Source organism: Pseudochaenichthys georgianus, chromosome 24 (assembly GCF_902827115.2).
Source record: "Pseudochaenichthys georgianus chromosome 24, fPseGeo1.2, whole genome shotgun sequence".
NCBI lineage: Eukaryota > Metazoa > Chordata > Actinopteri > Perciformes > Channichthyidae > Pseudochaenichthys > Pseudochaenichthys georgianus.
The window spans coordinates 22,489,249-22,551,337 of record NC_047526.1 but is presented as its reverse complement, the minus strand read 5'-3'; the positions used below and the strand labels follow the sequence as shown (position 1 = coordinate 22,551,337).

The following is a 62,089-nucleotide window of genomic DNA, read 5'->3' as shown; positions in this document are numbered from 1 at the left end:
ATGTACAATACGTCACTGCTGGAACACAAGTTGATTAGTCAAAACAAGTGATATCCTATAAAAATCAACTGCAAACCTGTCAACAATCACTTCAACAGCTTGATATGTTTTGGGCAACTTCATGTAGCAATATTGTATTTGGCTCACTCTTTTAGTTTTAGTGTGTCTCTCTACACCTGTAAATCAGTAAGAGGTTTAATGCAGATGTACACTCTTGTAACTCGTTGATCTGCCCTTCAGTCAGTCGCCTCTGGTGTAGCAAGTCATGCTCACGGCTAAGACGCAGGGTCCTGACGCAGTTAACGATCTAAGCTGCTTTGGAAACAAGCCCAAATCTTTCCTGAGCTTTACAGGGAAAATGTGTGCAAGTATACCGGGAGCTCCCAATACCTACAGTGATTAACATTGGTGTTATCGCTACCTGGAAGCCTCTTGTGCATGGAAACATACCTGTTTGTCTGGATTATTTAGAGGAGTCAGGAGTCAAGGACAGACAGACACAACTCTTCAAGTTAAAACACACACACACACACACACACACACACACACACACACACACACACACACACACACACACACACACACACACACACACACACACACACACACACACACACACACACACACACACACACACACACACACACACACAGAGGTCTATTATGTGTCTGTTTCAGTGGCTTCTCCTCAGGAGGCTCTTGTTACCGTCTCTTACGGCCAACAGCAAAGGGCTAAATGTCTGCTCCCAAATAAATTGTGTGTGTGTGTGTGTGCGCGTGCGTGCGTGTGTAGTGTCCAAAGTGGAGTTCTCAGTGTTTAGAATGTAATCTTACAGTATCATGAAAAAGAATAAATATCAAAAGTAGTCCAATGTATGAAGTCCAGCAACACACTTGTGAGACTGTGTAACAGTTGCTTCTGATGAATCAGAAAACATTGTAGAACCCCTCACTTTCTTACAGCTAGTGCGTGTGTGTACAAAGAATGACTATTTGCTCATTAGCTGCACATATGGTCAGTGGCAGAGCAGCTGCAGGCCACACTGTTAACCTACAAATACAAGCAGTGTGCCAAAGTGTTAGTCAGCACTTTATTTGGGTTCTTTGGAGTCTAAAGTTCAAACCCAGAGCATGGCAAGTGCCGAGTAAACACCCCATGAAGGGTCTTTCAGCGAGACACTGAATCTGTATCAGCGGGTGGCTCTCTGTTGAAGATTGTGACCTTTGACTTCCTTGTGGATGTGAATTCTTTCAGCGTTTATACAATATGTCATCATATCAAATTACTTTTGGGAGCTTAAAGTTAACAACAAAAGTGTAGATCACCATCGAGCCATAACATACTGTAACTTGCAACAATCATCAACAATATAAGCATGTAGTTGTATTCTTTGTTTCTTATTTTCACACCTGTATATTACTTTTCTTTCTCCCTTTACCTACACACAAACATAAACACACTTGTGCACACATTTTCCAGCATGATGAAGCACAATTATTTGTTTGGCCTGGTGTATTTGTGTGTTGACGCAGCACTTTCCGCCACCCTTTAAAATGTGGCTCTTCTTAGACAGCGGAAAAGCTTAGCCTTGTTTTAAATGTGGTCTCTACCTTGAGCTCATTAAAACACCTCCCGTGTTCAGGAGATATTTTTTTCTTTCTGTCCTAATCCATGCTGCCATGCTGTGACACACACACAAACACAAAACAACCCCACATATAACAATATAATATATGAACATGACCTACACATATTAAATACATTCACAGAGGAAGTTGCATTCGTGTGGATGTCTGATGTTAACTGGCAGCTTGTTACCAAACACAAGGTGGGTGCGTGCCAAGGCACATCCAATCTATTTTAGGTCTGCTGTGCAGAATTGATGAGCTGTGACTGAATATGACCTTCTTGTGAATGGACTTAGGAGCCAGTTACAAGCCTTTAGTAAAGCTAAAATGTCCTCTTGCAAATATAAAACTGTTGAGCTCCTTATTAAGAAAATGTTGGCCGCAGATGTATAAAAAGACAATCAATACTAACTCTTATGCACGATTGCCTGAAGGACAATTTAGATACATCTAAATGTACTTCAAAGCTCTACACTTACTGCCCCTTATTTCTTTGAACACCAAATGAGCCAGCACTAAATTCACAGGTGTCTAAAACTATACAGCTTCAAGACCCCCAGGTTCCAACACCTTACCCCCTCTTGTGACCTTTGACATTTTCTAGCAAAGACTTTCATTCTCACATTTTGTTTCCTTCTATATTTCTTCTGAAAGAAAGCTGAAGTTTAATGAGCCGGTTATCAAAGATTCCCTCTCAAAAGACAGGCAGGGCCATTGTTAAAAAGAAAGCAGGCAGAGAAAGAGGAGCATCTTTCCAAACCATCAAAACCATTTGAACTACGTAAACTATATTAAAGATTAGTTTTTAAAACAATAAGGAGACTGGAAGTACAGATAAAAGGGAAAATGTACAAAGATAGTTATTATTTGGCTTGTAATTTTAAAGTTACACACTTCAAAGATTTATTCTGATTTAATCACATACAATTGTTGTGTACACATGTTAAAAGGTTTAAGTGCAATGTACAATTGCAGTCTTGTTGAAACAACCTTTCCCACTAACAATGAGTAACTCTGAGCTTTTTTGCCTGATCTTAACATCTCAACATCTTTGTTGATTGAAAACTTAAAACAAGCCTATTACGTAATAAATATTCTACAATGCTCATAAATGCAACTTGAGCATGCACACCTTAAATGTAGATGGTAATTTAAATTATAAGGAGTTTAAATCACTCTTAATATACAAACTGTTCATTACAGCTACACTGAATACAGTCTCTAAGGAACATCCCACAGAGTTGGCCAGTGAACATAATTAAAGCTTTCATCTCTGTTCCTGGCTAACACGTTTTGATGTAGTCCCGTGGGAGAAACCCTGTGACCTTTGAATCAAGTCAGCTAGTTGTTGAGTCATGCTTTATCTCTGCCAGCTCCTTCTTTTTGCTGAGTAAAATGACTGAAGCCTTTGTGAAAAAATACATTTTAGGTCTATTTAACCAGTTCTTATCATTTATAACTCAAATAAAAAATGATGATGAGAATCAAGACAGGGTAAAAAATAAAGTTGTATACAAGATATTTACTGTCTTGTTCTGACTTAATGAAGAAAAAACAACTTAGCATTAAAGAAGTTAAGCACATTACCCCAGACATTCTTAAAGACTAGTTTAAGCTGCACAGTACAGTACATCTGTGTCCATGTGAGACATTCACAGCAGGTTGGATAATCCCAGCTGTGTCCCATCAGAACCGTGACCCTGTCAGACCTTACCTGCTGTCTCAATGATTAGAGCGGATAACATAGGAGGCTCCTTAAAAATATGCATATCGTACATGCCAACATCTAGTACATCTAGTGGGTGTTCTTGTTGGTATTCTGAAAAATATGGTATAGTTTATTAGCAGATAATCCATACTTCTAACACAGTATGAAGGACGTCAGTTTGTCCTCTCAGATCCACGAGTTCCTAGAGGGGTTTCTAATTTGTAAAAACAATCTTTGTAGGGCAAAGACTATCAAGAGGATTGATTAGTGACATCCATGTCGCAACCAGGGCCACCTAGACTGTAAATAACCAATGTAGAGATACTCTGGGAATACACATCCAAGAAAGGGTCTTACATTTGCAGTTGACTAACTGATGAGCTCAGAGGTCACTGACCTCCCTGTTGATGGGTGACGGACATGTCCTAACAGCCAGTCATTGCTTGTGTCAGCTGCTAATGAAGAGCTGACACTTACATATATAAAAGTAATCAATAAAGAACATTACTACAACAACATTGCATAACACCTTGTATGACTTAAACTCTGCTGTCTCAAAATCTTTTCCGGGCAGAGAAATTATGTAGAATTCTCAAAAACAGCGTCTGTGTTTTTTGCGTTTTTCCTATAAGTTCTTACACATGTAACAATCCACATTCCCCACTGACTTTACTGTATAATGTGGACATTGAAATGGGAATTTAAGAACCTTTGAATCAGGTGAGTGGTCTTAACCGGAGCTAAACTGTTGCTATTTTAAGCGGCTAGCGTCAGCCCAGCAGCATAATGTGTCATTTGTTTCCTCTGGCGTCAGAGGTCTCAGAGAGAGAGAGATTTCATTCTTACCAAAATACATTACCAACGTCTATAAAAGGTCCTCCTGTCCTCTGTTCGTATAACACATTACGTTTCCTAACCCCAAACAGGTAATAACCATATATACATTTGATTTATTTTATTCAACAAACAATCTTTGTCTATAGTTAATACAGGATCGGCCTTTAAAAAAGTTGAGATAGAAACAAACCCTCAGTTGTTTTCATCCTAAAGTCATTCAATGATTGATTTAGTTCCTGAAAATATTTGGAGGATCACAGTGAACCTTTAACCAAAACTATCTCAATGCATCAACCAACTAAAAATAATTCATGTTGAATAGAAAAAACCTAGATTATGATTGTTCCTTTTTTGAATGAACGATGTATTGTTGAAGAGATGAAGCTGCCTACACGAACATTAATTATATGATGACCAGCAGCAACATAACTGACTGGTTTATGAATTAATAAGTATAATCCAATAATATGGTACTTTCATTTTGTTTTTCAAGACAGTATAAGAAGTATTCACATTGTGTTGCTGCTATTTTACTGAAGTAAATAATCAGAGTACTTCTAGTTCTTTCACCTCTGCTTATGTCAGAGTATATAATTTGAACATAAAACAGACAATATACAAAAAAATACTCAGGCAACAGCTTCCTCCGTTTCCGTGTTTATTGCAGTCTGCTCTGCACACATCAAAGATATGAAAAAGGGACAATATATTTGCATGATGCGTAGTTCTTGCATCGGCCGGAGATGAGACGTATGACCCCTTCCTCCTTCTTCTACCATGGCAACATCAAGGATCCGGAGCAGGGAGGACGACTGGGAGGAGCGAAGGTTTCAGGTCCAGGTGGTCGAGTGGCGAGCCTGCGTAAAAACGCACTAAACACACTCCAAACCCTCGATCGTTGCAGTACCTGGCACTTGTATGACTTAATAAGCTTTTCGGAGAAAGCTGTCTGGATTTGTTTCTGGAGAAATAACCAAAAGAGCGGAACGTGCAACGGAGGTGCGTTGCTACGACCTCCACATTAAACGGACAAAACGGGACCAACTGTTCAAGTTGAACCTTAGAATTGAGGCCAAACAAGGCAACCGGCCAAGACGGTTTGTTTCAGCGACAAGTGGAGATATGTTTAAGAAAAGCAAGAGTAAAGTGCTGGTGGATTATGCGTCAGAGGAAGACGATATGTCCTGGCACCAGCATCACTCCTACAAGGTAATGACACGGATTGAAACAATGTATCTCTAACAATAACAACTATTACTGTATGATAGTGTGTGTCTTTCCTCAAACAATAGTGTTAGAAAATGGCTAAATGATTCCTTGGAGCTCGGCTAAAATGTATCAATCCACTTGTTCAGTTGTCTTCTAAATGTCAGGATATGAATATGAGGCTCGTGGGATTTAGTGAGTCAAAAAAACATTGTATGACAACAATATATTTCCCCATACATTTTTAAAACAGCTTAAATTATTTGTTAAGATGGATACTTTTACACAAATTATTTTAAAGAAAAATTAATATTAAATCCATGAACTGTAGACATAATTTATTACCCATCTCAAAATGATTTAAACTACATTACCCAACTTTGAAGCTGATACATTTCCTAAAAAGGTGAACAAATACATCTGATTCTGTTACTGAGATTGTGGAGCAGAGGGAAGAGGACAAGTGCTCAAACTTCTGTCATGCTAACTGAGGAGGAAGTGACAGAAAAGAGGTAGCTCAATGTGTCCCAGAGAGAGCCAATCCAATCATAACATAGGATACATGAAGACTGCACAACTGTAACAATATATAACAAATCAGTTTAAATAGAAAGCATTCCACATTGTGTTGCTTTGAATATAGGATACATATCAACATGAATTACATATAACATTGTGATTGTCAGACAGGACTAATATGTAAAAATGAATATAAACACACATGCGCTTTTAATACAAATCCACATTAGTCAGTTGAGCAATGGTGTGTGAGGTCTAAGAGCCGCTGTATCAGCAGGCAGCTGGGATCTGTCAAGGTATTGGGGGGCATAGGGAAGAATCCATGATCACACACACACACACACACACACACACACACACACACACACACACACACACACACACACACACACACACACACACACACACACACACACACACACACACACACACACACACACACACACACACACACACACACACACACAACACACACACACACACACACACACACACACACACACACACACACTCAAAAGTCATAGCAGTCCCATCTCATTCTAAATAGTAAGCTGCATGTTTATTTGTTCAGCTTCTTGCTGTAAAATCCTATCTAATTTGTACTTTTGAACCTTTGGAACATATATTTGTTTTATATAGAATTTAAATGAGACAAGTATCAGGTTTTGACTTGTAGTAAAGTCCTAAATGCTACTTAACATTAGTTATGTTGATATACAGTAAATTATAAAATGTCGGAGTAGACATAGCTTAAAATTCACAGACACATTTATCCATAAAGGTTAGGGGCACATGGGCAATTTAGCGTCATTGTATAACACATGGTTGCAGGAGTCAACACAATGTGCTATCATCATGCGTCATCTTTTTTCTTAGCTTAGCTTCTGTAAGTGTGATACAAATGTATTTAAACTATTATACAGTGAATAAAGGTTTAATTGAGAGACTAAATAAAAGTATTCAGTTGCAGGCTTATTAACACGTCAATATTATGTGATATAGTGCTTGGATTGCTGAAGTAAAACCAAATATCGACGGATAAGATGATCATGAAACAGGAGGAGCAACATCACATAGAAAAAAACTACTTTTATAGTTTGGATCTTGTGATGAACCGTGTCAGATGTTACCCATGACCTGCATTTAAGCCACACAGCAATCCCTGGATGTATAAAGGCAATTGGGAAGATGGACCAACACCACTTCCCAGCATTTTTTAATCTGTTGTGTTAATGTGACCCTTGGCTGGGTTTTATTAGACTTCTTTACTTCCACCCTGGGAACCAACGCAAGTGTCCCTTACCTTCACAGAGCTGCTCAGAGTTCAGTTTGTGTCTCTCTCTCAAGTCCTCACCAGATCTTAGAACGATGAGTGCTGGTCTGGGATCAGGGCAGTGACTTCTCCTCAGAATTCCTGGGAAAGTCATCAGGGAGGTCCCCTTGAGTCGCCATGGTGATAAAGTACATGGATGGGTCAGGGGTCAGGTCATAAATGTTGTAAACAAAGTGAAGAGGCAGATCGAGCCCAGCAATGATACAGGATGAACCGAAGAGTTATGATAACAACTTCTGGACTTCATGGCCTTTCCTTTCCCTTATTTACAATCCGATGGTCACCCAGAGAGGGTCAAAGATATTTGCGTCATGATCACTTTCATGAATGTTTTAGTTTTTAAAAAAAAAAGTTATTTAAGATTCAATAAAGATAATCAGACTGTCAGACTGAGTTAAACAAATTAGAAATCAACATTAAAGCTACAAAAAAGTGAAATTTTTAAAAGGAAATGGGTTCAAAATATGCTTATGGTTTAAATAACAATCTTGTTTAGTAACTTAAAACGTTTTTCTTGACTATTCACGTTATATATCACACAATAAGGAAACACTCATTACAATTTCGGACAATACAAGTTGACACAATCATATTGTTTGTTTGTCTGTTCAACAGTTCGTAACTTAAATAAGATAAGATAAGATAAGATACATACAGTTTCGTGGAACACAAGGAAACCAGCAACAATTAAAATGCTAAGTTGATTAGAAAATGGAACCGATACAGATGCAAATAAAATGTATTTATTTGTGTTTAATGACTTTTACAACTTCCTTATGAATCTGTTTTATTGCTTTCACTGGTTTAAAGGCTCCACAAGTCCTGCTCTTTTTTTTTTTAACTTTCTCCATATTAATCCTGGTGCTACAGGGATAACACCACTTCTCTGACTCTTGTACAAAGCTGTATTTTATTTCTTGATCAAAATGTTATGTTTGCTAATAATCATTAAATGACACAGTAGGCCTCTTAGTTACATAGTGTTTCTTTTCTGTTATCTCCATTATGTTTTATGGCAGCAGTGGAGATTATTTTCCTATTGTGCCAGTCAAATTAGTTGAAACTATCAGCATCGCCCATACAGACAAACTGCAGACAGACAGAGAAGTATAAAGGGATAATAATATAATAATAAAAGAGGCAGAGCATAAAGGGAGAAATTAATATCCACAGTGCTCCAGGCCGACTACAGACCAGGCCCTGTGCCGCAGCTTGCCTTCACTCCACTGAGGTTCAACAGGCGGCTAGAGGCTCCTGTGAGCTTGCAGGAGGTGCGTGTGCCTGTTTGTCTTTGGCTTAAAGCCCTAACACACCTGAATACTTCAATAACATCACCCTAAACCATCACCGTCACAGCACTCTTTGTGAAGTGGGATCATGAGAGTACAGATCAGGCCTGAGCATTAACTTCAGAAGACCTCGCATATGAATCATTAGTGGTGAGGAGAAGAAAGGTAAAGCCTCTGTGGATCAACTGTTGAAGGGGTTAGGGTTTAAATCAAATCAAATCAAACGAGTTTTAACTGAGAAGTTAAACCAAATCCTCAGGATATAAATGAAAAGGGTTTGTCTGAAGCTTTCATAACTTTGAAGCAATAATTTGATGTTCTAAATATGATTATTCTTTGTGGAGAATTACGTTTATCATGAAGCCGTAGCAGCTTAGCGCACAGACTGAATACAGGGGGAAACAGCTAGCTCGCCTCTGTCAAAGGACTCGAGGAAGTCACTGTTTCTAATGTAAAACCACAAGCTGTAATTTTGACAATGATGAATAAGATATGATGGGCTGATTAGTGAGATTTAGAGATGCTATAGGCCAGTTGTCTTCTGACAGATGCATCATTCTAAACCATTATTACGAGCAGCTGAGTCGGGAACTTGCCTCCGACTTGAGATGCTGGCAATTTCTCACAGTAATGATATTTCATGCTCAATAAAATTCATCATTGACACTCTCATTGATTCTGCTGATTTAAAAGGAGCCATACACAGATGTGGGTATCTGGTCTTGTTTGTATCATAACAACAACAAAAAAGGCACATTTTGGTTATTCCTGTTTTAAAAGCTGGAATATTAGGAAGTTCTCCTGTGTCTTCCCACTTTGCTTGATTGTCGCATTCAAGCTGTTGACCCCATTTTCCAGTCTTTATGCTCAGCTAAACTCAAATTGTCCTGGCTTTGTCGCCCTATGTTGACTGCACAGGTATGAGAGTGGTAGCAACATTCTTAACTAACTAACAAAAATACTTTAGGTAGATGTGGCCTAGTGTTTGTCAGACAAAAACATGTTGTGAGTGTCTGGGCTTGGACAGTGTGGTTTGTTATCGACTATTGTTGGGTTGCAATGCCTTTCAAAACCTCAGTTTATACTACTGTGTTAAAATTCACCGTGCGTCTGTATTGCCTAGTAATCTGGAATTTAAAAGACAACACTGGTGAAATGTACACACTTGTACACAGACCCAGTCTAACCCAGACACCCCCGAGGTGTCAGAGCAGAACCCTTGATTTCTGTTGGCAGGAGCGTTTCTTCCACCCGAAACACTACTCTCTCCCCCCTGAGTCTCCCCCTTCTCTCACTCTTTCCTCTGTTCCAAATGGTTAATGCTTTTACGCTCTGACCGTAGTCAGCAATCAGTATTGTGTCTTTGATCAGCTCAGGTGGCGGAGACCCAGTAGACTTTGCTCAGACATGTCCAACCAGCGTTTCTCCTCCTCTCTCTCATGGACTTGTTAGATGTAAGAAGCTCTTATAGCTTTGATCATTTTACAGGAATTCTGGCTCCACTTCAGTAATCTCAGGCTCAGCTGTATGTCTGATGACTTCTTGCCGCCCCCTTATGATTATATATATATATATATATATATATAAATGAATACATATACGATGATGATACAATTATAGGTTAAGATATAGAGCAGCAGCATATAAAGTAATTACAATTAGCTCCACCTTCACTAGCTGAGATTAACACATGTGATTAATGCATCCATAATCAAGTACATTAAATGATTCTGAAATAGGACATCATGCACAATAAGTACTTTTTCTTGAAAAATTGTTTTTTTTACCATGTAGTATTTCTACTTTTACATAAGTAAAATATCTACTTCCTCCACCACTGGCAATGTCTTACCAAAACAAAGTTACAATATGCTTCACATAAAATAATAAACAAAGAAACTATCACACAAATAATATACAAAGGATAGGAGACTGTAGCACAATGGAGCCAAAATAGCTCTACTTATTACTTATATACTCAAAATAGTGTAATGTAATGTTGAGGCAATAGGTCATAACCTTATTTCTCTCTCTTTTGTTTAAATATGCCCTCTGAGTTCAGTAGCTTCCCCTCATTCTCCGTCCATCCCTGCATTTTGCCCTCCAAACAGAGCTTGTTTATTTTACACCTCTTAAAAAAAGTGTGTGTGTGTGTGTGTGTGTGTGTGTGTGTGTGTGTGTGTGTGTGTGTGTGTGTGTGTGTGTGTGTGTGTGTGTGTGTGTGTGTGTGTGTGTGTGTGTGTGTGTGTGTGTGTGTGTGTGTGTGTGTGTGTGTGTGTGTGTGTGTGTGTGTGTGTGTGTGTGTGTGTGTGTGTGTGTGTGTGTGTGTGTGTGTGTGTGTGTGTTGTGGCTATTTGTGTTAACCCACTGCTGCTGTGTGTGTGTCACAGGACAAAGACATAGAAGGAGAGGAAGAGGAGGAGGAAGCGGTCACTGCAGTCTCCAAGGTAAACAATTCCCCAGCTATTTGGACATCACACGCAAACACTTTTGATTCCAAATTAGACTCACCAATCAAACATATACACTTGCCCAACATGCTCTTCTCACACAATGCCTGAACAACAGGTACATGAAATCACCATATTGCAATTTTGATATCTCACTTATGATTGTGTAACCCTTAAATAATGTGTCTTGTGTAACCAGAATATCCATATCTTTGAATTTCTCAAAGCAGCTAATGCACAGGCAGTGTCTCAGGGTAGAGCTCAGGTAAAGCAGCAGGGTGCTGCTGTGTTTATCTGTAAACACGCCAGCCTTTAGTTGTCATCTGGTTTTATCTCTAACCTTTATTGTTTATTGTTTATTGTTATGGCTATTGAATGTTTACTTGTACTGTTATCCTTAAACTGTGACGTCAGGTCACTGTAGTTTTGACTTGTTTTTGTATCTTATAGTTTAACCATAATTTTTTTCAGGAATATTAACATTTTAATAACCTGGTGATGCAACCATATTGAAAAGGGAGTCAGACAGAGCAAGAGACTCAAGCAGTCAGAAGATCATACAAGTTGTAAGCAAACCCTAAGGCAAGCAGAGGTTAGTCAAACATATGAGGAAGAAAAGAAAACAAAGGCAAAAAGCTAATTTCCTAGTTTGACTTTGGTTTAAGGAACTTCTTGTGATTGGGATTATCATGTGTATCCAAATGGAAACTACAGGGGCACCTGGAGAGTGCATTCCTGCGCCAAGGCCTTTTTTGTAAGTTAAATAATAAAAGGGAATTTTGAGATTCACTGAGCAATTGAGATCAGCTCCAAAACACAATGAGTTCATCTTTGGCCCATTGGACATCCTTTCTCCAACTATCAGACGTGTTTCTTCTGTATTCCTGTTGACAAACACAAATATTCTTACAAAAATATTTATTTTAGGATGCTAATAAGTTAAACTTTTAGTAAAGTGTACCAAGATATAGTTGATTGGCGCTTATTTAATTTATATATATATATATATATATATATATATATATATATATATTATTGACACTTACAGTTTTTAATAATTCAAAGCAATTTAAACTAGAGAGTTTTAATTTTACATTTCTCTTAAACAACACATCCGAGTGAATGACCTCATGAGATTGGTTAGACAAATATATTCATAAATATTCCTCTTTGTGCATATTTGTAATAAATTCAAAAGATGTACAGTTAAGTTGAATACATAATGTGGCCCCTAAAACTGTGTGTGTGTATTGTTTGATCTACAGATTGTTAAGCATACAACACACTGAAAGTCCCCTGGGGAAAATATGTGGTTTATAATATTGGGTTATATAAATAATATTGACTTGGCTAGAATTAACAGAGCTAAATATAATTCCTAGCAACCAAGTTACATGTTGCTCGCGTCTTTACTACCTAAGGTATAACATAGGTTTTAAAGGTGTAACCTAATGGAGTTCACCACAAATATGACACCATTTATTGTTAAAAATGTAAGGAGGACTTCGTACACACAGTGATGGATTTACAGATAGGTGTTGCAACCCAATCCAGAATTGCTTAACCATCAAAAGCTGACTGATGATTGTTGAAAACTAAACACACCATTAATTGCTCTGTGTGTTTAATGAGATAAATCTTACATCTCATGATTTATAGTGATGGAAAAAAAGTCTTTACTCATATATGTGGCCGTGTCTGAACCCTTCTGATCGTGTAAAGCTTTGGTGTAAACCTCAAACACTAACAATGTATTGTCTTCGAACTCTGGCTGCCCTCTCGCATGTATAGCTCCTGTGATTAAGTTCACAGGACATATTTCACAACTTGTCCTGTTTGTGAGGACAGGGGTGGCTGGACTGGAGAAGGGAAGGAAACGCAGCATTCTTTCTAGGAGCTGGGCCTTTTGGACGGGAACAATCACCGTGGAAGAAAAACAAGTCTGAAAATAGCCTCAGACTGCTCTGACACCGTGAAAGTACAATTATTTCACCAAAGGCAGTTTTATGCTCATATTAGGACACAAAAAGCCGACTCATGAAAGTGGAGTTTACCTTTCACTGTTAAAGGCTGATTATGTTTTCATTGTAAATTCTTCAAGCGGTACTTGCAAAACATTCTTGATTTGTGCGATAAACATATATTTCTTAATTTTGTAAAGCGCTAAAGGACCCATTTAGGAACATATAGCCTATCTGGCACTTAACCCCCTGTGAAACCACAACCTGTCATTTTAAGACTGGTTGGTTAGACAGATTAAAGAAACAAGATAAAACTTGTTTCTAGGTGAGGTGAATTGGTTGACAGAATTTGTTACCCTTACTTAATCTAACTTTTAGCAAAATTGTAAATTAGTGTACCTGTTTTCTCATCACATTTATCAACCTAAATATAAAAAAAAAATGTCTGCTTCTATAACAGCTTCTCAAAAGGGAGAATTTGCTGGATGCTGGTGACCTAGCTGTGATCTAGGGTTACCGTGTAGACTAAAAGATTATTTCATGTAAGAAAGACAAAAAGGAGGGAGGGTTAATATTCATGTAAGTAAATTCACTCCTAAAAAAGCTTTAAATATGAGAAAAGATACACTTGAATATTTTACTATTTCATCCAAATTTCAGATCCTATTATTTTTTATTTGTGTTTGTTTACTTGAAAATACCCTAATCCACCTGCCTCCACATTTTTTAGTTTTACCTAAAATGGCCCTTATAAATTGGCAGACCAATATGGTAAAAAATATATTAAGCAACAAGAGCTTCAGATGGATCAGAAGCCATTAAAAGTACATGCTGCTTATACCTCAAGCAGAGGCATTTAAGTCATCTCAAAAAGGCCTGATTGTTGTCTCTAAAAAAAACGGTATTGTGTCTGAAAACCACAATTAACAGTATTTCCAAATTCAAATGCCTCTTTAATCTCCCAGCTTCCATCTCTGGAGTATGAATGGAGGAATTTGGTCCAATAAGAGCTCTATTGTTCTGCCAGGAGTGGAGCTGTAGGTAAAGCTCCCCCACACAGCGAGCCTCAGTGAGCTGCTTGGTTTACCTGCTTTGTGGCCGGACAGATTACTGGGCACTGAACTGCTTTGGATCTTAAGGCCCGGAGGTTAACACTGAAGAGAACGGTGAATAGGAAGGCCTGTGTCTGTGCACACATGCATATACACAACTGCATTTTAGAGACTGTTCATGCACAGACGCATCTACACACTGATACACTCAATCGGTTTTGGCTTCTCTGGATTTTGTTACTGCAAAGCTCGAAATACAGCAAATCTGATACCGTTTACACCTGACGGCACATAGGAAACAAGAAGGGTGTTGAAATATCTAAGCATATCTTTCTTGATAATTAACTCCTAGAAACTGCATTCTTGCCCTCTGGCATGTTCATGTTGAGGAGAGGTGAGATGAGGATTACATTTTCCGTTTATCAGCAACAGTGTCTCCTAATGAAATACCATGGTGTACAAAGTGCTTACAAATCCATCAAATGTCACATAGCTTTGGATATGAAAAGAGAACTTGAGTGAGATTAGGAGTACCTTCAGCAGTGTGTGTTAGATTAAATGTAGAGCTTGGGAAGCATGTAGCAACTAACAGATTGTACGTGTTCCTGTTTGGTTTGAGAGATGACGGCTTTCATGTCCAGCTAGTTGTTTGTTTGCTTGTTGTAGTTGCTGTCACATCCTGTGTGTTGTTTGAATTGACCACTTTCTCAATAGGTAATAATATAGAGACAATAGAAGCAATTGAGAGGTCCCAAGGTTAGGTGCTTCCATCAAATATTGTTCTGAGTTGTGAGAATGTTTTGACTACGGTAAAGCGAAGGCAGGCACGGATAAGAGTAGGAGTGAACGTTATGGCCTTGACAGTTGACATTGGGAATTCTTCCCAAGCACACGAGCCAATTTTTTTCCCCATAATCGCTGAGGAGGGCGGTATCTGTGCTCAGTGGAAAGCAGCAAGGGCAGCAAGGAATTCTGATGTGATGGGGGAGACCGGGGGAGTTTCAGAGGGAGTGGAGGGTCTCCCACTGGAATGTGCCGTTTGTTTCTGCCAAGTCAATGCCATTCAAGCTCCCTGTATTTATTAAGGTTTTTGTACAACAACAATAAGAAGGTTACATTACATTGCATCAGGTTGCATGATGAAACTTGCGTGGATGATTTAGATTCGACAGAGAAAAACATGTATTAGCTCATAGCCAATGAAGTGGATTTGAAAATAACTCATATTCATCAAACTGAAAATAAGGCCGCTTTTCAAAATTTCTGAGAAATTGACTTCAACCTCTTTGGAAAGTACAAACACACAAACAGGGAGCAGAGATAACAAGTTAACATGCAACAGATGCGGGTAATCTTTTCAGCTCTGTAATTCAAAATCAAATGCTCTTTCGTCTGCCGGTTTCTGTCAGGAGGCCAAGGTGAAGAAGATAATGTCCAAGAAAGAGAGGAAGGAGAAGAAGATTTCCTCCAAAGACGACGAGCACTTCTTGTTGACAGGAGTTCAACTTGCCGACCGCAGAGGGTGAGTTTACGCAAAAACAAATTAACGCCACTAATTATTTTAACGCGATTAACGCATGTGTATTTTTTGTCCTCGGCCGCCCCGTAGTTTCAGAGCACATCGAGTTTAAAATACCATCTACAAGCTGATGCTGACAGCCCCGCTCCTGCCGCCCGCTTGTGGCAGACCCGGCAGACCGGCAGACCACACTTCCACGCTCACCGGCAGGCACCGACTGGCCATCGGGAGGACCGGGAGGGTGTGTGTATGTGTGGCACGAGCGAGCGAGGCATACCTTACGTGTATTGCTGGTGTTAGCATCTGGTGCTAGCTAGCTGCGCTAACGGATATAAGGAGCTGTTTCAATGAAAACAGGAGCGACATTTCGCCGAGCACTTGACTTTATGCAGGAAGCCAGACAGTGGGACATTGTACGAAAAGTCAGCACACTAAGCACGGATAGTGCGCGCAACATGATTGCAGCGTCCAGGCAGCTCCCTTTCGAGCATATGCCTTGAGTTGCACATAGCTCCAACGATCCATCACAGTGTCTCTCTCCACACACACACACACACACACACACACACACACACACACACACACACACACACACACACACACACACACACACACACACACACACACACACACACACACACACACACACACACACACACACACACACACACACACACACACACACACACACACACACACACACACACACACACACACACCAACACGTTCTCACTCCCATCCCGTCACATATTGACGGACGGTCAGGGCCCCTCCCCGTCGCTATATTACGTACAGGGTACCCCTTGCCCGTCAGGCTTCTACGGGCAGGGCGTCCCATAGACCTTCATTGCGGACAGCGGACCCCTTGACCGTCAGGCTTCTACGGGCAGGGCGTCCCATAGACCACGTGATCAACAACAATGGCCGACCTTCGTGTTATTCTCGGTGGAAAATGCCTATTTTAACGTTCATTTTATGCGAGTAATGAGTTTTTATTTCTGATTATTTGTGCAGTACATGTACATGATGTTTAGTTTGCTAGTTATGACGAAGATTACTTCATGAATGCTAACGTTTTTTTGGTGGAAATGTGTTTTTTCACAGCAAAGTCACCCTCTGTACTTGGACTTATTGGGAGAATCTAAAGGCAAGAACATCCCAAATATTAATTTAGGTCTTTATTGTAGACCTTTAGTGTTGCCGTCTGTGAGGAAAATACATGGGAAACATTTTAAAAGAATAAAATAATACTTAATTCCGAGTGCTCTTGCTTTTCTCTTTGAAAGTCATCACATAACGGCATTGTAATACACGGTTCGGCTGCATTAAATATTACAGATCTGCCGTAGTTCTTTATTTATAGCGCCCTGATGAGAAGACCTTTGGAAAAACTGAAGAAATGCCGCCGAAACTGAATACTTGACGTGGATCATAAATATATCAACAATTAAAAAACATCTTCAATTTCTCTTCACACAATACGTCTCCTTGCAGTATCAACACTAATTCGGCTGACTTTTACATTTGATATAATTCATAGATAGGTTATATTTACACCATAACGGTGCACAGCTGATATAAAAGGACTTGTAGTTTTTAAAGATATTACTGATTTGAATTGGATTGCATTTTGAATGTAAGAATGTAAATACTGAGCCTGAAATAGTATAGCAATATGCTGTAAAATTATGTGAAGGCATGAATAAAACTACACATCTTCAGATGTTGTATATACAAGTGTCTGTGTGTACCTTGTGTGCACCGCCTAGTGGTTAAAGCACGTTATTGAATTATTGTTTTTATGTGTTATATTTGATTAAAAAAATATTAAGAGTACATATACTTTCATAGGGGGAAAGTAGAAGGTCTGTGATAGAAATATAGAATATAAAAAATCAAGAAGATACTATAAGTGATCTCTTCAATAAAACAGTTTAGTGCATGATGTACAAAGATATTAATAGGAGGAGGTGCAAAACAGAAAAACGAATTAACCTTTATTTAAACATTAAATAACAGATTAAGGTCTTGCTTTCCTGCAATGTTAACTATGTTGAAGCACTTATTTTAACTGATATTATACATATGGATTATACTCTTATGTATGTAGATAGAATAAGAAATGTGCAGAATATGACAGTTTAATGGTGGAGGTATATGTCTTGTAATGTACTGTTGAGGGACCTGTGACCCAAGTTTTTCATTCATTGCATAAATACACCGTAGTTGTGTATATGATATGACAATAAACCTTTAAAATCTTGAAATCTTGAAAGGGATGTGCAAAATAGCCATAATATATAGTCTTTAATTAACTATTAGTAGAGAATAACGAGTAATTAATATATATATTATATATTATTAACCGTTTCCATTAATGTCAATTGCAGATACATGTTTAGTCTTCTCAAGCACCAACTATCAAATATCTCATTTTACTCAGGTGTAACTAAAGTCTGATTTAAGGGTTGTTTATATTTCACATCATTAATCAGAATCTGCAAAGTAACTCAAATAAGTGTTGTGGAGTAAAAATACCAGGTTAACCTCCGAATTGTAGTGGAGTAGAATTACAAAGTATCAATGAGCTGTCATGTGGGTATATATTAATGCTGCGCATTATGGACAGCGATTTTCACCCATTTATTAATTATATGTTTTACATTTGATAACACCAATGTGTTTAATACTGGCAACTTCTAATTGTGGGAAAAACGAAAACGTTCAGTAGAGACGTCCCATAGAACATTTTGCGAAACACAATAGTGTAGTGTGTAGTTCTGGGGGGCGTTGGATTCCAGTTTTGGATAGTCTGGCGTGGTTTCGTTCCATTTCAAACAGCTGTTTGACGCTGCTTAACCTTGGCGCACTGCCACTCCAACATCCAATCCCAGACCTTGAAGAGTAATCACGGGGACTGTAGTCCTAAACGATAGCTGGGGATTATGGGTAGTGTAGTGTCCTAAACTCAAAAATGTTGACAATCGCAATGATGCTCGAAATGTCCCTTATAGGCCTACGTCTGTTTCTGGTTATTTTTATTTTGAAATTCAGTTCCTGACGAACACCAAAAAAGACCGAGATTATGGAATTAAACCAATAAATAAAAGCAAGGATAATTGTGTGTTATTGGTGAGTAAATAACAGTGTGTTCTTTTGAAAAGAATAACAAATTAGAAGGAAAAAAAGATTTTAAAAATACGAGGCTCTGAGCCCCATGTATTTTCCTCAGAGACGGCAACACTAAAGGTCTAAAATAAAGACCTAAATGAATATTTGGGATGTTGTTGCCTTTAGATTCTCCCAATAAGTCCAAGTACAGAGGGTGACTTTGCTGTGAAAAAACACATTTCCACCAAAAAAACGTTAGCATTCATGAAGTAATCTTCGTCATAACTAGCAAACTAAACATCATGTACTGCACAAATAATCAGAAATAAAAACTCATTACTCGCATAAAATGACATCAAAACGCATTTTAATGGCCAAATGAACGTTAAAATAGGCATTTTCCACCGAGAATAACACGAAGGTCGGCCATTGTTGTTGATCACGTGGTCTGGGAGCTGTTGCAGCGTCCATAGCAACCACCTTAGCAACCATGAATGTGTACACATTCATGAAGTAATCTTCGTCATAACTAGCAAACTAAACATCATGTACATGTACTGCACAAATAATCAGAAATAAAAACTCATTACTGGCATAAAATGACATCAAAACGCATTTTAATGGCCAAATTAACCTTAAAATAGGCATTATGAAGGTCTATGGGACGCCCTGCCCGTAGAAGCCTGACGGTCAAGGGGTCCGCTGTCCGCAATGAAGGTCTATGGGACGCCCTGCCCGTAGAAGCCTGACGGGCAAGGGGTACCCTGTACGTACATGTAATATAGCGACGGGGAGGGGCCCTGACCGTCCGTCAATATGTGACGGGATGGGAGTGAGAACGTGTTACACACACACACACACACACACACACACACACACACACACACACACACACACACACACACACACACACACACACACACACACACACACACACACACACACACACACACACACACACACACACACACACACACACACACACACACACACACACACACACACACACACACACACACACACACACACACACACACACACACACACACACACACACACACACACACACTTTATTGTATGAGAGGTTCCAGGTTGAATTGAGGCGAATATTTGTAATGTTCAGAGGTTGTTGTGTTTATATTCATGAGAATATTTGTCATTGTTCAAATGATAATAAACACACATATAAAGCATATTTGTCCACTCATATGTTGATAAGAGTATTAAAAACTTGAAAAATATCCCTCTAAGGTACATTTAGAACAGATAAAAAATGTGCGATTAATTTGCGATTAATCGCGATTAACTATTTTAATCGACTGACAGCCCTAACATTAACATGTCACCCCATGTGTCCACAGTGTATTGACATGTATTCATCACAAGGTAATGCATACATGTATGTAGGAATTGCATCAGTGTGTTGTGATATAGCAGCAACACCAACTAATAAAGAATACAACATTTAAATTTCAACTATAAGGGGGAAATACAGTATTAATCAACTCCAATCAATCCATTTGATATGGTTGTATGTTTGAATGTGAGAAATAATTGTCTCACAGACCACTTGAGGAAGTAGAAGTACATGAAGAGGAAAACCTTAATTAACCAGCCGATGTGACAAACAACCGGGAATTCCTTTATAATGGCTCGCTGGGGAAAGTTCCATTCTCCAGTGTAACGATGTAGTACCCCACCCAGTTGGTCCTATTCATACTATAGATGTAAGCGGTCAAACAGAAGCCCTGAGATTCAAGTGATACAATTATCTGGAGATCAATATTTTAAGTCTTATCTCAAATGTTTTCTCCTGTGTTTTTTTTGCCAGGATAACCTTTGAGGTTGCTTTGATATTTTTTTATAAGTTGTAAATGATCTTAAAACACAAGCATTTTATCCACATATTCTAATTCAGCATAAATACTTATTCATACCTGAAAAGTTTTGATATAAGTAAAGATGCCTCTCTGCCAGCTTCACTTTGTGGCCATCAGCTACTTCCACTGACCCCTGCACGCATGACTAATCAATCACAAGCATCAAAAAGGATTAACAAGTAAATAAAGACTAATAACTCTGGCAGTAGACATATACTTTTAAAAGTTTTAAACCCTGTTATCATTTTTTACAGGACCTAAACACTCTACCCTTACAGGAATCAAACATCGTTGTAACTATATTCCTTTGTATTGCCTATTCAATTTTTATAAATATATCAACACATTTGAAACAATACACAAACATTTTTTTTCCCTAAATGATCTTGACAAAAAAAAGTGAACTTCGGAAGATTATCCTCACATTTTTCTCCCACCTGGTGTTGAGTCACAAAAAAAGGAGACAAAACCAGATTTGTTTTTGTTTCATATTTGCCTCCCAGGGCTTCGAATGTTGTGCAACATCCTCTTTCTAACATTATGCTTCTCTCTCTTTTGTTTTTCTTAAGGTCTCACAAGAAAAATAAGGATGATGAGAAGGAGAAGGAAAAGAAGGACAAGCCAGAGAAGGGCAAGCCAGAGAAGGGCAAGCCAGAGAAGGGCCACTGTTTCTGGGAGAGCGTTACCATGACAATGAGGCAGATCTCCCCAACAAAAAAACTGGAGAAGATGGAGGGTTGGGAGCCGCCTCAGCTGGAGAACTTAACTGAGACTGTGACCGATGACGTTCCAGAAGAAGACAAGAGCCAGGAAGGGGACTCTCCGGTGTCCTTCCCCGACTCTCTGGGCCTCCCGTTGGAGCTGGCCTCCTGGGCGGGCCGGGGCCTCGAGGAGGACTCCTCCCGCTATGCTAATCTGTCGGACTCCAAGGATTCAACAGCTGCCATCAGGTGGACAGACCGCGCCAAAGTCAAGCTAGCCGGCATCAGCAGGATGAGCAGAGGGATTGTGTCAGAAAGTGCTTGGGAGGGGTTTAAATAGGAGCCACATTATATTTGATACCCCTCCCTTCTCATCATCAAACCTGAACCAAATTCTTGCTCGTCTCTGTAATCTAGTTCTGGCGAAACCGATGTCAACTGGTATTGAGATGTTGTTGTATAGCCATGAACACAACACATGAAGTTTGCTTATTTTTTAAGCTTTGACTTTCTTGAATACAAAATAGGTCACTTTTATCAATGGTGCCACTTTTGAAATACTGACATAAAATAGAACACATTAAAGCCTTAAACTACTGGACCATTTAACTGTGATATCCACTGGCCTTTTTGTATGATTATTGTGGCTGACATAGGTAGAGAATTAATGAAGAATATGCTAACCTGCTACTGAAGACTTTTTCACTTCCTTTCTGTCTTTGCAGTTACAGTATCTGTGTGAAGAATGTAAGTCTTGAGTCTAAATATAAACATAAATATGGGCTTAAAATCTGTGCAATCATAAAACTGTGTATAAACTACTTTTAATCTGGAATATTGGCGTGAATGTGTGTTTGAAAGTAAGGAGAGGAAGCAAGTTTTTTAAGAGACATGCACACATAACATTGTAGTAAACCAAAGTTGGCGTGGAAAAGGACATTTGAAGTTCTGTTATATTTGTATCGTCTAGGAATAACTCAAAGACAATCCCAGTGTCATGTTTAAATCCAATGCTGAATATTATTTATAGAAATGTGTAAAGATGACCAGATTAAAGCCAAACTTTGTGTATGCTGGTTTCTTAGAAAAGCAGTGAGTCCATGTACCTGGAAAGTGCCTTGTATCAATAGAATGACACCATGTGTTTGCTGTAAATTTGAACTGAACCATGAGCACAAAGCTGCTGAACTCATCAGCTCATCTTGTGCTGCATCAGCCTGTGAGACACTAACTGGTTTCCATTTACAATCCCTGGTAACCAAAAGCTTGTATGTGTGTGCAATGTTAACATTCGAAAAACCTAGTGAGTTCTCTAATGCTGTATGTATATTTGATAGGACAGAAACAATGTCTTCATTTTTATTATGATTTCTTTTTAGGTGAGGTCACGCCACTGGTCTATGCTTTTTTTTCTTTTCCTCTTTGTTTCAATCTGTCTGCTGAATGTGTTTGATACCGAAGTCTACTTTGATGCAGCCAAAACTGTTCACAGATACAGGTCCACAGATGCCTGTATCCTGTATTTAGTCATTACAACTGGGTCACACTTTCTCATCAGAATAAAGATCTAGTCTGAGTGTCTGGCTCTAATTTATCCAACAAATTGAAGTCTGGAGTAAATGTAACCCTTGATTGAACAGCTGGTTTTACTGATACAGTGGCCAAAACATAAACGACTGTCCCAATCGTTTGGAATTTAAAGCCAGTTGCACATAAAAAAACATACTTTTGTTACATCTTTACAGAAAATGAATCTCCAGCATTAAAGAAAGACTATTAAGCATGAAATATTGCTCCAATGGTCAATGACAAACTATTTGCATTGCTTTTTAAGGTAGTAAAACATTAATATCCATGAAGTGGAAACTACAGTTAAAACTAAATGAAGATCGTAAAAAATGATTCCCCGCCCCTTTATAATAAAATGATCAGAAACATGTTTTTAGAAATATTTAATTATAGCTAGTTCAATCCTGTCACGTTAAATAATGATTACAAAAGTTGGAAGAAAGTTCAAATGTTAAAATGTTTTCTTTCATAAATAATGTTTAACATTTTCTCTGGCAAAAGTACGCAGTAAAAACATGTCTAGCTAATGGAGTTTTACATAATTGTCCCTTCAATGTACAAAGAGCACAACAAGAATTCACTGAGGACAACATACAGTATGTAAACAAATGCGTTCAGTTATTGCAGAACAATACCACCAAAACAGTACAGAGTAAAAAGCAGCTCAGTTTAACCACAATGAACACGAGTCATCTTAATCTGCCTCAATGTAAATGTTGACAACTTAAAAAAACTCTTAAACATTACATATCACCACTTACCTACCATAAACATGCTACAACTCCTTTTACATATAAATCTTTCACATTTTCACCTTACATTGACATTTTATTTTGTCTTTCCTCAATGAAGAACAGATTTTTTTAGACAAAACATTTGTGCAGCAGGAGGAATATTTCACCAATATTACACATTTCATATCTCCTTTTTTTTAGTGGAAACCCTTGTGCGTAAAGAAATGAAGACATAAACAAGTAATCTATTTCAGTTTAAGCCCTTTGTATTTCGGTAAATGACATAAGAGTCTCGTGCACACTCGGTTTTGGAGAGAGTAAGCGGACGCTTCTCTTGAAGATAAACATGGAGGGTTTAGAACTGGAAGAGTTCGATAAAGTGCTGCGGAGAAATGGGCATGAGGCAGCTGTCCGGATCGATGGCTGTGCACGGATGGCCACAGTCCTAAAAGACAGACAACAACAAGTTAGAGAGAAGAGAGACAGAACCAGCAGAAACAGCAACCAGCACATACCACGAACATGGAAGGACTTCTACACATATTTAGTGATGGATTTACTCATTTACTGGTGTGGTCTAATCCTGGACATTGGTATGCATGCACATAGATAAATATCTGTGTTAAACTAAATGACAACTGACAGTTTACTTTCAGACACGCTAACTCAACATTCAGATGAATTTATGAACTTCAAGAATGTGGTTACAGGTCATTTAAAAGTCAGCGGAAAAAGCGGCACTGTTTGCTAAACACAACTCGAGCAAAACGTGATGACATCGAGGTAAACTGAGAACAGTACAAGACAAAAGCTACACACACGGAAAAAAGACAAGTTATCATCAGATCGGAGACAAACCAGCAGCTGACAGAACAGAAAGGCGTGATGGGAAGAAAAGTACCTTAAATAACAAAGTCAGGTGGCGATCCTTTAAGAGTCAGGGAGAAGGGGAGCCAGGAAGGAAGGAGACAAGCAAGGAGAGGGAAGAGGTTAAACAGTACAGGGACCCAGCCAGGGAGGAAAACAAGACTGTGTGGTAGATAATCACAAGTAGGGGGGAGATATATAAGGAAATGCTGCATTTTGAATCCAGGTACCATTAGTCTGGGGAGATGCCAATCTTCCCCGATTGATAACTCAAACTCTGTCTTACATGTGGTTAAACGTCTTATCAAATGTGTCAGTGAGGGCAAACAGTGAGTGTTTTTAAATGTATTTGTTACCACTGACAGCTAAGTACAGTATGCATTAGCACATGAGATTTTAAATTACATGTATGGACAACAAGGATAACCATCATCATCACCATTATCTTTTATGTTAAATAACTACTTAACATGTAAATGTCTGCATGTTTATGCAAGAGTATATACATTTATAATATACATGCTTTGTATATTTTGTATTATATATTTATTGTATTGTAACATTAAATAGCAATAATGAAGTATACCTATATTATGAAGCAAATCATGTATAAATACAACGCCATATGCATACATCAAATGTAACTGACACTGTAATCTCCCTGCCCCCCACCCTTCATGTTATGTCCTCTCCTACTTGTGATGTGTGTGCGCTATGTCCTTGTCCGTGTGTTTTTGTCTTTTGAAAATGTTTAATAAAATATAAATGTTAAAAAGAAAAAATAGCAATAATGTTGTGTAATATCTTATCTTATCAGTGATAATGTATTCACTTATATACAGTATGTGAATCATTAATCCCTGTTGAATATCGAGAATATTGTTTTGAAATGGGATGATTTCTTTGTCCACTTGTGACTTTTCAATAGAGTGTCGGATTTCAAAGGTGAGCTAATGGCTGCCTGGGAAAACATTTTTTACACTGGTCTGATCTCTAACTTCTCAAAGTAAAAAGGCAACATCATCTTTTTTTCTATTTAAGTGTGTGATATCTTCTGGTTTACCTGCCAGAAGAGGATGCTACAGTGTTTGCAGAAGTGCAGGGTGTCGCCGTACTGCTCCCTCATTGGATAATGTTTCCTCAAGGTGAAATACATCAGCTTCCAGTCCACATGATCACTTTTGGATAGGACCAAATTCTTACAGAACTGCATGTGAGTGGAAGGAAACACACAAACAAATAAATTAAAACACAATAGACAGTGATGTTATTATAAATGGGACAAGTGAAATCACATTATTTAGGACAATTTCTCAACCAGACCAACCCTGAGTATGTGTTATATGATGTGTGTTTTTGTGTGTTTATGAGGGAATGAGAGTGAGACAGATCAATGTGAGAAAACTGTGGCGATTCTGTCCTCTAGTGGTCAAAGGGTGAACTATTTGGCAGCCATATCTTTGGATGCTTGACCATAAATTATTATTGTAAGTTTATAGCCTATCCCCTTTAAAATCATTTTTAAAATCCCGCATTTAGCCTTAATTTCTCCTTGTGCATTGCTGATTAAACTAAATATGTTTTTCTCTCACCTGTTTGTCTGAGAAGTGGAAGTGGCAGAGTTTCTTCCACAGAATGCTGCTCTCACTGAGGCTCTGCAGAGTAGGCGTGGCCTGTCCCAGGTTAATGATGTCACAGGCATCAGATAACTTGCAGAGGATGTCGTTTTGCGTGTGTAGCGGCAATTCTTTGAATGACACGCCATTGCAAATTGGCTGGGGAGACAAATAACAATGACACATTCAAATTCAAAGCTGGATTGTACAGCAATCCACTAGAATGATGCCATTCTTACAAAGTTGAGCATGAAGTCTTCTAGTTAAAGATTATTGTCAACACTTCCCCTTCCATATTTAATGTTTCTCACCTATTAATATATAAATATAAAGGATGCAAACCTACTTCACTAAGAGGCGAGTTGAGGTGTTTAGATTTCCTACATACAATGGAATTCACACATGCATACCTGTGCATGTCCACACACACACAAACACCAGTGGCCTTCTACCTTAGGGATGTGCAGGTTGTTGAGCTGCTGCTTCCATTCGTGAATGGTCTTTAGTCTGCACAACCAGATGTTGACGTTTCCCACGAGGACACACCTGCCGACATGAATGGCCAGACTGTGCAGTGTCGAGCTCAGGTCCTGCAGCAAATCCTTCACAAGGCGCGGGTTGTAGTGGTCGTCTAGAACTAGTAGAAAAACAAACAGAAAAAATCCTTCAGAAAATCGACACAAAAGACCTTGTTTTTGTATCCTAAGATTAAAAATACACTAAAACAAACATGTCTTTTAAAAGAACCACCGTTTTCAATTAACACATGCATTTCACACACTGTTTCAACTGGTTTTGGGGTTAGGCATTCAGTGCAATAATAATAAGGTCAATAAACAGAAGTCGTTACTGTTACAACCGCAACAAGAGTTTAAATTAGAGGCTAGTGGGCAACAACAATTCCTAAAATATCCTTACCCTTTCGTACAATCTTCTCCAGTATATTAAAATAGTTTTTCTGAGCAGCTCCACTCAAATTGCGCAGCTGAGACCTGGCTATAAGCTGGAAAAGCTATAGGAGAAAAACAGAGTAAGACATTTAGTGAAGGAGTCGTTTGTTTATGTCACACCAGAAGAAACAACGGAACAACAATTTCAAGAGGATTCTTAAATCAAAACGTGTCTTCATTACTCACTTTTGCAACATAGTTGAATCTACTTAAGTCGTGAATGGCACTGGAAAAGTCTAGACGGTTGAGGGCTTCACCAAGCGTGCAGTATCCATGTCGCTGTGTGTTGAACATTAAAAACACAAATGTTTCTTTTTGATTAAATATTAGTTTATTTGAAAATAATACGGCTTCATGGGAATCGTTCTGGTAACAGCTGCAGCATTCACCTCTTTCGTGCTGCCTTTCTGCACATATATCCATTTATCTGTGAAAACAACTGGACAACGGGAAATAACAAACACATTATTGATCCTTTCAAACAGCATTTTTTGTTTTGGTGTAAATGTACATACTTTTATTTGAGGTGGACATAGTATTATAACTCCCTTTGAAATTGAATGCAATCCAATCCAATAGCTTTGCAGCAAATATTTCACCATAAACACCAATATAGCTAATCTTACATTCTGTCATCTTATTGACTCAAAACCTTTAAAAAAACAAACAATGGACATCATAACCTCCCCACATGTGGTATACAATCACAACAGATTTGATAGATTCTGATTCTGTGGGATATATATAAGGTATTCTTATAGTTGTTATTATAGATGTTACTGTTAATGATGTTATGATACTATTGTGTAAATCCTCTGTTTGTGCTTTGGGCGTACAAATTGCAGAACATTTTTATATATATATAAGGATCTTAGGACATTTTAACGCTATTAAACGTATTCAAACTTCTACAGTTCTTTATGATTAAAATGACACAGGGCTGCAATGTTAAACCACACGAGAACGGTAACGGTCGTATCCGCTAGAGTTCTCTGTTCTCTCTCCCTGTGTCACCCGCGTCATTGCTGATGTGTTTTGCCAACAGTAACAACAACAGTTTTCCGAGTGTTTCGAGCCAGGTCCCGGTATCTCACAGGACAGTGCACCCAGCAGGTGCCTCCAGCAGACCCCCCCGCACGGCAGAGTTTCCTTTAGCCGAAATCTAAAAATCACCGGTCAAAATGTCGCTTATTGTTTAGGTGTCCTTTGACACTCAGGCAGTCATATCATAAGCTAGAACTAGCTAGATCTGCTCGTTATGGACATAAACGTGAGTGAAGTCTAATCGGACAGAAGAGAGAGATCAGAGATCAGCTGCTGCTGACGGAGAAAAAGAGCCCTGCCTCTCCCCACCTCTGCTGCTAAATCCATCGCGGAGAATAAACAGAAGGGCAACCATGGAAACCATGCTCGGAAGTCTTCTTCGCTGCTTTTGGTGTATTTTGTGGCGGAAGTACAGCGCCACTTACAGGCCCGGCATATGTACTACAGCGTCTCCAGAGGGTCGAGCGGTCTCGTGTCGAAGGACATGTTTCTGGTGCCTATTGCGTGTGGACGGAAGACTTTTTTGATAACGATTTTGGTTCGTTTGCGTTACCGTTCTCGTGTGCCTCCAGTCTAAGAATTACCTTTAGGGGAAGCAAAGGAAATAAAGTCACCTTTTGTTGTCTTTGTAACTTTCTACCTCATTGCAAGTTAAAAACCTGTTTAAGCAGAAGTCAGGAAGTTCTTCAGGTCAGATGTTGTTTAAAGTCATACATTTTTTTCTTGTAATCAAACAAAAGTTTTAGTTACATTAAAGGTGGGGTAGGTAAGTTTGAGAAACCGGCTCGAGATACACTTTTTGTTATATTCCATGGAATGCTCTTAACATCCCGATAGCAATGAATATCTTAAGTGCTTTGACAAAAAATCCATACAAAAATATCATCTGTGGAAGCCGTGGCGCTGTAAAACGCACGACCAATCATTTTAGCCGGGCCGGCTAAAGTAACTGGATGGCCTACCTGCCTGTCAGCCTTTCATCTGTGCACAAACTTATCTCATGCCCTCATTGGTCATGTGCGCATTCGTGTGTGTTGGAGGAGGGGCTCTGTAAGGAACTGGCAGATTTTTTCCGGTTGTGTATTTTTTAATTCTTGCGCACTTGAGCTGGTTTCTCCAAAATTACCTACCCCACCTTTAAGTGTTTCCCACCAAAAAGCAATGTTTCAGTCCTAATGATCTTACAGAAGGGTTTATTGACAATTATGACTACAATGCTTCATATTTTATGGGGCCATCATTACATGTCACTTGTTAGACGCTTTTATCCAAAGCGACTTACATACTCAATACTGTGGAAAATCCCCACAGGAGCAATTTGGGGTGAAGTGTCTTGCCCAGGGGCACAACGACATGCTGACTGCAGTGGGTTTGAACCTGTGACCCCCTGATCCCAACACCAATGCACAACCCACTACACCACACGCCTCCTGTCCATGATATCCTGTCAATCATATCCTTTGTATGTAAAGATCTTAACCTGCAAAGCATAATTTAATTAAATATGTTAAAAATAGGGTAATATAAGTGAAATACCACAAACTAGAAGTCCTCCAGTAGAGTACAAGCACCTTTAAATTGTGAAATTATAGCTTGTGCTTCCCTGATTGTTTTATATTTTTAAAAACACATGAAGCCAAAAGAGTGATTCTGTGTTGCTGAAACTCACACTGAGATTTGGTGTTATTGTTGTAGAGGTCCTTTTTCCTCTTTGCGGTGGCGAGCTCACACACTTCCCCAACAAACACATTCTCTTTGTTGTCACTGCAGAGCCTGTTGGACACAGAAGGCATGGGAAGAATTTGCATTAGAGTGTGACCAGTGCAACTGTAATACAATGTACAAAACCAACGAGAACAATAAGATAAGCCTGGAGCAAGTGACTCTTTCCTGATATCCTGAATGTCACTGCCATGGCATTATACTGTATGTATAATGTACACAGTTCAAGAGCTGCAGTATTTTGTGGTGAAAAGGGCCAGGACATATACAAGTTGGAAATAATAATCCATCTCTTTTTTACAATACAAGTGACCAGCAAGAAAATAAACAATTGAAACATGAAAAAAACCAAGATTAAGGAGTACGTGTTGTTGTGTGGGTGGATGGGTTTTCTGTGTTTAAGATTTAGAGGGGTGAGTAAAGAAAGTATTAACCATAAAGAAAGAGAAACTTAACTACAATGCTCTTGGATGACACCCCTGGTTGGGCTTTAAGACGGTAAATCTCGGGCGGGTCAGGTCAGGACAGGTCAGGACAGAGTTTCTAAATATTGATCTTTTTTTTTAGGGCGGCAGTGGCTCTGTAGGGTTGCTGGTTCACGTCCCGATCGGACCAAAACAAATAATATGGAGCGAGCTGGTAGCTGGAGAGGTGCCAGTTCACCTCCAAGGCCACTGCCGAGGTGCCCTTGAGCAAGAAGATTGAAGGTTCAATTTATTGTCATTACGTAGTACAGGTACTATGTAACAAAACGGTTTCTCTGCATTTGACCCATCCTAGTGTTAGGAGCAGTGGGCTGCCATTATGTACGGCGCCCGGGGATCTTAACATTTTGGCAGCTGACCTCAATTTAACTTAAATTGACATGGTTGACATGAAGTGGCTCAGTTCTAACAGAAACAATTTTATTTTGTATTTGCGTGCATTTCCTGTTTGGAAAGTGGCACTGTACTGAGAGTGGTGATTTTATTTTGGAATTCTTAGCGTGCACTTCCTGTCCTGAGAGTGGAGGTCTGCACCGGAACTGTCCTGAGAGTGGAGGTCTGCAGGCAGACCCCTCTCGGCATTCCTGTGGAGGTTGGGGATATTGAACCAGAGTGGTCGGTGTTCAAAGCCCCTATTGCAGAAGCCGCGGCGGGGAGCTGTGGTCTCAAGGTCCTAGGTGCCTCAAGGGGCGGTAACCCTCGAACCTCCTGGTGGACACCGGTGGTCAGGGAAGCCGTCCGACTGAAGAAGGAGGCCTTCAGGGATTTGTTATCCCGGGGGACGCCCGAGGCAGTTGCAAGGTACCGACAGGCCCGAAGGGCAGCAGCCTCAGCCGTGGCCGAGGCAAAGCAGCGGGTGTGGGAGAAGTTCGGAGAAGACATGGAGAAGGACTTTCGGGCGGCACCAAAGTTGTTCTGGAAACTGTCCGACAAAGCCCCGGGGGTGGATGAGATCCGCCCAGAAATGCTGAAGGCTCAGGGTGTTGAGGGACTGTCATGGTTGACACGTCTCATCAACGTTGCGTGGAAGTCGGAAACAGTACCAAAGGAGTGGCAGACCGGGGTGGTGGTTCCCCTTCAAAAAGGGGGATCAGAGGGTGTGTGCCAATTACAGAGGCATCACACTACTCAGCCTCCCCGGGAAAATGTACTCTAAGGTACTCGAAAGGAGGGTCAGGCCGATTGTTGAACCTCAGATTGAGGAGGAACAATGCGGATTCCGTCCTGGTCGTGGTACGATGGATAAAATAAGATAAGATTAACCTTTATTAATCCCCGAGGGGAAATTCAGTTGTACAAAGCAGCAACAGGGTAAGCGTGAAAAAAACAGCTTTTTACTCTCGCAAGGATCCTGGAGGGGACCTGGGAGTACGCTTATCCGGTCTACATGTGTTTTGTAGACTTGGAGAAGGCGTATGACCGAGTTCCCAGGGAGTTACTGTGGGAGGTGCTGCGAGAGTATGGGGGGAGGCGGTCTCTACTCAGGGCCATCCAATCTCTGTACTCCCAAAGCGAGAGCTGTGTCCGGTCCTCGGCAGTAAGTCGGATCCATTTCCGGTGAGGGTTGGCCTCCGCCAGGGCTGCGCTTTGTCACCAATCCTGTTTGTAATATACATGGATCGGATTTCTAGGCGTAGTCGTGGGGGAGGGGGTCTGCAGTTCGGTGGACTAAGGATTGCACCACTGCTTTTTGCAGATGATGTGGTTCTGATGGCTTCATCGGTCTGCGACCTTCAGCACTCACTGGATCTGTTCGCAACCGAGTGTGAAGCGGCTGGGATGAGGATCAGCACCTCCAAATCTGAGGCCATGGTTCTCAGCAGGAAACCGATGGACTGTCCACTTCAAGTAGGGAATGAGTCCTTACCCCAAGTGAAGGAGTTCAAGTATCTCAGGGTCTTGTTCTCGAGTGAGGGAACAATGGAGCGTGAGATGGGCCGGAGAATCGGAGCAGCGGGAGCGGTACTGCAGTCGCTTTACCGCACCGTTGTGACGAAAAGGGAGCTGAGCCAGAAGGCAAAGCTCTCTGTCTACCGGGCCATTTTCGTTACTAGCCTCACCTATGGTCATGAAGGATGGCCGAAAGAACGAGATCGCGGATACAAGCGGTCGAGATGGGTTTTCTCCGCAGGGTGGCTGGTGTCTCCCTTAGGGATAAGGTGAGAAGTTCGGTCATCAGGGAGGGACTCGGAGTTGAGCCGCTCCTCTTTCGTGTCGAAAGAAGCCAGTTGAGGTGGTTCGGGCAGGATGCCACCTGGGCGCCTCCCTAGGGAGGTGTTCCAGGCACGTCCAGCTGGGAAGAGACCAAGGGGTAGACCTAGGACCAGGTGGAGGGATTATATCTCTTTGCTGGCCTGGGAGCGCCTTGGGATCCCCCAGTCAGAGCTGGTTGATGTGGCCAGGGAAAGGAAAGTTTGGGGCTCTCTGCTGGAACTGCTACCCCCGCGACCCGACCACGGATAAGCGGGAGAAGATGGATGAATGGAGGGCACAATGATATTCTAACATAAATACAATAGTAAATACTTTCTTTGATTATATCTGATTACATGCTGTGCTCTGAATACCGCTTAGTTCTTTTGACAGTACAGTTGTCCTTAGTGTCATTCAATAAAGCTAAATGTGAGGCTCTGCGACATATTTCTATAAAGCAGAGGGCTGGATGATTTGGTTAAAATCAATAGAAAATAAAAACGACTCAAGAAGTAACCCGCACCATGGGTTATGATCAAGGTGCTCATCAGTGGAAGTAAACTTGAAAGTCAGGAAAAGTGTTGCACTCTCTGGCTCCTTATGCATATTTTGTGTCATCAGAATGAAATAATTGTAAACTTTGTACCTACTTTCATGGTTAAAATCATAATGTTAACATATATTACATATTACATTCTGTAATCAAATTGGTATCCAAAGAACTGTGTTCTACTGCTAATAAAATCAGACAAAACTCACTAATTTAATAGTTTTCAATTACATTTTACTCAGACTCATTACTTTGAAGGGCAGCACATTTGACTCATTATGAACTTATCATCAAGATATGATACCTCTAAAAGTAAATAATCCATGTCCATGTGTATACTACGTTCTAGGCAGTGCATTGAAAGCATCGGGGTGCTGAGGACTTTAGAGAAAAAAATAGTTTTATACTTAAATTAAGTTGCATTTGTTTACTGAGGATCTAATTAATCTTCAAATCATATATTATGCAGTCAGTAAAATGTGTATGTAACCTGATAGAGCACTGACTGACTCCATCACCATTGAGGTATGACAATGTTATTAAGGCCAGATAGATGACTAAGGTGAGCGAGTAATGATACCAACACAAATAAATGTGAATATAAAATGAACCTTACGCTTTCAAGTCTATTTCTTTGTTGTTATCTTCCAACTCATGTCCATAGAAGATAATCCTTTTCCAGCCATCATCTGTCTTTTTCCAGCTCCATCCAGGTGACCTCCAGTCCTTGCCCAGGAAAGGCATTTTAGCCGGGGGGGGAAGTGAGCAGAGATGGTTGCTGCAACTTCAAACACAGAAGAAGAGGCAGAATGTTATCTTAATGCTCTAGGTCTATGGTAGCAAAGAAAAAAGAAACGTAGTACCTAATTGAGAAATGTTGTCACATATATTTTGTTATTTTCTGATTTCTATGGGTTCAATTATTAATTTTCCCAAATTATATTTATGTTGCACACATTCAATTCCCATATTTAAATTATATGCAAAATGTGTTTTTTGTTCAAATTAGTTTAGCAAAATGTTCTGTGTGAAGAAAGCTCTATGGACACAATCCCTGGGAAGAGAAGAAAAGAAAAGAGCCCCTTGGAACCATATATTTCCGTGGCTGAATAAAGAATCTTATTATTAAAGCCTGTCATTCGTGCAAAAATAATCACTCTGCAGTCTACCACCACCTGTTATGGTTTATATGAAGCATTTGTGATTTTGGGCTATATAAATAAACATTGATTGATTGATTGATTGATTGATGAAGCTTGAGAACAACTACCAACATGAGTGCCATTGGATTTATAAATGCTACAGTCTATATTTAGTATGTTATCACGATAATAAGGGTAAACACTGGTATGCAAAATGGCATAATAAGCCAAATTGCTTAAAAAACACACCTGACAACGAAAAACACGCATTTAATTTGAGTATTTAAAAAATAACAGCATTAGCAAACGCTGCCCAAGTCGTTTATCGCAAAAACGATGGGAAGACAAGCTGTCAGTCGGTTCAACGCGTATATTTACGAGAGGAAGAACATCAATAATCTCAACTACAATATAACAAAGCTGAACATTTGTGCAAAAAGGCAAAACAAACCTTTAGCGACTGCTTTATTTGTTGTCTCTTCAGCTTCTTGTCCTCTGACTGCCGTGTTGGAAATATTGAAGGAAGTAAACACGGTGTGGAATTCGTCCACGCCCCCCTAGTGCTCTCTGATTGGACAAAACTCCGGTATTACCCAGAATGGTGATGCTGATTGGCTGAATGGTGCTGTCAATGATTTTCAATTTGTTGTATACATTCAGCTTTGTTGGGGCTTTCTTCTGCACGTGACAGAGGACTGCGCACATGTACTTATGTTTTGATGTTGGAATGGGGGATGGGAACAAACCACTGGACTTTTGTGAGAGTAATGAGTAATTCATCGAATTTTTTGCAACAGTCCCACATTTCAGACCTCATAGGTATTACAGGTATTTAATATGGGTACCTTCTGTTGTGGGCACTTTCTGCTCTGATGTCCATATGCAGGAGTATAATTGTACACTTTATTGTGAGTTGGCTTACCATAGCATAGTCTGTTTAATTCTCACATTTTATTATGCCCGTAGTAGGCTAGTTGGTTAAGTAGTAGTTGTATTTAGTAGCTAACGTTTGTTGGATTTTTTTTTGCATATTCATAGCTTTGGGATTTTAAGAGATAGTTGTCATTTTCAAATATGACAGTTTAAACAGGTTACTTAAATGTTGGTGTAAAGCCATAGCAGACACAATTGAATGCTCGATGCAGATTATTTTATGTATACAAAACACATCTTTGAATATTAAAGGTGTGAGGCCAGAGGCCTGACTGGCACTGTCTTTATATGTATGTTCCTGTGTTTTTACATGTCATTACTCTCCACCTATCACTTCTCAAGTAAGTCAAGACTCACAGTATTCAAGACCAATTCAAATACTGTATCATAATTGTAATGGCACAAGTAAAACATCTCACATCCACAACATTGATGTATGCTCATCTGAGGGACAAAGTCTGCAGTTTTATTTGTCTTCCCAAAAGTAGCTCCAAATGCTGCCCTCTTTTGGCCAAATATATTACATTAAAAAACACCTCAAAGCAGTATGGTATTGTTTATTCCTTTCATCCGCTTTTTTGATACGCATATTTAGTATTACTGTGTATAAAGTCAATCAACAGTTTACTTGTAAGAAAAATAATAATTGTATTTGTGTAGCAAAATATACAGTAGGCCTACTTGAATATAAAACACAAGTTACACAGGCAGCAGCAACACCAGTCATTAGTGTTGGAATAGTACTAACAACAATTTAACATAATAAAATCACAATAATAGTCTAAAATGGAGCCACTGTAACACAAACCAATCCCCCCCCCCCCCCTCAACCTGCCCCACCCTGGTCAATAAAGTATTTTTGATCTGATCGAACATGACATTTGCAAGCCTACAGGAATGCACACAGTGTTCATTTTCAGTCAGTCATCACACATTGCGCACTCACGGTACATTTATGTAGGTTGAACCACATGTGAAACGTTGAATCAGTAGCTTTACGTTCTGGCAACATACAAGAAGAGAGGGCATGACATGACTTGTCTTGAGGGGAAATAGTCTGCCAGGCTCCTGGAAGAAGTAAAGGCGTGTCTACAACATGGGTGCAGCAGTATCAACCCACATATACTCTACACCTACTTATTGTTTGCTTCTGAGTGTGTGAGAGAAAAACAGAGTGGGAATTAACTCAGTTTAACACTAACAATTAACAATAATGTCTGTTACTGCTTCTGCTCAGCTTAAAAAAGAGCTAAAGACAGAAAGAGAGGGGAAGTGTTAAAGAAACAAAGCAGACAGAGATTTGAAGGGAAGTGGAGATACACTTACATCGGGTCACTGGATCGGGTTATTAGGTACATTCCTCTCACACAGAACTCACAGACAAACTCTTTAAGTCTGTTAATGGAAAACAACTAAAAACTACCAGCCTTTATGTCTGGCTGCAGTTGCATTGAATGATTTACCAGTGATGTTTGCGTCAACAAGAAATCCTTGATCCTAACAACATCAACATACATGTGTGTGTGTGTGTGTGTGTGTGTGTGTGTGTGTGTGTATTAGTTGCACAGAAAGCCCCACATGGCACGCATATAAACACACAACTATATTCAATATGAAAAAATGGTTTGTAGTTGGTCACATTCATGTGTTTAAGGTCAAAGCTATGGGCTTATGTGCAAACTAAAAGATGAAAACAATGCGACACAAATCCAGAAGTCTACATGGATTTAAATGTAGCTTCAATAAAAAAACACTGGCCCAAAATACAAAAACACTCATCTCCACTAATACACATCATATTTTTCATTTCTTAAATTGAAATATATGAAAAATAATTTGGCCTAAATAAATCGTTAAAACTTGTTATTGATGTTTTGCATTGGTAAATACATAGTCAGTAACCTAACGTGAGTTAAAAGCTGCTAATGTTCGGTTGTCAGGTTGGAAACATTCCATTTAGCTGATGTTCTCCCTTTCTGTTGTTTTAAATGACTCTCAGATGTTGCTCTATATCCATTACTAAATGCCGAATAATGTGTTAATTGATGGATTTTGGTCAAGTAATCATCATTCAATCACAATCTGGAAACTTTTTCCCTTGCGGGGTTTTTAGGTCACGACAAGCATGTGCCCTTAAATCATAATTTATGTAACCTGCTTCTTAAGATCATATTCCAATGATGGCACTTACCATTTCTCTCCAGGTGAAAGGTGTACATTCCACACACACACACACACACACACACACACACACACACACACACACACACACACACACACACACACACACACACACACACACACACACACACACACACACACACACACACACACACACACACACACACACACACACACACACACACACACACACACACACACACACACCTGAAATAATTTCATAACATTCATCTGCTACTTAGTAATTATTATCTATTATCTAATATATCATTGCAATAACTTGTGTATAGACTCATATTGCACTATTCCACTTTTTTTTTCACTCACTTTAAAAAAAAAAAACCATTTTTATTTTTGTATTACTTTTAATATAGTATATTTTAATATTGGTTAATATTGTCTGCTTATCTGTATTATTGTGTTGCATTATTGGAGAAGCCTGTGACCTAAGATTTTCAATGACATAATTACTCTGTAGCTATGGTAGTTTGACAATAAAGAACCACACACACACACACACACACACACACACACACACACACACACACACACACACACACACACACACACACACACACACACACACACACACACACACACACACACACACACACACACACACACACACACACACACACACACACACACACACACACACCTCAATCGAGGTCTCTTAATTTTTGCCCAGTCTCTATAGCATTCTTGCAGCTGTACAGCCATTTGATGATCCTTGCATTGCGCTCAATAACTGACGTCCCTTGACTTATCTTTTCATGTAACTCTTCTTCCATTAATCCGTCGCTGTCACCACTGTTCCTGGAGAAACCATCGTCTGACGTAGAGGTGCTAAAACTCCGGATGTTGATCTGAATTTCAGCTGAGCGTGAAGAGAAGTTCTCTTTCCCGAATGAGTCAATCATATCACTGCCAAGCCCACAGTACTTGAAAAAATTATCAAAGTCTGCAAAGTTTTTGGAGTACCTGGAGCTGATATCAGAATGAGAACGGCTGACCCCTTTGCCAGACCTCCTTTCAACCTCAGGAACCGTTAGGAGACCAGCAGAATTCTTCGAATCCCCACCTGTCACCTTTGACCCAGACCCACTGTTTTCTTTGCTGTGCTGCCCTGCTAGTCCATTCCTCCTCTGCTGGGATAGAGAGGTTTCTGCATATGAGCTGCATTCCTTTACTGTTCCCACAGGTGTTGTGATTGTTTCCTTGTCACCCTCAGCTTCACACTCCTTATCTGTGGCCTCAGGTAACAAAACATTTTTACGTACGGAGCTCTGCAGCAACCTACGTGTTATGTGGTGTTTTCGGTCCAATGTTGACCCTCTCAGTAAATCACATTTCTGTCTGTAGAGCAGAATAGAGTCTGGTCGTTTTTTGGAGCTGGACCGACGTACCTGCCCTGGCGAGCTGGTGATTTGTACACCACATGCAGTCTCTCTGGAGTTACTCCCTGTGACACGATTCCCACCACGGTTCGAGCTCCGCTTAGAAGACCCAGTGCTACTCACAGAGGCGGATCCAATAATGATCACTGGTGCCTGAGTAGAGTTGACCACCTTTTCGCTTTTGACGTATTTCAGTTTGCTTGCAGCTAGCCTCTCCACAGCACTCATGCCTCCTTTTGTCTCACTCTCCAATTCCATTTGTTTTCGAAGGTATTCAGGACCCTTCTCCAAGATTTTTGTGGTATCACTGGTTGCTTCCATTGTGGTCTAAATGTAATACAAATATGTTATTTCCAAAGAGTAGTAATCCTTTCGCGTGCGTGCTCTCTGGTGTTAGAGGTAAAAGATTCCATTCAAGTCCGTTCTTTGCCTGAGCACGTATTATAACAGGAGACTTCACCTTGTTTGGTCTAAGACACATTACCCCACCCATCCTGTGCAAGGCAGGTTTTAACCAAACACAAGCCTGTTCAAAGTACACCTGATGGTGTCACAAGATAGAACAGTGTAAGCTGACACTCCAGGGTTTTTTCTCTCGTTCTGGAGGAAATGTGGGCCTTTATCCTTATTGCTCAATACAGTAAAAATGTTACACGATCTCTAACCATAAAAACTGGTTTCTGTCTAACATAGTAACCCCTTCAACAGTTATCGACTTATTTACCAGGGAAAGTGACTCATCAACAAGGCTTGCCGCTCAATATTGTGCAATAAATGTTTGCCTTGGCCTTTTCATATCAACACATGTATACTGTTTGTATATATTTCCAACTGATATTGTTTAATGCAGTTAGATCCCAGCCATTATATGTCAAAACACATCTACTCTATAAAATATTCCGACATGAGTCCATCAGTCTTGAAAAAAAACACTGATAATAACTTTTGTCCAAGGTTTATTAGATCATTAAAGTCACAATCATAAAACCAGAGTGCTAATTTGACATGTTTGCAGTCAACCAGTGTGTTCCTTTTGTCTTAGTAACATGTCCCATTTTAAGGTTATAAACTAGAAATTCACATCCCACCACTGCCACCATATGTGAAGGACCAGGGTACAGAAAAAACAGGAGTGCAGGTTGAGGTGCAAAAATACGGATTTTATTGACCCAATATATGTACAGTTTTAAGATGGGTAATAAAATCAATTAGGTTTAAACAAAAGGGTGTAGATATCAACAGACACAATCTAGCATGTACACGCATAAGCAGAACGTCACAAAAATGGGTGACATCCTGTGTGCTCTTCTGTCCAAGAGCAACTCACATACCCCCCCTCATCTCCACACTGCAGGAATGTATAGCACTACTGGTCAGTCCATTATTGCATGCAGGGGAAAGAGGCTCTAAAAAGGGGTGGCTTAAATGGAGTGGCCTCTTCAAACACCCCTCAGGGTTTGAGAGGAATGGTGTAGTCCAATTAGCTGACACCTCTATAAAGGCAGGTATTTTCCATCAGCTCAGCCTTTTGCCAGGAGCAAGGTGAGCTGTAAGACACTGACAATAGGATTACACAACACAAATCACAATAGATATTTTAATCTCTGTGTAACAAAATCATAACCTTTACGATGTGTGTTCGTTTGTGAGGCTTGTAGCCCTCACAAGGTCAAAGTAACCGCGCAAGCATTTATAAGATACAAACCAGATTCAAACATTACCACATGCTTGTTAAAACAATGGCTGCACAATGAATAATAAATAGTGAAAAAATACCACCACTACTAGACCATACAATAAATCTACAAGTTCATTAAAAACATAAAATCACCAGTGATTATTGCAGATCTCGTGTGTGGTATTACAGTCCAGGTCCTGACTCATTAAATCTGCCTTGAATCCATTCCAACTATCACTCCTTACTCACAGTTATTGTTTGTTTTAAATATGTTTTTGACGTTTTCCTGTGAAAACAAAAGCCTAATAATCCCAGGAAAGACATGCAGCAAAACACTGCAAGGAACATTTGATCTCGGACCGCTCCGGTAAGAACATCGGGTTCTCGTTCTTCCATGTGGGCCTCATAACAGACTAGTTTCAAAACCAGAACATTCACGGTTCTGCATCTCCACCAGTGACACTGGCTTTCCTGCCAAGAAAACGTCAAAATGCACCAATATTTCTCTTCTCGAGCCCATTCACTTACTGAGTCCATTTGATTAAATGTTTCTTGACAGTAGACTGTCATTCAAGATTTACATGCAACATTTGACTTATAGAATTGAATGATACATATTTCAAAAGTTTTAAAGTATATGTTCCAACCATTCTTCCAACTATTGTGCAGTGAGCCTTCATGGCCTTCGTTAACTATGGAGATATTCTCGTTGGTCATGCATCCCTATAAACAATTCAGCTGTCAAACCCTGTGTATTATAGTGCATTAAGCTATGAAACAAATGATATATTTCAGACGCATTGTTCTCTGTATCCCGGGTTTTGATGAATGGTTAAGAATAACATTCATCTTGTTCATTTCTAAAGCTTGACTCTATAGTTTCACACCTTTTTTTTCATTTAATTTAAGTGACTACACAATCCAGTAACCTAACCTAATTTATTTCCTTATGTAGACATTCATGTTGGCAGACCTGGTTTGATGTACCTTTTTAAATTAAATGAGCTACAAACTGCTCTCAAACAAGAGTTATACTGTATTAGATATACCACTTTAGATTTAAAGCTTTAATATTGGATGTTTTTATAATTACTAAAACTATTTTTTATTACCTGTTTATTGCGTTGAATGTTCCCTGGTTTCAGGTCTTTCTTGGAAAAAATATTTCGATGTCAATGACATATACAATATTGGTTAAACAATGATTAAATAAATCATGGTGGTTTTGTAATAGAAAGCAGGAGAAGCTGATGCAACATGCGTGTAATGAAAGTTGCGATTGAGGATAATAATTCAAAATAAAACATTTGGCAACAGAATAAGAGGTTGCAGCAACATAGAAAACTGTTTGTTTCATATCAGCTCGGCTCAGCTCTACACAGCATTTTAACACACCCTCCATTAAGTGTTTCTGACCGAGTGAGTGACTTGGTTCTGGCAACTTTTCACAGCCTCTTCAACATATCTGGTGGTCCCTATACTCAATGCTGCTCCTGAAACAAACCCAGAATGTACAGGAATTATAACTGGTGTGCATGTTCCTTAAATGGCTAAACACGACAGATAGATGTTTTTGAATACTTAGATGAGCGAGAGAGAAAACAGCATTTACTTACAAGCTGTGTACAGTACACAAATGCAAACAGTGTGAATGTCATTAGAATAACGTTTTGTATAAGGACAGCATTCATATATATATATATATATATATATATATATATTTACACACACATGTCCTCATTCTTTTTCATTTTTCTAAAAGCAGACATTTCATATCCAATGCATCACTTTCTTTATGCGTGTAAGTTTTACAGGGCCAGTTGAAATGGCCAACACAGTACACAGACAGTAAAGCGTTTTATATTGATTCCACTCAAATCATTTATGCCTAAAGGCTACTTATAGTTTTCAATGTGTGTACATCATTATTATAACACATTTGTTTTTCATGGTGTTGAACTAATATTTTATGCGTGTGATTTCTTCTGAATGGCTACCCTAAAATCAGAACTCAACAATTCACTTGGGCATTGTGCAATGTTGTTTTGCACTTAAACATTTCTTAATCATGATCTCCATCTTGAAAGAAGTTCTCAGATTTTGAGGTCTGGACAAAATCACAAGTCATTCTTATACTTCAGCCCACACTGAATTCTTGTTTAAATCACACAACAAGTCTAAAGCAATGCAAGTGGCGTTGTGTGCCTATAATGTTCACAGCGTTCACATTTATAATGTTTTCTGTCTGGTCATCTTAGGTAAGCTAATTACCACTGAGTATAATTCAAAGCCGAGGCTGGTAGAATTTGTAATGTTTATAAAGTGTAGATCTCATAATGGCACTGAAAGAAAAGCAGGAGCAGGAACCAAGTGTGTACTACATTTCATGTCAATCAATGCACAAGACTTTTCACAAAAAAAGGACAAATTGCAACCACTCGATAGTCAGGCAATCACCAAAGTCAGATGGATTCATCCTCTAGGGACCATGAATGTCTATACCGAATGTTATGACAAACCATAAAACAGTTACAGATATATTTTTATTCAACAGCTGACAGACAACTATTGCCATCCCTAGAGTCACGTTGCAAAAATAGGCACAACATGTTAATTATGAGTCTGACATGGCATTGATAAAGTGTACAATCTGTATAAAACAACATTTGAAAGAGCAATATAAGTTCTCACACACACCTCCCAACTCTCCCCCCTGGGTGTCTGGTTTTACTTGCTGTTTTTCTCTGGGAAGCACTTTGTAAACTTGTAAATACGTTTCATGATTATTATGGAGTTGAAACTAAGTGCACTAACAGCGTTTAATCAGCATGTTGCCATTTAATCAGCATGTTGTTTGACTGATTGTTAAACCCGTTTCTACTTAATATGAGAAAAGAAAGAGGAAGCAGACTCTGGGAGCAATGGAGGGGAGAGGAGTAAACATGAACAAAGTCACCATTAGTCACGTCTCCCCAGGGCCCTACACCTTTATTTAATTTGTTGCTTATGCTGCTTGTTGGATAAACACATTCTACACTTTAATGTGACATGGCATCATCTGTTAATTGTGTTTTTATGGAGTCATTCACAATAATTATCATCCATCCTTGAATGGTGAATGAAACCTGCTGACTCAATTAAAAAATTCTTGCTAATTACGAGATATAATTGCTGCAGGCATCTTTTGCTTGCAGCTATTGTTTCACTGTTATGTAAAGTAACTGATAATTGGTAAATATGCATGCAGAGCTAATAGCTAATATAAGGTCGCTTCGATCTCAATTATCCAGTGTTTATTTATCACAAGCTTATCTTACTGTATCAGTACTGATGCAGTCTCTTTTTATACATCAAAGATTTTAATTTCCTTTTTGTTCATCTTTTCCTTTTGGCCATCAAACATCATGAGGAGAATACATGTTATTTACAGACGTGTAAGACAGGCTTTGAAAGTTTATGAAATGTTAAGCTGCTGTTTTCATATTAACAATAACGAAATATATGAAAGGGTGCGCTGCATTGAGAAAGCAACAGAAGATCATAATTGACTATTTTTTGACATTTTTATGGACCTTTGTGCAGCCAAGAACTTTACTTTATTGGTTTTCTCTCTTTTCTGTCAAGATTGTTGTCAGTGAAAAAGCTTTTGTATATCTGATATATGCTACCTGCTAAGCACGGGTTTGGCGTCGGTTGATTCCGACCGAAACAGGGCTAAAAGAGCGTGAATATTGGAACTACATTAAGCAGGTGCACATAAATATGCTGCAGTGAATGCTATGTGTTGCTATCTGTCTCGGGCTGTTTTTTAACAGGTTTCTGTATTAACTTCAAAATTGGTACCATGTCTTTGCACCAGTACCAAAATATGCTATATGCTATATGCAGCCAGGAAAAAATAAAGTCACTTACACGTCACTCTATTGCTCCCTCCCCCCTCATTAAATACGAGGGCGTCACCCCTCAGCAGCCAATTGCTGCACATGCTAAATTCCTTAAATGCCTGCTCTTCCTCCCTGTCAGTTGTCATTTCAGGTGACCACACGCAGTAGTAGTACTACAAGACTCCTCCTCGTGAGAAAAACACAAGAAAGAACTAGCTCAAGATGTCCAACTCGGACAATTCGGACAATAGCCTTATTCTGCCCTCCCCGGAGTGCGATAAAGCCATCGCCACAGGAGGAAATATCACTGCCGTCTTTAAGGCCGCAGACCCCAGGCTTATCAGAGACAACAGCTTAGGGAAATTCATGGTAGCTTTCGGCATCTTCCGTGACGTTCTCTGCTCCGTCTACCCTGAGAGAAGAGTAGAATTAGATGCGTACATGGCCATTATTGGAGACATCAACATTAGATACAGGAAATCCGTCTTCTTTCAGTACCACAAAAGCTTTTCAAGTAAAGCAGTGCTCCACCTAGCGCATAGCAATATCCGCCTGGATTGGTCAGTGATGGACATCGAGCTGCTCGTGATGGTTACCGGCGGACAATCTGCTATTTCATGCAACAGCTGCGGAGCGCAGGGCCACATCGCTCCCCTCTACCCCTCAGTGCCTTTCTCCGTGCCCAGAGCCTCCCACATGCAGTATGCTGGGAACGATAGACCAAGCCGTCAGTTCCTGCAGGGATGCACACCCGAAGTCCGTGTGCCCCAGGCGCAGCCGAAACCTTACAGTAGTTCTGCGCCAGAAACCTCGTGGTGGAAAAACATTTTGAAACATCACCCCTCCACTCCCATTAACATCCCTCAGCTAGCAGCTGCGCTATCTACTCACCCAAATTCCGTGTTCGTGGACTATCTCCTGTCAGGGCTCTCCCAAGGCTTCAGGGTAGGGGTCCTCTCATCTCCCACAGTTACTTTCGTAGCAAGAAACTTACAGTCAGCCGCTAAAGAACCCAACATAGTTTCCCAGCTCATCGACAAAGAACTTCTCAAAGGATATATAATCGGTCCTTTTAGCTCCTCCCCCTTCCCAGTGTTCCGTTCAAATCCCATCGGAATAGCCACACGCAAATACTCCGAGAAAAAAAGGCTGATTTTCGATCTGTCCGCTCCCCGTTCCGGCCCATTCTGCAGCGTCAACAGCATCATCCCTCCAGATCAGTTTTCCCTTCACTATGCCTTAGTGGACAATGCAATAAAGATGATTAAGTTCACAGGGCACGGAGCTTGGCTCTCCAAAGCGGACATTACCGATGCCTTCAAAATCATCCCCATTCATCCGTCTCAGTGGAATTTGTTCGGTATTAAGTGGGAGTCCAAACTCTATTTCGCCGTTCGCCTGACCTTCGGGTGCAGAAGCAGTCCCTGCATTTTCAACTCCTTCTCGGAAGCGCTCTGCTGGATCCTGCTGAACATCGTCAGAATCCCCTCCGTCCTTCACCTACTGGACGATTTCCTCCTCATAGTCCCGCCACAGGACAGCTCAGGGATCTCACTGGCCAAGCTGAAACACTGCTTTCAGGAGTTAGGTGTCCCTCTCTCCAAAGAGAAAACGTTAGGTCCCAACACACGCTTAGAGTTCTTAGGCATCATCCTCAACTCCATAGACATGAAGGCGTCTCTCCCCTCCGACAAATTGCAGCGCATCCGGGACATCACCAAGTCATACTGCGAGCAACAAGTCATCACAAAACAACAGTTGCTCTCCCTTCTCGGACACCTCAACTTCGCCATGCGCGTCATCCCCCAGGGGCGCTTGTTAATCTCCCGCCTCCTGGACGCAGCATTGGCGGTCGACAACCTCCATGACTGCGTTTTCTTAGACGAAGGCTGCCGCTCAGACCTACGTTTCTGGTCCCTCCCGCTCGCCCACTGGAACGGAGTTACTTTCTTTTATGATGACCTTGTGTGTTCCTCTGACTCAATGAGGTTTTTCACGGATGCCGCCCCATCCGTGGGTTTTGGGGGTTTCTTCCAGGGAGAGTGGTTCGCAGGGTCATGGCCCCCATCATTCCCTAATCATGCTTCATCCTCCGCTCTGCACGAGATCTTTCCGATCGCCGTTGCATGCCACGTATGGGGTCGCCTGTGGTTCCGTAAACGCATCTCGGTGCTGTGCGACAACCAGTGGTCGAAATCATCAACAAGGCGCGCTCCCAGTGCAGCGACATTATGCCATTCATGAGAAGCATCACGCGGTCCTCCATAATCCACAACTTCATCATCACAGCTCGCCACATTCCCGGTCACCTCAATGTTGTTGCTGACTCCCTCTCCCGCTTTAATTTCCAGACATTCCGGAACCTCTGCCCGGAAGCCAGCTCGCAACCAGTCGGAATCCCTCCACTTCATCTCCTCTCTCTGCACTAATCGAGAGTCCCCTAGCTCGGCACCTCGAGTCTGCCAGATTCTTTACGAGAAAGGGCTTAGCCGCTTCCACCCTCAAATCCTACGATTTCGCATGGAGAACGTTCGCTTTTTTCTGCCGCTCAGTAGGTGTCTCACTCAAACCTGTCCTCATCTCCATCGTGTGCGCCTTCATGGGCTACTACACCACTGATCGACACCTCAAACCCCAGTATATCCGGAGCCTCTTAGCAGGCATTCAATTTAATGTTCGCTGCTCCGATCCTAGCTTTCCCAGCCTATTTTCAAACCCTACAGTAAGCTTATTCTTAAAGGGTTGTATAAGACGTTTCCCCCCGCTGCATACCCGAGGCTCCCTATCACGCTCCCCGTCCTGCGCCTCATGCCGTCCACACTCAGGAAAGGATTATTTTCCCCCTATATCGACGCGCTGCTCGATGCCGTATTTTTATTAGCCTTCTGTGCATTCCTCCGACCTGGCGAATTCACCACAGCTTCCCTCACGTTCGACCCCAGTCAAGACGTCTGCCTCTCCGACCTAGTCTTCAACGCCAACCACTTTAGTCTCAGCCTCAAACACTCCAAATGCGGAGGAGCCTGCTCAGTTATCGCAGCTCGTATCGATTCCCCGTTCTGCCCTTTTAATTCCATGATTAAATTCCTGCTCTGCAGACCCCCCACCAATCCGTCCTCACCACTTTTTCTCATCAAAGGAAATGCTCCCTTAACGCTGCGCCTGTTCAATTTCTACCTCAAGCAAGTCCTCATTAAGTCTGGCCTATCACCTACATCATACTCGGGACATTCCTTCAGGATAGGTGCAGCCACCTCTGCTGCTAATCAAGGTCTCTCCACCTCATACCTACAACAACTAGGACGGTGGCCCTCCTCCGCCTTCACAACCTACATTCGCCCGGACATCAGCACCGTACTGGCTTCCCAAAGATCTCTCGGACCCTAACTATGGTATTTATGCATATAACTGGTGGTGGTTCATAACACATTTACACGTATACATGTCTCATTATGGTACCGGATTTCAAACTGTCCTAGTCCGCGGGCCCCGCCCACAGGGAATGATGTCTCGTCTCATGCTGCATCTACACGTAACGTGCTACATTCTCCTGCACGCAGGTATCTAATCCCAGGCCCTTGCTCAAATGTGTCTGTGTAAAATGTATACCCTGCGACGTCAGGTGTGGACTGGGGGTCCCCGTAGACTTCGGTCTCGTGGACTGGGAGTCCCCGTAGACTTCGGTCTCGTGGACTGTGGGCCCCAGTAGACTTCGGTCTCGTGGACTGTGGGCCACCGTAGACTTCGGTCTCAGTTAAAAAACAAGATCCCTGCTTCGGCAGGACGTAGGGTGGCGTAGTCAAGCCCTGCTAGCCAGGCAGGCGACCCTCAGGTCGTTTTCAGATAAGACCGGCACTGATTTCGGCCGTCAGAGTCTCAGCATGACCCGTAAGCTCCGGCAGTGATTCCGGCCTTCTGCCGCATACATATGTTAATTTATTATTTCATCCCCAGATCACCACAAGGTAAGAAACTCAGTTCATCTCAGTATTCCATACTTCACTGGTTTTGGGGATTTCATCGGAGCGGTTCTTTCCCTCCTGAATGATTATCCTGCAAACCGGGGCCTAATCACCAAACACCATTCCATTCTCCTGTTGTATTATCATGGCAATCATTTCATTCATATGACGTGTAACAATAAATATGTATTCCTTACATCACGTCTCTCCAGTTTGAAGTGGAGTCCTGAACAGCTGACTGGTTTCTCTGAGTGTTAGAGCAAGATGGCCGCGCCTATGTTGGCTGCTAGTCGTCTTCACTCGCTACCGCTCCTGTTTGTCGCTTATCTGTTTCTTTTGTTGTGCGTACGCAATGTCAAACCGGCAGTTTCCTACGATCGCCAAACTCTGCTGGGTATAGGTGTTTTGGTGGCACAATTACTGTCGGATCGATCGGCACAGTGCAGTTGTCACCGTACCCTGCGCCCCCAAGTACCAGAGGTAATCTGGTCTACAACCTGTTGCTGCCCCCGAACCTGGAGAGCAAGACGGAGGGGAAGGCGAGCCAGAGCGGCGGTAAAGTTCCGCAAGCTGACAGGAGGCCGCCCCTCGTCTATACTGTGTACCATCTCCACGACAGCTGGCCCCAGGATGAGGCCGTCATGCCTCCGTCCTATTCTCCCGGCATCAACATCCCACCTACCCGCGTTTGCTCCTGCCAAACGACAATTCACAAAACGACAATTCACAAAACTCACCAGTGTGGCTTCAGTGCCTGGGTGTCCGCATCGAGGGTCGGGGGTCTCTGGAAATCGACCATCGGCTCGTTTCGGCGTGGCTCCTGTGTCCGGCTGCCTGCGCCCACTGCCTCAGGCCTCGAAGATAGGAAGAGCCGGATCTGACTCCGTATCCTTTTGTTTGTTGAACGCCAGATCCGTTACAAACAAATCCTTTTTATTAAATGACTTCGTCATCTCAAGAGAGCTGGATTTTATGCTTGTTTCGGAGTCCTGGCAGAGAGCCGGGGAGTTTTCCTCCTTGAACGAACTTTGTCCTCCGGGCTACAGCTACTCCTGTGCTCCTAGGCGCACTGGCCGAGGAGGAGGACTTGCCGCGTTCTACAGAGACTGCTTCTCCACCAACATGGTGAGCACTGGATCCTTTCCAACATTTGAAGTGCTAATAACTAAAGTGGGTCACTCAAACCCGTTTTATTGTATTTTAATATATCGCCCTCCAGGCAAGAATGGCTCTTTTTTATCCGATCTTGGTGACTTACTAACCTCCATCATCCGCTATGAAAGAGTTCTTCTGTGCGGGGATTTTAACATTCATGTAAATGACTGCTAAGACAAATTTGCCAGTGATTTCCTTAATGTCACAGAATCTTTTAATTTCTGTCAACATATGTCTGGCCCAACGCATAACAAAGATAACACATTGGATCTCGTGTTCACAATTGGTCTAAATATTAGCAACGTTTGTTTTGATGAGCTATCTGTTTCCGACCATAAAGCTGTACTATTTGTCATGTCGTTGGATAACGCTTATGTTCAGGGGAAGCAAGTAAAAACCTTGCGTATTTTAAATGGCGCTGCGGTTGAGAAATTTGTAACAGCTTTTGACAGCAATGTTTTGGTGTCGCATGTTGATGATGTTGATTGTCTAATCAACGCTTTCAATACACACTGCTCCGCCATTTTAGATGACGTCGCTCCCATGGTGACACGCAGCTCTCTAGCTGTAAACACATCCCACTGGTTAACAGAGGACACCCGTATACTCTATACTGAAACGGCTTTGTCGCAAAGTTGAGCGGCTGTGGAAAACCACAAATCTCCAGGTACACCGCCTCCATCTGAAGGACCTTTACTGTGATTACAACAATTTGGTCAAAAATGCCCGGGCTACCTATTTTTCTAATCTCATCTCCTCTAGTAAGCACAACCCCAGAGTACTATTTAAAACCATAAATACCATTGTAAACCCGTCCACCCCCTCAGTTCCTATTTATTCAAACGACGACTGCGACCGTTTTCTCACCTTTTTTATAAACAAGGTAGCTGATGTGAGGTCGAGCATCACCCCCTCCAACTCCCCCCTCCCTATCTGTCCAGTTAGGCAGGCCACGCTGAGTAATTTCTCCTGCATCACCTTAGCCGACCTGACCTCTGTTGTGAGCACTATGAAATCTTCCTCAAGCCCTCTGGATGCTTTACCAACGTCCATGCTAAAAGAAGTTTTTTCATGTGTCGCTCCACCCCTGCTCCACATTATAAACATCTCCATTGTCTCTGGCTCCGTCCCATCATTTTTTAAGCAGGCGGTTGTTCAGCCCCTTCTCAAAAAAAACAATCTAGATCCCTCCCTCCCAAATAATTACAGGCCCATCTCAAAGCTCCCATTTGTGTCAAAAGTTTTAGAAAAAGTTGTTGCTAATCAACTCAATACATTTCTGAATGACAATAAAATCCATGACAAATTCCAATCAGGTTTCAGAAAACACCACTCCACAGAATCAGCTCTCCTCAGGGTCTCCAATGACTTCATGATGGCATCGGATGCAGGCGATTGCGTGGTTCTGGTGTTGTCGGACCTGAGTGCAGCATTTGACACAGTGGACCACGCCATCATGCTAGATAGACTCAGGGAGTGGGTAGGCATCTCAGGGTCTGCCTCAGTGGGAGAAGTTTCTCTGTGGCGGTGGGCCCGTTCTCATCACATAGATGATATCCAGATATAACCAGGAACATTGCCAAGTTCAGGGGGGTTCTATCCAACGCCGAAATGGAGATGGCTATCCATGCCTTTACTTCATCCCGGCTTGATTATTGTAATGCTCTGTTCTCCTGCCTCAACAAAACATCAATACACCGGTTACAACAGGTCCAAAATGCTGCAGTCAGGTTACTGACTCGGTCCAAAAAAACATGCCACATCACTCCGATTCTTTCTGCCCTGCACTGGCTCCCTGTCCATCTCAGAACCCAATTCAAAGTACTGGTCTTCACATATAGAGCTGTCCATGGCCAAGCCCCAGCCTACATCAATGACCTTATCCACCCGCACATCACAACCCGGGCCCTGAGGTCCTCTGAGAAAGGCCTCCTAAGGGTGCCCCGAACCAGGCTAAGGCCACAACAAACAGATGAGGAAATGTGCTTTCCTCATCTGTTTGTTGTGGCCTTAAAGCCGAATCATAATAATTTTGGCAGTCAGCACATGATAATCCTTTTTTATTCAAAGCAGGTCCAAATGTATATTAAATCCAAGTAAGAAAAATCCCATTTTAGTAGATATATAACATTTTGCAGTGTAATGAGCACAAACACAAAGAATAATTTCTTTGTGGAACACAAGTTGCTGCATTCACATTGTAGTGATTAAAATATTCCACAAGGATATTGCCTAAACCAGCGATATTACAATCTCTGAACAAAACTTCAAAAATAATGAGTGCATTACACAAAGAAACAAATGTGTGAATGTCTTTGTTTGACAAAAAGTTTTAATATACTGGTATTAGTCACTTGCTGTACGTTCACAGCGGTTGACGCAAGTAGAACGATTTGATTAGTGGAGGTATTTTAGTGGTGGTAACATTGTGAGTGTTACAAACACAGACTTGCTAGGTCAAACAGGGTTCAATGGCCCAAAAACATTTCCATTAGGAGACTGGAAACTGTCCAGTGTCAAATCTGGCTTGATCATGGATCAGCACAACAGCTGGGAATTTACTCTTAAATTCATTTATTTCTTTAGCTTCTAGTTCTGAAGTTTCTCTTTAGTCTCTTTAGTACTCTGCCAGTACTGCAACCGTTCGTTTAGGGATCAAGTGACCTTTTCGTCAGCTGCCATGACGTGATATGATGATTACACGCATGGGGATGAGCAAGCTTTTGTTTTAGTTGGTTATTTACATTACATTTAGCTGACGCTTTTATCCAAAGCGACTTACAATAAGTGCGTTCGACCAACAAAATACAAACTTGAAGAAAACAGAATCATATAAGTATCAGGTTTCATAGAGCAAAAACATTTCAAGTGCTACTCAACTGGCTTTAGGTAAGCCAGTCCTTTTATTAGTATATAAGTGCTTTGTTAATAGTTCTATCGCTCGAAGTGGAGTCGAAAGAGATGAGTTTTCAGTCTGCGCCGGAAGGTGTGTAAGCGATCTGCTGTCCTGATGTCAATGGGGAGCTCATTTCACCATTTTGGAGCCAGGATAGCAAACCCACGTGTTTTTGCTGATGGGAACTTGGGTCCCCTTCGCAGCGAGGGTGCAGCGAGCCGTTTTGTTGATGCAGAGCGGAGTGCACGTGCTGGGGTGTACGGTTTAACCATGTCCTGGATGTAGGAAGGGCCAGATCCATTCGCAGCATGGTACGCAATACCATTGTCTTGAAGTGGATTTTAGCAGTTACCGGAAGCCAGTGGAGGGAGCGGAGGAGCGGCGTGGTGTGGGAGAATTTAGGAAGGTTGAAGACCAGACGAGCCGCTGCATTCTGGATGAGCTGCAGAGGTCGGATGGCACATGCAGGTAGACCAGCCAGGAGGGAGTTGCAGTAGTCTAGGCGTGAGATGACGAGAGCCTGGACCAGAACCTGCGTCGCTTTCTGGGTCAGCTGGGGACGTATCCTCCTGATGTTGTAAAGCGTGTATCTGCAGCAACGGGTTGTAGCAGCGATGTTTGCAGTGAAGAACAGTTTGTTATCTAGGATCACGCCCAGATTCCTTGCAGTCTGAGTCGGGGAAACAACAGAGGTGCTGATGTTGATTGTTAGGTCAAGAGTGGGACAATCTTTTCCCGGAAGGAAAATCAGTTCAGTCTTGTCAAGGTTGAGCTTGAGGTGATGAGCAGACATCCACTGAGAGATGTGAGCTAGACAAGCAGAGATGCGTGCGACGACCTGGGTTTTTGAGCGGGGAAAGGACAGAATTAATTGGGTGTCGTCAGCGTAGCAGTGGTATGACAAACCATGCGGGCTAATGACAGATCCGAGCGAGTTTGTGTACAAGGAGAAGAGGAGGGGACCAAGAACAGAGCCCTGAGGGACCCCTGTAGTTAATTGACAAGGGTCGGACTCCGACCCTCTCCAAGTAACCCTGTAGGTGCGGTCTTTGAGGTATGGGGTGAGGAGGGAAAGTGCAGAGCCTGAAACTCCAAGTTCTTGAAGAGTGTGAAGGAGGATCTGATGGTTCACCGTGTCGAATGCAGCAGACAGGTCCAACAGGATGATGACAGAGGAGAGGGAGGCTGCTTTAGCCGTGTGCAGTTCCTCAGTGACAGCAAGGAGGGCAGTTTCTGTGGAGTGACCTACCTTGAAACCAAACTGGTGCGGATCCAGAAGGTTGTTCTGATGGAGATAACAGGAGAGTTGTTTAAAGACAGCGCGTTCAAGTGTTTTAGACGGGAACGGGAGGAGAGAGACAGGCCTGTAGTTTATAACATCAGACGGGTTGAGAGTGGGTTTCTTTAGGAGAGGGTTTACTCTTGCCTCCTTGAGAGTGTTTGGAAAGTGACCAGAAGTTAGAGAAGTGTTGATGAAATGGGTGAGAAATGGTAGAATATCAGGAGCGATAGTCTGAAGGAGGTTTGAAGGGATAGGGTCCAGAGGACAGGTGGTAGGGCGGGCAGAGGTAATGAGGGTAAGAACCTCACTTGGAGAGAGAGGGGAAAAGGAGGTCAGTGTGTGGGTGAAAGGAGGGTCTGGTGACCCAGCAGTGAGTAAAGGTGAGTCAGAAAAAGAAGAGCGAATATCAACCTTTTTTTCAAAGTGGTTAACAAAGTCGCTTGACAGAAGGGAGGAGGGGGGAGGGGCTTTGGGGGGGTCCAAGAGGGTGGAGAAGATGGAAAATAGTTTTTTAGGATTGGAATAGGAAGATTGGATCTTATCTTGAAAGAAAGTGCTTTTTGCCTGAGAGATCGAAGCAGAGAAGGAGGAGAGGAGAGCCTGATAGGTTAGGAGGTCGTCATGGTGTTTGGATTTCCACCGTTTCCGCTCTGCTGCCCTAAGGACGGTTCTATTAGCACGCAGTGCGTCATTTAGCCAGGGAGCAGGAGGGGACTGACAAGCCTGCCGAGATGTGAGAGGACAGAGAGAGTCCAGAGAGGATGAGAGAGTAGAGAGGAGAGTTTCTGCAGCAGAGTTTGGAGGCAGGAGTTGGAACGAGTCAGAGGAAGGGAGGGCTGAGAGCACCGATGAGGCAAAAGTAGAGGGGGAGAGGGAACGAAGGTTACGGCGGACAGGTGCAGGATGAGAAGAGATTAGTTCGTTATGTTTGGAGAGGGGTAGAGAGAATGAAATGAAGAAGTGATCGGAGGTGTGGAGCGGGTTTACAGAGAGGTTAGAAGTAGTGCAGTTCCTTGAGAATATGAGATCAAGGACATTGCCAGCTTTATGAGTTGGTGGGGACGGAGACAGTGAGAAAGCAAAGGCGGTTAACAGAGATGTTAGTTTGTCTATCTTCCCTGTCTGGAGGTTGAAGTCTCCGAGAAGTACAGCGGGAGGGCCAGTTTCAGGGATGCGTGAGAGGAGATTATCTAATTCCTCCAAGAAGTCCCCCAAGGCGCCTGGTGGACGGTAGAGAATTGTATCGGATGGGTTACTGTGACGGCATGGAATTCAAAGGTGGAAGGAGCGAAGTTAGGTAGCTTGAAGAGGGAAAAGCTCCATTTGGGAGAGAGCAGGAGACCAGTGCCACCTTCTCTGCCAGTGGGTCTGGGTGTATGGGAGAAGGAATATGCTGTGGAGAGAGCTGCTGGGGTGGATGTGTTATATGGAGTAATCCACGTCTCAGTGAGAGCAAGGAAATCCAGAGACTGCAGGGAAGCGTAGCCAGAGATGAAGTCAGCCTTAGGAACAGCTGACTGGCAGTTCCACAGGCCGCCTGAAACTAGATGTTGGATGTCAATGGAGCATGTGGGATAGACGAGAGCAGGCCGGTTATATCGATTACGAGATACACAGGGCCAGTGATAATTGCGAGAAGACACATAAACAGGAATGGAGAAAATACACATGATTATAGCCTGAGGGGCTAAACAACCAAATAAAATAAAACACCAGCGATACTTAGCTCAATCAAAGTAGGATTTGCCTCCTCTTTGCCACCCTCGTGACTCCAGCAGGACTCCTTTGTCTTTGTCAGTCTTACTCCAGCAGGACTCCTTTGTCTTTGTCAGTCTTCGTCTGTCTGACGCTGAAGCTCCAGGAAAGTGCTACCTAAAATGGACACCCGATTGCTGAGTTCTCACAGCTGTGGGGCCACGTCCCTTTAATTAGTTAACTCTCTGCAGCTGGTGGCCCTCAAAAGGAAATCTAGACTGGCTCCCTCCTGAGTTGTTATTGTCTTTTCAGTGGCCCAATGGTTTTACAATTACATTAAACCCTAAGTTATGAGTTTAACCCTTAATACAGTTACACCTACTCAATAAAGCTCTTAGTATTCTACAAATGTTTAAATCAAAGTTAACCCTAGCAGTCAGTTAGTTCAGTTTTAAGGTTTCAGTCAAATTACTTGTCCCAAGTTTCTGCCTGACAGATACTGTAGCGGTTTTGAGATTTCAAATCACAATTTCAGTCAGATCAACTACAGAGCATTTATACAGAGTACACACACTGAAACGGAGAAGTCTAAAAATGTGTATGCTTTCTTCATTCTAAACATTTGTATATTATATCCTGATTTTATAAGAAGTGACAACTGATAATAAAGCAATTATACTTCAGTGTGAACAGCTGTCTCTGTAACATTTGTAATCTGAAAGGAGTGTTTGTCTGGTCTCACATACATCATGTAAATGTCCCCTCTGTGGGACTAATAAAGGTATTCTGATTCTGATTCTGATCAACGAGTGCCAGTTGAACTTCCAGAAACTTCCAATATTTCCTTGGAAGAAAAAGCAGTATTCATAATGGCTTCCACCTTGCCTTTGATACTTCAATTCCGCTCTTGCCTTGGGTTACTCTTAAGGGGTCTCTTTTTAGTAAGAAACAATTGAGACCACAAACTAGATAATTAACCCGTAAAAATATATAAGATTACCATCCATGACATTTTGAGGTTGAAGCTCTTTTTCAGACATGGTATATGAGACACATCTTAACATAATATCAGGCCAGAGAACGGGATGGAAATATTGTCAATGTAGAGTTTATGTCAGAGCATTTCCAGTATGGGTTAGATCCATGTCTGTTTGAGTACCTGTACAGTAGACAATTAGGTCTAAAATGCTATTCTTCTGTAATCACAGTGTTTAATAGTGAATTTCCAGCTATTATTGTTGAAGTTTTAGAACTCATTCAGTCTGTAAGGTCATAGCCAGCAAGTTAATGTTTTGTTATCATTCTGTTATTACTGTTTTATTTTGTTACTCACCTCTCCTCTCATTTCAGTATCACCACTTATAGGGTTCTTTCCTTTTCCTTGTCTATTTTGGTTGCCTTCCTGACCAACCGTGTACTGAACCTTTGCTAGGTAAAGACTTTTTTTTAAACTAAAACCTGTCCCTAAGTCATGCTATTGCATCCTCGACCTGTGTTCACTCAGTCGTTACACAGTCAGTTTCAAAATTATTTATTGCAGAGAAAATGTCATCAATGTACCTCTTCCAGTTGTGAATGGAAGGTATAGGGTATGGCTTGCTTTGTAAATTGATGATTATAAACAGTTTGAATAAACCAGAGCGAACAAAACTAAGAACCAAACTGAAAATATTGGATGTAAGAGTAATCACAATGAGGTCCACAGGAGGACTGGGGATGCAAGTAGTTTAAGAAAACAGTTACAGCCTGTAAGGGTCTGTCAAAGGGTACATTTGAGTGAACAGATTCAATGTACATTGTCATTATAAAGCACTGTTCATCTGGTATTTCAAAAGAATGAAATGAAAAGAGATGTGGCATGTGGTTGTAGGAAGTAAACAACAAAGGTTCAAATGTTCTCGTTTTGTGATCTGATTGCGCCAAGACTGCCCGCGGGTACATCTGTGTAGCTTTTGTGGATCTTTGGGAGGGTGTACAAAACTGGTGTGACAAGGAATTATACTGTCATAAAAGCATATTCTGGTTTTGTAATTTTTTTTCACATCTCCAGGAGCAAATGTAAGTTGTTTCTTATCCACTGAAGTACAATGTGGGAGTATGTATTCGTTTTATACAGAAGGTGGCATTGGTTAGTTGTTGGTAAATTACATGTTGCACCGACAATGACAATGGCTCCAACCTCTGAACTATCGATTTCAATGGAGTTCATTTCTATCTTCTGATTTTTACTTAAGTCCTCAATCACCTTGTATTTCCTTGTTTTGCTTAGAAGATGGAAGACATCCTTCTATATCCTTCTCTGCAGTATGTATGGATTCATGCATTTCTAATTGTAGGGGGGATAAAGTTACTTTAACCTCTAAAAGGATTACATACTTTAGCTTAGAGTTTTGAGTTGGCCTCATTTCATCGCATTTTTCAGCAACTATTTACAAATCCCTTGGGGCCACGTTACCTCACAACAACCGTATAAGAGTGGGAGAAGCTGTGATAATGCCACTTCAAAACTCTTTCAATCTAGTCTGAATGTTTTAGGAGGCTTCTAAATAAAGCAAGTTCCATAACTTTACCAACGCTAACAGTCACCATCGTAAATTCGTAATTGACAATGATGAGCACAACTTTTAGGCAGCCTGTCTTCAGCGACTCAGATTTTGTTCGAAGCTATACCTTAAAAGTACTGACAGAAAACTTCTATTATGTGGAAAATCTTTCAATCCAGTCCATTCAACATTAGTCTTCATATAGTTCAGCTGCAATCGCAGCATCTATAGCTTCAATAGCTTAAATAGATTACTAAGCTGCTGACCAACAGAAACATTTTCAACTAATACATAAACATGAAGGATTTGCACCTGTATAAATTCAATTCAATTCAAAACCTTTATTTATCCAGGTAAAATCCCATTGAGATCAATGATCTCTTTTTTCAAGGGAGACCTGCAGCAGTAGGTTCCACAAGAAGACATAAAAACATAAACAACAGAACAACAAAAGGACATCATACAGCAAAATGTACAGGGATTACAATTTACATATTTAACCACATGTACAGGTACCAACAGCATCTGATTTTGTAGCATCCAACCGAGCTTTAAAAACATGTAGTGGTACTAGCTTGGTAATTTTCCATTCTTTTTGCAGACTGTTCCATGTTAGTGGAGCTGCACATCTAAAAGCTTTCTTCCCTAAGACAGTCCTAGCACTTGGCACATTTAATAAAACCACAGCATGCGATCTCAGGCAATAAGTACTTTCAATTCGCAGAGAGATCAGGGAGCAGATATAAGATGGTAGTTTATCCAACATGGCTTTGTAAATGAAAAAGTACCAGTGACTGAGCCTCCGTACAGTAAGTGATGGCAAAACCGCCTTGGTATACAGGGTACAGTGATGCGTAAGTGCTTTACAATTTGTCAACAATCTCAGTGCACTGTGATACGCAGCATCTAACTTGCTTAGGTAATTGGCAGGTGCATTCATATATAACAAATCACCATAGTCCAGCACAGGTAAAAAGGTCACAGAGCCTTTTCCTGGCCTCAAGCGAGAAACAGGACTTGTTTCTGAAAAAGAACCCTAGCCTAACCCTCAGTTTTTTAAGCAGGTTATTGACATGAAGTTTAAAAGAGAGACAATCATCAAGCCAGATACCAAGGTATTTGTAACAGGCAACAACTTCAAGTTTTGTTCCTTGCGTAGTTATAATATCTAAAACAGGCTCTGGTGTCTTTTTTGCTTTTGAAAAGAGCATTACCTTGGTTTATCCACATTTAAAAGAAGCTTTAATTCAGAGAGCTGAGTCTGAATAGTGTTAAAAACAGCCTGTAATTTAACAACAGCCTCTTTAATGGAGGGACCTGCACAATACATCACAGTATCATCCGCATACAAATGTAAAGTAGCTTCATCCACATTATCACCTACGCTGTTAATATATATGGAGAATAAAAGTGGTCCTAAAACAGAACCTTGTGGTTAGAAATTAGAAATGTTTAACCACTCAGAAGACAGTCCATCAAAATGAACACATTGGGACCTTTCAGAGAGGTAGTTCACAAACCACCCCACTGCATGGCTGGATATGCCAATACTGAGGAGCCTCTGCTTTAAAATGCGATGATCAACGGTGTCAAACGCTTTGGAAAGGTCAATAAACAGAGCTGCACAACTCTGCTTATTATCTAAAATACTAGTAATGTCATTTACCACTTTCATTGTCGCAGTGATGGTGCTGTGTTTCTTTCTGAATCCTGACTGATGTTTAGACAGGATGTCATTTGTACATAAAAAACTCCTTTACTTGTTCACTCACAAGTCGTTCGAGCACCTTAGCCAGAACTGACAATTTAGAGATTGGCCTATAGTTATTTAAAATAGTTGCCTCCCCTCCTTTCAGTAAAGGCAAGACATAAGCAGACTTCCATACTTTTGGAATTGTGTTCGTGCTGAGGGAGAGGTTAAAAAGAGAAGTAAGAGGTGGAGCAATAAAATCATGCAGCTATCTTTAAAAAGAAAGGTTCTAAGTTGTCCGGGCCAGCCGGTTTCCTAGGATCTAACTTGGATAATGCTTCATGAACAATACCAATAGTTAAAGGAGTAAAACTGAAAGGGTTTTCCAGACCACATTGTTCAGAGTCAAGGATTGGAGCGTTCACAGAAGCAGAAGTACAGTCAGTGACAGAATCAAACAGAGAGCCACAAGACACAAAATGCTTATTAAAGCAATTTAGCATAGTAGCCCAGTCTGATATAATGCCAGTGGTGAGGCACGGAGGTAGCTCATTTGGGATATCACCAGTGGAAATCGATTTTATGGCTTTCCAAAATTTCCTAGGATTATTCAGGTTTTCTGTGGTAACCGACAAATAGTACTTTGATTTAGCACTTTTTATTTGAGATGTGGAGCTATTTCTTAGCTGCCTAAAACGTAGCCATTCTACCTCTGAGCCTGATTTCCTAGCCTTAGCCCAAGCATTATTTCTCTCATGAAGGAGACTGGACAGCTTAGCAGAAAACCAGGGATTGTTTCGTCCCTTCACTCTAAATTTACGCAGGGGTGCATGTCTATCAATAATTTTCATAAAACCAAGATAAAAATAAGACCATGCAGTTTCTACATCAGCACACAGATTGATTTTACCCCAATCAAAATCAAACAGATCATGTAAAAAACCCTGCTCCACAAAGTGTTTTTTGTCTCTCTTTGTGATGATACGTGGTTTAACCTTTTGGACCTTAGTGCCCCTAATTGTGGCCACAACACAGTGGTCACTCACATCATTAGCAAATACTCCCACAGATGAGTATTTATGTGGAACATTTGTTAAAATTAGATCAATTAAGGAGGATTTATTTAGAGACTTAATATTTGGGCGAGTAGGACTGTCTATAATCTGGGTAAAATTCAAAGAGGTACACAGGTTTTTAAAATCCTCTGACACAGAAGTTAACCAGTCCCAATTAAAATCACCAAGCAGCACTATTTCCTTGTAGGAAAGTTGTGATAACAGTTTTGCCAATGACGATAAAGAGTCCTTGACAGCCGAGGGGGCCCTGTAGCAGCCCACCACCATGACCTGTTGACCCTTTGTTACCTCAATATTCACGGCTAAAAATTCTAGCTGTTGACTAACAGATTTGGAAACCATATTAGTTACACAAAACTTATTTTTCACATAAATGGCAATGCCACCACCTTTTTTAGGCCGGTCAGTACGATATACACTGTAACCATTTATGTAAATGTCAGAGGCCAAAATGGATTTATCTAGCCACGTTTCTGATAAGACAATGACATCAGCATCAGTCGAACTCGCCCAAATACGGACAAAATCTAATTTAGGTAACAGACTACGCACATTTAAATGAATTAAACCTAGCCCAGATCTAGATATAAAATCAGCAGGAGTAGCTATTTGACTAATACTGCTAGGTGGACCTGGGCCCTTTCTCATTTCTCTAACTCCCCTCCTCGACTCCTATCCTCGAGACTTAGTCCCGCCCACAGGAGATGCGAGCGGAGTAGCCGAGGAGAGAGGAGTCGAGGAGGGGAACCGAGGAGAGAGGAGGGGAAGCAGCAGGCGGTTAGAGAAATGAGAACTCCTCTCCTCTGAGCGGTCATTTGAAAGAGACGTCCATTAATGATGACAGGAGGCACAGCAGCCCTCTATATTTACTTTGATTCATTCACAGTGCGGTATAATGAGACAATAACAGGCTATAGACGCGGACACACACACACACACACACACACACACACACACACACACACACACACACACACACACACACACACACACACACACACACACACACACACACACACACACACACACACACACACACACACACACACACACACACACACACACACACACACACACACACACACACACACACACACACACACACACACACACACACACACACACACACACACACACACACACACACACACACACACACACACACACACGCGCGAATATAAATATATACAATTTCAGAATCAAACAGAGCACTCTCATAATAACGTAACACAATCAGAGACTGGATATATCCCCCTCCCCCTCTCTGGTCGCTACAATGAGGAAAATAAATTACGGGCCAAAAGTTTGATTTACAAGTATTAAAAGTAAGCAGAGGACACCAAACCAACTGAGACCTGTCTGTCCGCTGCATCTACGCACACACTGTACCACACACACCTACATATAATCAGGCTACAGCCGTTGTGTATTTAATTGTGAAGCACTGAATGGTTTTAGAAAAATATCGACTCTTTGTTTGTAGATATCTACTAAACTAAAGCAAATATAGAGAGTAGGCCTGTTATACTGAGTGATATATATTATACACACTGCTCTGCTTTCTGCACGGACAGCTGTTCTCTCTGTAAACATTGCGTCGCGATGAGAGCAGTTAGTAAAATAATATCCAGGGGATGCATGCAGAGCTGTC

At 41.0% G+C, this 62,089-nt stretch overlaps 3 protein-coding genes across 5 annotated transcripts; 1 reads left to right on the top strand and 2 right to left on the bottom strand.

Moving 5' to 3' along the window:
- Positions 1–4,933: 4,933 nt before the first annotated feature.
- On the top strand, positions 4,934–22,771 carry LOC117439814 (testis development-related protein). Of its 2 annotated transcripts, XM_034075904.2 has the most exons (4): positions 4,938–5,382; positions 10,911–10,967; positions 15,393–15,505; positions 21,063–22,771. In XM_034075904.2, exons 1-4 carry the CDS (start codon positions 5,296–5,298, stop codon positions 21,532–21,534), a joined length of 729 nt encoding a protein of 242 aa, XP_033931795.1. In that variant the 5' UTR covers positions 4,938–5,295; the 3' UTR covers positions 21,535–22,771. The 2 variants fall into 2 exon arrangements, with proteins under 2 accessions (XP_033931796.1, XP_033931795.1); XM_034075905.2 differs by lacking the exon at positions 10,911–10,967 and having other exon boundaries at positions 4,934–5,382.
- Positions 22,772–23,133: 362 nt separating this feature from the next.
- Positions 23,134–35,806, bottom strand: fbxo25 (F-box protein 25). Of its 2 annotated transcripts, XM_034075902.2 has the most exons (11): positions 34,518–35,806; positions 33,541–33,708; positions 29,644–29,747; positions 27,320–27,369; positions 27,117–27,209; positions 26,899–26,992; positions 26,433–26,617; positions 25,957–26,139; positions 25,428–25,571; positions 24,399–24,425; positions 23,134–23,942 (listed from the first exon to the last, which is right to left on the bottom strand). In XM_034075902.2, exons 2-11 carry the CDS (start codon positions 33,666–33,668, stop codon positions 23,853–23,855), a joined length of 1,098 nt encoding a protein of 365 aa, XP_033931793.1. In that variant the 5' UTR covers positions 33,669–33,708; positions 34,518–35,806; the 3' UTR covers positions 23,134–23,852. The 2 variants fall into 2 exon arrangements, with proteins under 2 accessions (XP_033931793.1, XP_033931794.1); XM_034075903.2 differs by lacking the exon at positions 24,399–24,425 and having other exon boundaries at positions 23,135–23,942.
- Positions 35,807–37,768: 1,962 nt separating this feature from the next.
- fam110c (family with sequence similarity 110 member C) lies at positions 37,769–39,062 on the bottom strand. The gene has a single exon (XM_034076611.2). It carries the CDS (start codon positions 38,896–38,898, stop codon positions 37,840–37,842), a length of 1,059 nt encoding a protein of 352 aa, XP_033932502.1. The 5' UTR covers positions 38,899–39,062; the 3' UTR covers positions 37,769–37,839.
- Between the last annotated feature and the right edge of the window lie 23,027 nt (positions 39,063–62,089).

Bases quoted from the DNA above. Each gene is read 5' to 3' on its own strand.
- fbxo25 (XM_034075902.2), bottom strand. From the start codon at position 33,668: ATGCCTTTCCTGGGCAAGGACTGGAGGTCACCTGGATGGAGCTGGAAA. The intron at 27,210-27,319 runs GTGAATGCTGCA...TTCAACACACAG, and splicing joins AGAAAGGCAGCACGAAAGAG to CGACATGGATACTGCACGCT. The intron at 26,618-26,898 runs GTAAGGATATTT...TTTTTCTACTAG, and splicing joins GGAGAAGATTGTACGAAAGG to TTCTAGACGACCACTACAAC.
- LOC117439814 (XM_034075904.2), top strand. From the start codon at position 5,296: ATGTTTAAGAAAAGCAAGAGTAAAGTGCTGGTGGATTATGCGTCAGAG. The intron at 10,968-15,392 runs GTAAACAATTCC...GGTTTCTGTCAG, and splicing joins CGGTCACTGCAGTCTCCAAG to GAGGCCAAGGTGAAGAAGAT. The intron at 15,506-21,062 runs GTGAGTTTACGC...GTTTTTCTTAAG, and splicing joins CAACTTGCCGACCGCAGAGG to GTCTCACAAGAAAAATAAGG.
- fam110c (XM_034076611.2), bottom strand. From the start codon at position 38,898: ATGGAAGCAACCAGTGATACCACAAAAATCTTGGAGAAGGGTCCTGAA.